This window comes from Acipenser ruthenus, chromosome 9 (genome assembly GCF_902713425.1).
Source record: "Acipenser ruthenus chromosome 9, fAciRut3.2 maternal haplotype, whole genome shotgun sequence".
In the NCBI taxonomy this organism is placed as follows: Eukaryota; Metazoa; Chordata; class Actinopteri; order Acipenseriformes; family Acipenseridae; genus Acipenser; species Acipenser ruthenus.
In genome coordinates this window covers 37,994,306-38,066,394 of record NC_081197.1, presented here as the reverse complement: position 1 = coordinate 38,066,394, position 72,089 = coordinate 37,994,306, and the positions used below count along the sequence as shown (strand labels likewise).

General features: G+C 37.1%; 3 protein-coding genes across 4 annotated transcripts; all 3 read right to left on the bottom strand.

Moving 5' to 3' along the window:
• Positions 1-13,133: 13,133 nt before the first annotated feature.
• Positions 13,134-35,105, bottom strand: LOC117405952 (OX-2 membrane glycoprotein-like). Of its 2 annotated transcripts, XM_034009518.3 has the most exons (7): positions 34,962-35,105; positions 28,672-28,744; positions 27,275-27,601; positions 24,710-25,039; positions 23,249-23,524; positions 19,946-20,047; positions 13,134-13,872 (listed from the first exon to the last, which is right to left on the bottom strand). In XM_034009518.3, exons 1-7 carry the CDS (start codon positions 34,971-34,973, stop codon positions 13,868-13,870), a joined length of 1,125 nt encoding a protein of 374 aa, XP_033865409.3. In that variant the 5' UTR covers positions 34,974-35,105; the 3' UTR covers positions 13,134-13,867. The 2 variants fall into 2 exon arrangements, with proteins under 2 accessions (XP_033865409.3, XP_058885925.1); XM_059029942.1 differs by lacking the exon at positions 27,275-27,601.
• Positions 35,106-38,482: 3,377 nt separating this feature from the next.
• LOC117406346 (uncharacterized) lies at positions 38,483-46,531 on the bottom strand. Its single transcript, XM_034010300.3, has 12 exons — positions 46,397-46,531; positions 45,789-46,127; positions 44,464-44,766; positions 44,085-44,135; positions 43,057-43,165; positions 42,720-42,806; positions 42,361-42,426; positions 41,073-41,156; positions 40,660-40,725; positions 39,867-39,950; positions 39,682-39,762; positions 38,483-38,836 (listed from the first exon to the last, which is right to left on the bottom strand). Exons 1-12 carry the CDS (start codon positions 46,464-46,466, stop codon positions 38,815-38,817), a joined length of 1,362 nt encoding a protein of 453 aa, XP_033866191.3. The 5' UTR covers positions 46,467-46,531; the 3' UTR covers positions 38,483-38,814.
• Positions 46,532-63,272: 16,741 nt separating this feature from the next.
• On the bottom strand, positions 63,273-68,153 carry LOC117405148 (OX-2 membrane glycoprotein-like). The gene is made up of 5 exons (XM_034007975.3): positions 68,010-68,153; positions 67,468-67,800; positions 66,187-66,480; positions 65,323-65,433; positions 63,273-63,858 (listed from the first exon to the last, which is right to left on the bottom strand). Exons 1-5 carry the CDS (start codon positions 68,071-68,073, stop codon positions 63,809-63,811), a joined length of 852 nt encoding a protein of 283 aa, XP_033863866.1. The 5' UTR covers positions 68,074-68,153; the 3' UTR covers positions 63,273-63,808.
• Between the last annotated feature and the right edge of the window lie 3,936 nt (positions 68,154-72,089).

Sequence of the window (72,089 nt, the reverse complement as noted above, 5' to 3'; positions counted from 1 at the left end):
AAGTTCAGTTTATTCGTGGTGTGCCTGCAGGGCCAGCACAGGTACATCTCAATAGTGTGAGCACTATACAAAGGGAAGCCTAAATAGTCCACATTCAATAAGGTATAATAGCAATACAACAAACAGTCATTTCAAATAGTTACTTACTATGCCTCATATATAAGACATTTTATTACAGCTCTTGTTCCCCTCTTTAAAACATTACAAATGGTAGTTTAGGGTTTTTTTATCAAAATAATAATCTTAATTTTTCCTCGAGGAATAAAATGTAACTTTTCCTATTGTAACACTACAGATGTATTGCTTAAAAGCTGTTTTTTTTTTAAATACCCAATTATTTAGTAATAACTTTACATCATTAATTGAGCCTAAAATAGGAGATACTTTCATTAACTTAAAATACTCAACAGAAACTGTCTCCACGTCTTTATTTTAGATTTGCACACACAGAATCTGCTGATATGCGCCTTCAAATCCATTTGCTTGCAAAGGGGAGGGATACCTTATGCTGCAGCAACATTTTCTGAAGGAAGAGGATTCAAAAGATAATAAAACATGATGGTTTCATCAAGGTAAAATACAAAAGATTGTCTGTTATCAAGGTGATAAAAAAAGAAGGCCACGTCAGCCTAACGGGGTACATACTTAAAAGATAAACTAGATCTGAATTCCGTATCACGTGAAACATTAAAGGTGTGCAAGGTGTTTCAATGGTACACAGGAAATCCTGTTCTGCAGGCACCTCTTTATTTAGAAAAGTTCTTTAAGGTTGCAGTCCAACAGGCAGAGGATAATTACTGTAACTCGTTCTGATTACAGTCAGAAACTCCAATGTTGAGAAATATCTGGGTCCTGACTGAAGCCCACTTTAAATATGATTTATACGCTTTCTACAAACATTGGTTTAAAGCAGTTTTTCTGGCTACATTGAAAAAGTCTTCTGGTCCAAATGTGTGTTTTTTTAAATGTAGCTTCTTTTGGTATTTTTTTTTTTATCCAAGGTTTAATAGGTATTGTTTCAGTTGCATGTTCTGGAGAGGCCATGAACTTTATGCATTTCCGTAGGAAATGAATGACAGTAGAAGACACATGGCAAATGATTAGAGCTAACCTTGTTTACATACACTATTATACAGGTATTGAACTGTAATATTTCATTTGGACTCAAGACATTTTTTAAGTGTATAGAATTAATGGCAATGGCATAAGTATTCATTAACTGGAGTTGAGACTACTACTTCTTTGTCAAGCACTGTATCATAAAATACATTATGTTTGAGTGACTCCGGAACTCTATCTATTTTTAAAACCACACCATTGTGGTTGGCATTTATCTGACTTCTCTACCAGTTCTGAAATCAAGGGGAACATTTTAGTAAGTCTTTAAAAACATGTCATTGCAAGGAGGTTTGGATAAATCCTGATATTGTAATTAACCAGGCATGGTAAATAGTATGTGTGCTTGCACATACAGTCCTTTTTAGCAATAAGTGCAAGGGAAAGGGGACATTTTCTGAAAGGGAATGGAATTTTAGTGGTAATAAAATAACAGGAAACAACTAAGTTGTAGCTAGGGGCAGGTACATTGTTCTGAGATTGTATTACTACAGTAGTTTTATTCATTTCTTGTATCACGTTATTCCTTTCAGAGATTTTGCTATTGCCCTTGCAATTGTTGCTAAGGCCCATAACTTGTTTGAAATGTTATTGAAGGGAGTATGGTTAATTGCTTATTTAAATATGATGTGTGCTAGTTAAAGTAGACTAATGAAATGTACCACTAGAGTACTCTGACTATCTATTAGTTAAACGTTTGTTATTACAGAGTTGCTTGATCCATCTGCAGAGTCACTTATAATTACGTCTCACCCGAAGGAGGTTAAGTGACTTGCTCAGGGTCACACAATGAGTCAGTGGCTGAGGTAGGATTTGAAAATGGGGCCTCCTGGTTACAAGCCCTTTTCTTTAACCACTGGACCACACAGCCTCCATATGTTATGTTAATAAGTTAAATAAAACCAAACTTAATAGGCTGGCTGGATATTCAAGAACAAGAAACAAAAAACATTTACTGTCAGAACAGAAGCATTGTAAGCCAACAAAAGAAACAGCAACTTGCGGTAAAACAAAAATAATTAAGTTCCAGCTCTTCAGGTAGATGTTCCATTGTGGTCTACCCTTTAGTGCTGTCTTCAGTGAGCAGTGGCAACGCAGTATCTATCAGACTACGCAGCAGTGGTTCAAAAAATATTTAACATTTCAATGATCCCTGTATTACTTTATGAAAAAGATTAGTGTTAGCTGTTATATATAAATATACAAATCATAATAATACACACACACACACACACAAAAACATTAAGAGAGCAAAATGTTAAAATGAAAACCTTCAAAACTCTGTAAACATTGAACTTCCTTTACGATTAGTTACAGTCTATGTGGTTAATTTAATACCTATGAAGTGGAAACTTTTTGAGGTTGTGAGTTTTGCAAATCCTAACAGTGTGCATTGTGGTAGTGCATCGGGGGCTTCATTTTTTCACAGAAACAGAGAAGGGGGGCTGTTGTTTCTGATACCATTTCTAGCTTTTCTATTTTTCTTCTATTTTGAAGGTACATTTGTTACAAACTTAAACCTTAGTTGTGATTGGCGTGGATTATTATTAATATGTATGGGCCCTATTCACAAAGCTTCAAAGAATGTTTTGTTACGGACTGTTTTATCTTAACGCAAGTTTGTACTTGACAAAGCATTTTCATGAGAGGATTGGAAATGTATTCAAATTCTTCAAAGCACTTTCACGGAAAGTAATGTATACATGTGCTTAGTCCTTAAAACAAAACATCAAGTGACATAGTCTTTAAAGTTTTGTGAATATGGTCCCTTATTGCAATATACGCTTTCTAAAATGCAGGAACTCCCATCAAACAAAGTTATAAATCATTTTAAAAGTTCAATTTCATGCTGATGGCACACATGTAAACTAAGAGTGATAACATTACTGCACATTATGTTCTCGCTATTCACATACATTTATTTTGTTTGAAATACAGTAAGATCAGGTGCTAAAGTGCAGCAAGTTGGAACAACCTTCTGGATTGCTTGAACTTGTTGTGCATGCTTTACATTTACATGTAGTTCTGAGTATGATATTTTATAAAATACATGCTGTGGTTCGTCAGTACATGCAGAGACTTGGCCACATTGAGGTGTGGAGTGTCTGGTATAGAAGATTTGTGGTGATCTCTAGTGTTAAAAGATTGATGATGCAGATGCACAGCAGTTCTTTCTCTTTTATGTTTAAAAAAGTCCAGAAAAAAATAGGGTGCCTTCAACAGTATTTTTTTTATTTATTTCTTAGCAGACGCCCTTATCCAGGGCGACTTACAATTGTCACAAGATATCACATTATTTTTACATACAATTACCCATTTATACAGTCAGGTTTTTACTGGAGCAATCTAGGTAAAGTACCTTGCTTAAGCAGCAGTGTCCCCTACCAGGGATTAAACCCACGACCCTCCGGGCAAGAGTCCAAAGCCCTAACCACTACTCCACACTGCTGCCCAGTAGAAATCATATTTTAAATGATAATAATTGAGTGTGTGGATGTGTTAAAGTATGTGTTTTTTTATGGTATCAGAAGGAAACATGTTTGATACAGTATAAATAGTTTCTCAGATTAGTGACGTGGAGGAGAATATAATTCAGAATCTTCCAGTCTTCAAACAGTAAAACAACAAGACAATGGGAGACAGATATATTCGGGATAGATACATAAATGCAACAGAGTCTTACAATCTCATGAACAGTTTTTTTTTTTTCCTTTGTTGTTCTGGGTGTGGCTGAGGCAGTTACATTTCAGTAGCTGCTATAAATCTAAAACCCAGAATGTCCTGGCTCTCAGTGCTTTAATTATCAGTTGCTATAGCCTCCCTAAGGAAGGGAATCAATCTGAAATCAGAGTAGCACTTTATTATTTGCATGACAAATCCAAGCAGATTCATATATCATTTGATGTTATGCAACATGTAAGGCTGACCTTTGATTTTTTTTCCCAAACAAAAATCTCTAGAAGGGGGGTAGATATGTTGTTAAGATTAATGTTTGAAAGGCATTGTTTAGTTTAGAATGCAGGCCAATAAGTATTTTACTCAACATTGGCTGCCTAACATTTCCTGTTTTTCTCCCACATTAAACAGTTCAAATTTGTGCAATTCACAAGTCAACATGCACTTGCAAATACAAAAATAAATAATACCCCCCTCCCCTTTGATACATACACAGTCAGTGTTACCACTAAAATAAGGCCACAAAATAAATAAATGATATGAATAAAATGCAAATAAGCACAACATTGTAACAGTACATACCAATATGTCTGTTGCCAGAAATTGTAACACAAATGACTACACTGAGAAGACATCACAATTTGTGGGTTAAATCACTGATGGGACAGTTGCATTACAGAAGAGCTTATGGTGTTAAATACGGTGTGAAATAACTAGGATTCCCACTAAAGTGATCAAATTAAATAGAAAACACATATAAGTTGTTTAATTGTGTGATGCTACAGCACTTGTGTGAGAGAGTCTAAGAAAGAATATTCTCATATTGTGTTATGGAATATTTCAGTACACTGTAAAAAAGACTTGAGACATTCTTCTCCATTTTCTGATGTTTTCTGTATGTTTTTAGACAACGAGAAGGAGATGTGATACATTTTATTGAACTAACTAAACAATAATTAAATCACAAGCTTTCAAGACCTCAAAGGCCTCTTCTTCCGGTGAAAGAAGGAACGAGACTGACGGTCTCATAGTTTATGACGTCACAGATACCTTAGATGGGATTATTTTCCTGTAACTCACTGAAGCCCATCTATTATATATAGGAGAGACCTTTGAGGTCTTGATAGCTTGTGATTTAATTATTGTTTAGTTAGTTCAATAAAAGGTATCACATCTCCTTCTCTTTGTCTAAAAACATACAGGAAACACCAGAAAATGGAGAAGAATGTCTCAAGTCTTTTTATTTTTTTTTACAGTGTACTGAAAATATTCCATAACACAATATGAGAATATTCTTTCTTAGACTCTCTCACACAAGTACTGTAGCATCACACAATTAAACAACCTTATATGTGTTTTATATTTAATTTGACCACTTCAGTGAAAATGCTAGTTATTTCATATCTCTTTAACAAGGTAAGCTCTTCTGTAATGAATATTATTTGTTTTCTCCACTATTTACCATTACATATTCACTTGTCTGCACTATTATCTTGCAATTTCAATCTTTTAAGCGCAGTCACTTGTTCCAGGAACTCCCAATGCAGTTCTCTGAAAACTAGAAAATAATGTATTATTTTAGGCTCCTCTTTCAAATATAGAAATCAGCACATTTGTGTGTGATAATGTGCATGAACACAGACGTATTGGTGACAAAAAAAAAGTTCAAATGAAGTGTCAACAATTCTAATCGAGTTTTGGAGTGTTAGCCAATAAGTTATCCTATTTCCATCTTTTCATCTTTGATTTGCGAGACCTGTTTTTTATTATGTTAATAGGAGACAGGCCAGTGCATTATTTGAATTGTAGCAGAACACAGAGGGAAAATCTGCTTTTACTTCTCTCACGCAATATTACAGTCCAAAGAACATAGTTCCCACAGAGTGGTGGGGAAGTTGACATATTCTTATTGTCAATTATTGACTATTATTAACTGTATAGTGTCCTTTTAGAGGACATGTGAGGCAATATATTCATTTTCACCAGAATACACATAATATTTCATTCGTAAATGTTTATTATTACATGTATTACTGTTTCAGCTCACAACCACATATTTAATGAAGTCCCCAGCACACGTTGTCTCTGAGCAAGCCTGAGCAGGGTGAAATTTTGTGGGTTACTGTTTTAGGGCAGACTAATCTATCAGTGCACAACCGTTGATGTAATTTTTGTTTATTTGTTTGTTTGTTTGTTGCTAGTCTCATTTATTAGAAGTGTTTTGAAACGGAACTAATATATACAGTATATGAATCTATTAAATCAGTTGTCAGTGATTGAAGGGCCAAGGTCACTGATACAGTCGTTAAATAGTTAGTTATTTTGTGGTCTCAATCCAGACAGCTGTGAAGAATGTTATAATTAGGGCTTCTGTTTTTCGGGTTTTATTAATTGTATTTTTCGGTGCTTATCTTTAGCTATTTTCGAGTTTTATGTAAATTGTTTTTTTCGGGGCTTTCGTTTTTGATATACTGTATGAAATTAGTGTTTTCGGTTACTTTCCAAAATGCTTGAGCGTTTTGTGTGTGTGTGTGTCAAAATATGTATAGTAACTCGACAATACTTGCACACTTAAGTTGTACCTTCTTTCCTTTGCTGTCTTCCACAACGAAATCCCTACGGTCACGGGCACATTCTTCTGGGGTTTTTGTGTGTACACATTTTTGTAGATTTCGCCACAATTCTGTTTTAAATCCTCTGTCAACTGTGTAATACAGCTCTAAATCCTGCTAACAAGACTCCATCCCGATTGCAAGCGGAGTCTCCAATAGAAGTGTAGGAATGTGCTGTCACTCAGTAGATGGGGCGGGTTTAAAGTATTCAGAACTAATCAATGATAGATACAAGTCAGGAAGGCGGGACATTGCCCAGCAGCACAGGGAAATGTATTTATTATTATTTTTGTAGTAGGTTTTATTTTTTTAAATGTGAAAAGGGTAAAGTCAATGTTAATAGATTAACCATTTCCACAGTTTTTACTGTGTTTTCCGGTGTTTATTGGTTACCCACCGATTTATTTATTTATTTTTTTGTATCGGGGGTGTTTTATCGGGTTTTATCGGTTAAAACCGAAAATCTGAAGCCCTAAGATTGGACGAGTTTCATTTCTTGATTTTTTACAGCTTCTGTTTGGATTGGGAAACAGTATATGGAAAAGAATGTGGGATTTTTTAAACACTGTTTTTCATGGATATGGTCACTCAAACCATTTCCACATGTTTATCATAGACTGGGTTAACTGCTTTGTGGTTTTTTATGATGGTGGGAGTTGTTCAAACTGTCATGACAGCAATACATTTTTGTTAATATTTACTGTACAAAGGACTGAAGAGACAATAACAAACGTATTCATTTTTTTTTTTTACTATTTTTACTGCTTGACTACAGCACGCTGTATTTTATGATTACCTGCATTGTAAGAATGTCCGGTAAGTGTACAGAATAATTCTCTAGAGGGCAAAGAGAATATTTATATTCCAAAGAACACTTTAGTATACTTTTTAAAAAATTTTTTTTACTAATTTTGATTTTTAACATTACGAACATATGAAAAATACAAATATGTAATTATTCCATTTGAATCTGTTTAAATTAAAAATAGCTTATTTAATAAGTTCAGTGTTATTGTACAAAACAACAACACAGCTGTTGGTAGCCAACACTGTTCCTTTAAAACTCCAAACATTTTTTTTATTATTATTTCAGGATCACTTCATGTCATAACAATCTGCAGCAAACAGTGGATCATTTATAAATTGCTCCCTATGCCTAAAAATACCTTTCTTGGAAATTTACCTTTTTTCTGAGCAGCCTGGAAGGGAATGAATTGGCTGGTATCAAAAACACCGCCAGTCAAAATTCAATATCACTTTGCAAACATTTAATTATAATTATATATTCCAATAACCAGAATTCCCAGTTGCTTTCTTTTGGTCTGATTCTTAAAATAAATCCAGCAGTTTTATATTTGTTTGAGAGATGTGCAGGTTATGTTATAATGGGATTCTTTCATAGGCATCTCAGTGTAATAAGCGTAGTTCTCTAAAGCAGGTCATATCTAGAAAGGATTTGAATCGAATATGTCTAGCTTGCGAAGTGCAGGTTTAGATTCCAGTCTATTATATTAAAGGATTTTGGCCTGATAATTTCATTGTCCTCATCTTCTGTTTCCCACCTTTGGTCTTACGTTTTTTATTCCTGGAGCACACTTCCTACAATTACAAAGCCACTGGTTGTATTATTCAAATAAGGCCAAGGATATAACAATCAAACATCTAAACATATATGTGACAGTGTTTCTTTCTATGGAAATGTGTATACCACTTAGAGTGGTTCAGCTGAAAAGACCCTGACGTCTGTAGTAAGCCTGCGGCAAAGAACGCTCCAAAATGGTGTAGTTTGCCCTCCCAATGTTAGATTATTTGCTCTGAGTCATCTTGGTGAGGGGCAACCGGAAGCCAATTCCCTATATCAGCCTCAATCGACCATCTTGGTAAGGGCAAGCTAGTAAATTGACAAAGCTGACTTGTCCCCCACCGATTCGTAGGTTGCCAGCTGAGTGGGTGGAGCTTTGGGGATAAAGGGGGGGTGGCTTCAGGTTTGTGGGCAGTCGACCTTTATGCGATGAAGGATACCACAACTGCTGTTTGAAATTTGGTCTTGCTTTGTTTTCTTTTGTATTGGGAAATGCGGAGGAAACCAAAAAAGACCCTCCAGATGCTCAGTATACAAAAACATTTTTCTGTGTTTAATTTTTAATTTTTCTTAAAAAGTTAAACTCCTGTGGAACACTACCCTTTACTGCTTCCAAACCCTTGTTTGTTTGTTTTGACCAGCACTGTAAATAAAAGCAAGCACATTCCATCGAAAAAGCTTTTGTCTTGGACATTCTTTGACAACGGTGCCTAGACCGTCACTCTGGACACATCCACAAAGTTATATGAGAGTGAAGTGTTGATTTGAAAATCTAAATCATTTTCATCCGATCTGGAGACAGCAACAGAACAAATCCAATGGCCCCAATCAGTCATTTTCAGCCTTTCTGAGAGTCGGATCCAATGGTTTCAATCATCTTTTGTATTTAATAGTGGAGCTGTTCTGCTGGTTTAGCCTTCAAATGGATTGTTTCAAGCAGTTTTTGGATGTACAACCCACCCTTCTCACACTTACAAATTAACATGCTTGGTGCTGTGTTAGCAGTTTTAAAATAAGAGGCATTACCCACAGCCTTATTTATTACCTCGCAGGACAGCAGTGTGGAGTAGTGGTTAGGGCTCTGGACTCTTGACCGGAGGGTTGTGGGTTTAATCCCCGGTGGGGGACACTGCTGCTGTACCCTTGTGCAAGGTACTTTACCTAGATTACTCCAGTAAAAACCCAACTGTATAAATGGGTAATTGTATGTAAAAATAATGTGATATCTTGTAGCAATTGTAAGTCGCACTGGGCAGCAGTGTGGAGTAGTGGTTAGGGCTCTGGACTCTTGACCGGAGGGTTGTGGGTTCAATCCCCAGTGGGGGACACTGCTGTTGTACCCTTGAGCAAGGTACTTTACCTAGATTGCTCCAGTAAAAACCAACTGTATAAATGGGTAATTGTATGTAATAATAATGTGATATCTGTATAATGTGAAATAATGTATAATGTGATATCTTGTAACAATTGTAAGTCGCCCTGGATAAGGGCGTCTGCTAAGAAATAAATAATAATAAGGGCGTCTGCTAAGAAATAAATAATATAAATTACTACATCCATAACATGCTGTGTTTGTGTTCCTCCAACTGTGTTATAACTAGGCTTGCTACTCTTCGATTTTTATTTTTTTGCTAAATCGATGATTAATATCGTTTATTTTAGAAAGAATCTTTATTTTTCAATTCAAGCAGAGAATGGGTGAAATCGACCTTTATGCTTTAAAAAAAGGCTTTTTATGCCATTGAAAAACATCTACCAACTCCCAACAAGTACCAACTCCCCAGTAATGTTGTTGAAGCTGACACCCTGGGATCCTTCAAGAAGCTGCTTGATGAGATTCTGGGATCAATAAGCTACTAACAACCAAACGAGCAAGATGGACTGAATGGCCTCCTCTCGTTTGTAAACTTTCTTATGTTCTTATGTTCTTATCTAATTTAGAGAAACCCCTTTATCATATTCAACACACAACAAAACTAACTTGCACTTACTATTCGGAGTCCGAACTCCCCTCTCCCCTGCTTCGGCACAGCTGGACTCAGAGTCACTGGAAGGCAAGGCAGACGGGCCCGCTTCGTCCTGCTGCGGAGACTTCAGCTGTCAGTCAGGGTATTGTGCACAATATTCATTGAGTGTTTTTCTCTTGCGCTTCATTTTCAAATCAAACTTGTAACTGTCACTGTATACCTAAAGCAAAATCTTATGTACCTTAACTCACTAATTTCAAAGTGGGCACTTTGAATGACAGGTGCAGTAGCTGACAAATGATTGACAGTCATTTTAACAAATGAGAGCATTCTAGCACTGCTTCAGTCAACGAGATCTGTCAGAACAGGGTGAAACTAATGGACCATTGAGGTGACTGACAGCAAATCCCAGCCATTCAGAGTGGAACGGAGACAGGACAGACAGCAAGTATAAAAAACTACACAAACTAGATAGGATTTCTAAATGATTATTTTTGGTAAGAAAATAAAAAATAGTGAGTGGTTTTACCGAAGTTTATCGTACATACATTTATTTCAGTCGCACTCATATTTTTTGGGAATTCGACGTTTAACGAGCTTAACCGATTAATATCGAAAAGTAGCAAGCCTAGTTATATAACCAAAGTAAACCCCTTGAAATTATACAACAAAACAGTATTTTGAGTTCAAAACTTCCAGTCCAAACTTCCAGTCTCTTGCACTTCTTCGTTCTTGTCAGTGATTTTCCATGACAACCACTTATGGGTTTGTAAATATTCACCATTATGAAATTCTTAGCTGAGAATAGTATTTTGTTTTTCTATTTGTTTAATTTGATACTCTGGGCTAACACACGTTTCTGTGAAAACTATATCGTCCATGAACATGATGTGTGTACAACACTACATTTAAATTGATGTGCCAAGCTTCTGTTAGTTACCTGTGAGCTTCCAATTTCCAGTAAAACTTTACTGCTACTGGTACGTAAAATTGGCTCAGGATAAAAAACCTATTTAATGGCCTGCATGTGTGTTTTATGTAGTTAAAACCAAACCTAATTAAGAAACCTTTTAGATGCAAGTCCAATGTCCCAAGTTCCTGTGGTGTAAGGTGGAAATAAAATCAGAGAAATAAGCCACTTAAAGGGAAGCTGTCTGAAACCTGTATTATGTGAACACCCCATTAAAAACAATATGAGAACCGAAACATCTTGAACAGATCTGATGGAGGCTGCAAAGAAACAACAAAAAGGTTATTGAAAATCCCAATTGGTGGCCTTCAATGACATATATATATATATATATATATATATATATATATATATATATATATATATATATATATATATATATATATGAGAGATACTTTATGTCTTCTGTCAACTGGCTCTTGCACCCTTTGAAATGTCAAACAGCATACAGTATTGGGGGTGGATCAAGCTTGTCCAAATTGTGTTTTTTTTGTTTTTTTATTGAAATTGCCGCTTTGTACAGCTGTTTGTAAGTTGGCCTTTTTATAGAATCACGTTTTGGTAGGGTTCTTATCCCCTTTTCAGACTTGGCTGTTTTTGTACATGTAAAATGTTTTGTTCAGAATGCATATAGTATAGTGTAGTAAGCTTTAGTGTTTTGTTAAAAAAAAACAAAAAAACATTGTATTGTTTTTTAAGGGAAGCCTATTGAAAGCATATAGAGCGATTTTTTGTTTTGTTTTGTTTTTTTTAATGCATGGGAACAGAGTTGAGAATGGGTTTTGTAAAAATGAAGGGAAAAGAAAAAATATTCTTGGGCCAAAATCCTGATTGATGACCTGTAAACTGGATTCACACAGTGATATCTTTGATTTATTATTATTCCAAATTCTGTTATATCGTCTCACTAAGATTCACCAGTTTGTTCTTTGGGGAAAAAAAGCCCTACTGTTATGTTGCACATAAGAAGTTTGGAAAGCAATGCCCTTGTATTTTAGTTTAAATATTATCTTACCAGTTGTTGCTATTGTCTCACCAAGTTTGCTGTTCAGGCTGGTGTTTGCCAACACTGTAAAGCTATCAAGTCAGCAGTGTCTGCCAGTAGCTTGTTGATCTACCAAAGACAACCAACGTGATACTGTCCAATTTTCCATGGATACTACTTGCACACTCATAATTCTTCATAAAAACTACCAACAACATGTGATTCTTCTCTCTGAACTACATTTGAAGTTTCTGTCTTTTCCATCTCTTACTTTGGTTTTCCGCTATCTTTGAATTTTCTTTTTGTCCACACAATATTTTTTGTATAGCATAGTTTTAATTTACAGTACTCATACCACAGAGGTTATTTTATAAATAATAAAGAAGACACAAAATGTAAAATATAGTAGACATATATTGTGCAAAACCAGAATTCAATTAGATTTTTTCCTTGGGGGGGAAAAAAAAAAATCAGTGTTAATCAATCTTAAAATTAATTTTCTATTCCCGTTGGAAAATGTACTGAGTTGTGCTCTTAGAAAAAAAAAAAGGTTTTAATGCTTAGTTTTAGGGGCAGCAATTACACATGAGGCACTGTGTAAATATATAGTTATTACTGTCCTACTAACAAGTAAGTCATTTGTACTTTTATGTACTGTTTCTAAGAACATCTGTAAAACATGTAGGTTTTAAAGTATTACAAAAAACAGAAATAGCACATTTATGAATACAGAGCAGTATAGGTGTTACAGGGCAGTACGGGGCTAAAATGCAAGATTAATATTTAGTATAGTTTACAGTAACTGCAAATAATACTAAAATACAATATGAACTAGGATGCAACAAGTTATGATTACAACAAGTTATATCTCCAATTACATATTAGTAGTGCAATAGTGCAAGGATAGTGCATTAGCTGAGGATCCAGTAATGTGGTGCATAGGCCAGGCAAGTCCAGTGCAAAGTAGGAGGGGTAGATTAAGAGATGGACAAGTGGTCTAAACAAGTGAGTCTTGAGTTTATAATACCCAAAATACTCTGGTAATATAATTATTTCAGTTAAAACACAAACTTCACACTTCTGTCATGCAAATGTCTGTGTTTAGTAACTGAACAAGACAACAAACCCCAAAAAGTAATAATAAAAAAAAATGACCCACCAATCTCAGATATAATAATAATAATAATAATAATAATAATAATAATAATAATAATAATAATAATAATAATAATGCTGCATTTTATTTGGCGGACGCCTTTCAGGACACTCAAGGACATCTTCCATTAAAAGTAGGCCTACATAAAATCAAGTGCAATACATAGTCATAAAATCAAGTGCATCAATTACAATTACTAATATACTATTTACTGTATTGCTGTAAAAGATAATTATACATTATCTGTTTGTTTTCTTGCATAATGTTGATAACATGTTACCATGGGTTTATTACAATGGATTCCAAAAAGCTGTGAATAAAAGACAAACACCAAGCCAGAACAACTAAGATTGTGTAAGATTGTGTAAGGTCCCATGTTGGGACTCCCAGTACTGTATTGAAGTACATAGTGAGAAACTAAAGAAACCTTCCTTAATGTTACTGTTACGAAGGATCTGGAATAAATACTCGTGGTCTTAGAACTGGAAATGTATGCGACCAACATTACTAGTAGTTTAGAAAGGTTGAACTGGTTGGGTTAATCCTAAAATCACACACTGGACACCACATGGCTTATTTCTAGTAATGTATTTAAATTATATTTAGGCAGAATTTTACAAACAAAGTGATATATGAGGAGATATTTCCGTTTTAGGAGGTCATATCTGGGACTGAATGAACTGAACATGACCAACTGTAAATATCCAGAAATATGTGACATATGGGTGACATATTTTTTTCCTTCTATACAGTGTGCCAGCGGTACTGTATTTCCTTTTGTAGCTGCCTTCAGTAATCATCCATCAGTCTGCAAAAGAAACATTTGAATTGAATTAGTCACTGTAACAACACCTTCTCTTTCCTTCTCTAGAATGGTATTGTTATGCTGATTAAAAATAATCCCAGAATCTGACAACTTCGAACTAATGTAACAAAATACCCCATTGTATGGTATGTGTATTTTTTATTATATTATCTGAGCCACTGAAAAACCACAGCATAGAGTATGACTACATTTCTTACATTGCTGCCACTATGCTATTAATCCATGCCTGCCTTGTCTCAGTTATCTGAACTCTGGTTTTTCAATGATGCTAACTTTGACGGCTATGCTGATCACCATAAATAGCCCCCATAAGGGGCCTCTAATGGGAACACTGACACAGTACATTGGATTACAAATCTCAACAAACATTAACCATTTCATGGTCTTAACTTTAGGCCTTTAACCTTAATCACAAGTCTGTAATTTTTGGTTTCTTCCAAAACACACATTTCTCAGGGCCAATGAATCACTTTTGCTGCTATTTGGCATTTTCATTACATCTGCACCAATCATGAACTTTAAAGACCCAACCAATAAAAATATCAAGAACATTGTAAAACAACGAAACAGGCACACCCTGCTGAATTTATCTACATACCAGCTTGATTTCATTTTTTTTTTTTTTTTTAAATTACTGGTATCTTAGCGGAAATGGTTGTTACTTTTTAATGGTTCTTATCTGAAGGCAGTAAAAACAATTTTGTCTTGGCAGTAGCACTCACAATATTCTTCAGTCTATCCCTTTTGAACCTCCAAGAACAATAGTAAAATATAAATGGTCTATTGTCTACTTTGTATATTAGGGGCATATTTGTTTACATATTATCCATTCATTCCTTCTCAATCGTATTACAAAATATGTTGCATGTATAATAAATCAAATGTATTAATCTCTCAAGTGGCTCTGGAGTGAATGTGGTTATCAGGGTTCTCGCCAGCGCTGTTGAGCGTAACGGGACGTTACGTTGCTACCTGGAAAAATGACGCTGTATTCAGGCTGTGTTTTCAGTTTGTGTAACGGCCAAAAAATAATAATAATCCTGTGAAACATTGTTGATTATTCTTTTATGTGAGAAATTGGTTTGCTTAAAATACTTGTTTCAGCTCTCAATACTCTTCAATGGGTTGGTTGTGACAGCATGTTCTTTAGTTTGCTGTTTGTAATGTATGCGGCACGGAGGCGAGATTGAACTTCACTGAACATTATTAGCACATTCCCCCTTGTTGACGGATGAGACTAGATCCTGGGTGCGCCCCTGATACACAGCTCTGTAACAACCAACACCACTGCAGATCTTTATTATTATACCATAACTACGTTCCCTCTAAGACTTTCATTTAGTTAGTCACTGTGGCTAAAGTAACTTAACATTTTTTAGCACACTGGAAAAACTTTAGCCACTTAACAATACTATAAACAAGTTATAAACATACTGTTTCAGCAATGCTTTATTAGTTTTATTATTGATTTGTGTAAGAATGTGAAAATAGTGAATGTAAAATGTTGATATCCAAGATCTGCAAGTGCAGTGAGTAATCTAATTGATGTATACAGTGTTAAAATAACAAGATTAATAGCACACTCATTGGCTTTTAAAGGTCACCATTATGCATCATTATCTGACATGATCAAAAGTAGGGAAGTCTGACAGATATGCTGGCAACAATACTCTCTAAAATAAAGCTTTATCTCTTTGAACAAATTACCGGTAATTCTATGAGAAATACTGTCACTGCTTTTCTTGGCATGTTGTCTGTCTGACTGGTTCTTGCCTTAAAATTCCTGTCAGTCTTTTTTCTTAATTTAATTCTCTGGTTGAAATAGAAAACACACTGGTTAACTAGCAGACTAACAAGCAGACTAACCATAAAAACATTAAACCTTAAGCATTAAGTGTTTGCCACTATAGGGTTAAGAAATACAGGCTGTATACACAGTATATTAATGTTTAGAGATTCACAATATGATCCCTTTAATCATATTAAATCAAACAATTTCTGACGACCCTTGTCACACTGTATTTTAGTAGGTGGAATTGTTTCCAGTTGAGATGCCCAGATTGATTGCAGATGTAGCCTGATTGTTTTGTGGTATTTTCTGTGTGTATAGCAGAAATGCTTTACTTTTACTGTAAGTTTGTCTCAGACCCGATACAGAGACTTAAGGTAATGAAGAGTATGCAGCAGTGCAGTTCAAGAATGCAGTTGGTTTATAGGTCTTCTCACACACATGTGCCTCTCCTAAACTAAAAGTGTTTTCAACTAAATATAACGATAACCATATATTTTCTTAAATAAAATAATATTGCAATGAGCAGAAATATATGATACATTTTCACACAGCAATATACTTTACTGACTGCTATAAAAATATGAAAACAAACTTACTGATTAACTATGATATCCTATACCGCACTCTACTGGTGAGACACCACTGGTCTTTCCTTGCAAGGTTTTATTTTAAATGTTATTTATCTTTGGGCTAATTTCCCTTTAAATGTTCATAATCATGTACGGGACAGGCCCGTTTGTTTGGGCAAAGGCACTTTCTTGGCAAAGTCACAATCCCATGGCTACTAATCAACTGTGATATAGTCATGGGAAACTGAATTTAGTTTCAGCAGGGATTGTGCAGAGCAGCCGTTTGAGTTGCTACTGTAATAAATACAAACATTTCCTCAATATTCTTGGTCTAATGCGATTTGATTCGAATTCCATATGTGGTCTGGTAGCCTTCAGGGTTCATTATCCGAGTTGGAAATTATTCATTAATATTAAAATTAAGTTCCTCTGCATTTTTTCTATTTTTTTTTTTCAACATCTCGGGGTCCTTGTACTGTATTAAGAGTAATATTCTGTTCTTAAGAATTTGTGTGGGACAAGAAATTAATGTTCCTTTCACATGTATTGAGAAGCTGTAAAGGAAATGGTTACTCCCAACATTTCCTGTTAGCCTTTTTAAAACTTGAGTACACATCTCCATATCTTCACGGTGCCTTACCAGTTAAGAAACTACAAACAATAAAAAAGAAGGAACACTGGCTAACTGTTGTAAGAATATTTTGATACAAATTTACAATACATTTAATCCTAGAAAACAAAAAGTCCAGGTTTTTTTTGTTCTTAAATCGAGACAAGCAGACAAACGCAAGTCTCAAGATAAATTAATTAAATGTCATTGTTACTGTCACCTTATGTTTTTATTCTGTTTGCAATCATGTTGACTGCTTCTTAGTACAATTACGCAAATATGGTATTTCCTAGAAGTGAAAGCGAGCAGTTACTCAAGAAAAATAAACACAAGAAATAATCACATCAACAGATCTTTTTTCATGGCTGCTCTTTAGAACAGCCCTGCCTACCAAATATATCCCATTATTATCCATAGATGCAAAGACAAAACTAATTAAAACTAATTGTGCTTTAATAATCTTTTAACTAAAAAAAATATTCCAAGGTGATGTTTCAAAAATTCAAAAATTGCACATCAATAAAATAATAACCTGATCTTAACTCTGACAGTAGGAAGTATGTATGAACTTAAGTGGTTTCTAAAAAGGTGTGTTCAGATGTATTCAACTGTATTCTGATAATCACTCCAGTACAATACTGGTGTACAAAGCACATGTTTTTTTTTTTTTTAATTACTACCCAAATGTAAACATGCATTATAAATAGGACGTCCTAGTTATCAAATATCAAGTATCAATAGTTTGTCCCACTGTGTATTGGAATTAGGTATTTTGTTAGATTCTAGTATTACAAACATTATATTGGACCAATGCCACCTACATTTTCCCAGGCATTCTTTTTCTGTCATTCCAGGTCAGAAAATAAATGTGCAGCAGATGTCCCCCAACATTACCCTGCTTTGCAGCTGCTAACTATATGACCAATAGCAACAAAAGCTCACATTAAACTAAACACACTTTTGACAGCCTTGCTCAATGATGTTACAAAAATGTGTTTTCGTTGAAAGTGTCGTGTAGAGAGAAAATGTTTTGTCCAGGAACACACTGTATCTTGTCAGTTTACATCTGTGATGGTTTTAACAAAAATGGTTTCAGCCTAATATACAGTATTAAGCAGGTTTTGGAGTGCCCTAACAAACCTTAAACATATGGCTCCTGTAAGTGTATCATTATTATTATTTCAGCCGTGCATGCATGTTTCATTCAATTATTATTATTACTATTGTTGTTTTTTCTTAGTTTAACAATAACTACATTGCTTGTACAGTTTTCCTGTGATGCTTGTTATCTCTACTCAGATACTGTGCTTAGAGCACAGAAGCTGCTCTTCGGTTCTACTTTAGTTACAATACCAGCCAGGTAACACGGTGTATTTATGTTAGTAACAGCATTTTATTTGGCCTAGTCCTCATTTACCCTCTTCAGAGACAGACAACTCCAAAGTAACAAGTCGTCTATTTAGAATGGGAGGAGGTTACTACTCTTTTTCCTGCTTCTGTGTCCTGTTATCCAGGGACTCAAATTCCCTTTTCCCGGTGAGGTGGAAGTCAGTACTTTAGTGCTGAGCTGTTTCCCATAAGGTGTTCGTCACAGTGTAGTTATTTTTTACTATATTTCTATTCCAGTTCTATGTAATTACTTGTGTTGTGCTGTATTTGAGAAGTTAAGAAAAAAGGTGGCCACTGCTTATCATTTGTTTGTATTTTGTATCAGGGCTTGAATCTGGAGTTCTTCCTCACCTCCTTCCTCTCTGCCACCTCAGCTGCAGCTGTATCTCCATTAGGCCTAGGGCTGACTTTTCTTTAAAACAGAGATGTTGGTTTGTTTTTGGTTTAACAGGGCAGAGGTTGGGTGCAATATGGCCACCACACACTCCTCAAGCAAAAACCTTAACCATTGCACAAAGCAGTTTAACTTCCTCTCACCAGCAAGAGTCAGAATATGTAATGACAGTGCTTCACACAACACTGGCAAAGACATTGCTTAGTGCATAAGGAAGAAGATGGACCAGGTTGGAAGGTGGTTACCAGTAATGGAAAAAAAAACTGGTAAAATCAGTAATAATTTAGCTTGTAAATCAGGGTTTCCTACTAATATCTTGAATTTAAATGATACTAAGTTAGAATCAAGAAACTAGCAGTCTAAATGCAACACCTTTTGATCCTCTGTCTGTTCATGATTTTAGGCTATTATGTACAGCTATGGCCAAAAGTTTTGCATCACCCTATAAAATTAACTCATTTTGCTTCATAAAGTCGAATGAAACCTGCTGGATAATGTTATGGTAACATATTGAATGACATACCACTTTGTAATTTTCCATAGAATTAACGTAAAACTGACAAAAATGGTCAAATGTGACATTTTGAAATCTAACATGAAATACTGTACTACTATTATGGCTTCTGGTAGACTTTTGCAATATCATTTTGTAGTTTCTTAGATTACACAATATTAAATAAAATATATATATAATTTATTTTGTATTATGTCTCAATCCTAAAATTATAGGTGATGCAAAACATTTGGCCAAAGCTGTATACATGAACCATATAATTACTTCACAGAAATCTAAATGTAATAACATTGAGAAAAAAATACAACATATAAAAAAACACCTAAGTAAACATTATAGTATGGATATTTTTTCTATTACATTTATTAATAAGCCATGGAAAACATCAGCCCTGTTGTATGTAAAATGTGTTGTTCGACCATCAGACAATATTTAATCTCTCAATTTGTGATGAGATCACTGAACAGGGGAAATAGGTTTAGTTGTATGTGGCACATTTTATAATCCAATACTGTATTATTCTGTTTCGTAGTAGTAGTATTAGGTGGCACTAAAAAAATATTTAGCTGTGCAGTATGTTATAATTCAAACTGAAGGCTATTGCCTTTTCTCAGACATTGTGCTTTAGTCTGAGTCCAGAAGGTGCTGTTCAGTTCTGCTGTAGTTACAGTACCAGTCCCATACTGTAACACTGATCACACAAAGTGTCTTTCTGTTAGTAAACCCCATTTTATTATAAATCAGTTTACGATTATTTACTCTTATTAGAAGTTAAAACGGGACTTACCATCAGTTGTAACCAGACATCTCCACAAACATACACACAAACAGAAGACTATTAATGCTGTGCAAACCATCACGGCTATGAGAATATTCCTGCCACCTGCTCCTGTAACCAAAACAAAAGCATGTTATGTATAATATATATATAATGTACGCAAAAGGTTTAAATGATTAAAAAGGCCCTTCTTCAGCTGTGTAGAAAGCAGTTATACCTCCTTTCAACCCTATATATATACAGTATGTGTTTTGTTTACATGTGTACTGAACACTATATGTGGTTTACTATAGAGGAACATATTAAGCCAGGCACTAGTATTCTTAGATAGAATGAAGCATTTAAAAAACATACTGGGCTCATGTGACAGAAAGACAATGATCTTGGTGATAAATCTCCCTCCCTACCTGTGAAGGCGCTAAGTAACAGGAACAGAGTACCTTGGACTGTTTGGCCTGACAATTTATTCCCCAGGTTAAAAGGAAGTCGGTCATCTAGAAAGGGGGCGGAGCTTCGGTGCAGAAATGCATCAATGTTCAAATGCACCAACCCGGACAACATCACTGCACTTTGTTTTATTAAGGACTGTATATTCACTACGAGCACTAGAGCATGCATTGTGGACTTGTGTTTGTGTTTGTGTTAGGTGTGAGTGAATAAGAAAGAGACCAATCATGGATTTAAACAATTATAAAGAAACTGGCTTTATTGATTGAGCTACACAGGGAGTTCGGCTTAGTGCTGAGATTTCAGTGGTCAATATCAGCAGTCTGGAGGTGTGTACTGTATATCTAGACTATATAATGTAGTTGTCATTTGTATTTATAAATACATGTATAAACAGATTCAATTGTTCTAAATTGGAAGTCTGTTGTGAAATTCCTGAGAATGTACTTTTGACAATCCTGGGGATGCAATGATGTAACTCTGTGCCCTTTCCCTGGTTGGCTTTTTTTTCCGATTGTTGGTAAAGTAAGAAATGGAACCACACGGTTTCCACGTGTGCATTACAATACCTCTAACGTCTACTCATTCAACACCCTCCTGGAATGTTGCCTCTTACTTTTATATAATGTATTTTAAGCAGATACAGGTGGAACATAAAGTACAAGTAACATAATGCTATGAATTGGTGAGTAGCAGGTTATTCCACTTAACTCTTTGTAGGAGAAATCACTGTGTTTATTTGCAGTCTGTGTTTCTCATAAATTATACTGTTTTTCTCCTACATGGCACAAGGCAGCCCCAGCTCAATGGAGGAAGCTGGTAGTCAACAAGGTGTAAAAAGCAGGAGAGGATGAGGTGTGCAAAGGCCATTTCCCAGGCCAAGCAGGGCGAATGGATGAGATGGGAGAGTGTGGAAAAATTCAAGATTGACTGGCAAGACATATGGACAATGGAACACAGCAGGATCAGTTTTCTCATCAGGTCAACATATGATGTTCTCCCATCACCACAGAACCTAAACCTCTGGGTAGGAGAGGATCCCTCATGTCCTTTGTGTTCATCACCTGCAACATTAAGGCACATTTTGACAGGATGTAAGGTGGCTCTTAGCCAAGGACGGTTCACTTGGTGCCATGACCAGGTGCTGCGATGTTTGGCCTTAGCATTGGAAGACAAGCGTAATATGACCAATAAGTTGCCACCAGTTCCATCAAAACATTACACACAAAAGACAACATTCCTCCACCCAGAAGAGCAACCACCAAGAAAAGGTGTTAAAACCAATCCTCGCCCAGGACAACTGGAAGCTGCTAGAGACTGGAAAATGCTGGCAGATGTTGGTCAACGGCTTATTTTTCCACCTGAGATTGCCACCACTAACCTTCGACCAGATATTGTCTTGTGGTCTGGATCAGCACGCCTTGTTCACCTGGTAGAGTTAACAGTGCCATGGGAGGATGCTGTAGATGAGGCGTATGAGAGGAAGAAACTGCGGTATGCTCAACTAGCCACTGAAGCGGAACAGCGAGGATGGAGAGTCCGGGTTTACCCAGTGGAGGTGGGTTGTCGAGGATTTGTGGCACACTCTACAACCCGGTTTCTCAGAGATGTTGGATTCAGTGGCCAAGAGTTGCGTCGCACAGTGAAGAACTTATCTGAAGCAGCAACTGGCTGTGGTTGAGACGGAAAGATTCTGGTTGGGGATCTCACGCACAATAGAAAGGAAGAAACTCTGATGTACGGGTAAGTAAGCTGGGTTGAGTTGAGTGGGGGACGGAGGGGGGTGATGCTGGGACACAAGAATCACCATTGAGCCCTCTTGAGGTGTCGTGGGCTAGTCGATGAAACACAGAGGATGGAAGGTGCCCACGTGAACACCCCAGAGAAGTACCCTACTTAGTTCAATCCAGATGGTTGCGCTGGGAAGACCGCACTGTGGTTGATCCCTGGAGCCAGCATTGCAGCCGTTGTGTGTGCTGATCCACTAGGGAGGCAAAATAAGCTGATCCCTGGAGCCAGCATTACACTTCAGCCATCAACATCAGGCAGAAGGATATCTACATCATCATATGGAAGGAAACGCAAATGGATGGAGACACAGTTGGTGCTTATCTTGGCGACAGCTGAGTTCAAATCAGCATGAAGGTTTAACATCTACTCTCATGTAATGGAAATCTTAATAATCAGATTAACTTGTTCTAAAGACATGTGATACAGGTGGAAATCTAGTTTGTGTAAAGAGGGCAGTTTTCAAAGAGGGAGAGTATAAAGGAGCTATTGTAACATACAGAAAGCAAACATCCCAGTTAACATACTGTTCAAATGGATGGTCGCTGCATGCTTAGAGTGTTTCTCAACAGCAATTATATCTGAGGTGTATCTCTTACAAGATTTTACAGGGATTACAGAAATTTGACTTTTGTGAAACTAAAACCTGGGAATTTTATTTCCAACATAAAGTAAAAAATGTAAACATTACAGAACTTGCATGGAACACAAAGATTTAAGTATGATATTTAAGTGCAGAAAGCAACCAACTGGCAGAGAGTAGAATAAACAGTGAACTGGTGAGGAGGGAGTTTACTGCATTTTACTGCATCTGGAATTGAGAAACATTTTATTATAAAACAAGGCAACTGTTCTTTGATTGGTGACTTGAACCAATGATCATAAATGCATGCCTGAATCTGGTTTTATGTATGAAAAACAGTACCTCAGCACACTGTCCCTCATACACAGCTGGATATTGAGTATCGGCTCTAGTTTTAAACCTAAAATTATAAATCGAACCCAGGCTACTGCAGTACTAATTTGTAGTACTGGAATCTGTGAACATGACACATTTAAATATATAACAGCGCTCACCTTGATCACTCATGGACACTGTGATTGGACTCTCCAGACCTGGATGTCGGACCATGCAAATGATATCATCTTCAGAAACATTGTTCTGTACAAACAAGCTGCTAACCACCAATGTGATCCCAGTTGGAAGCATTTCACTGGTAGTGGTGACGTTTTCAGTGTTATTTCCTCCAGCAATATTCCATGTAATATCAGGTGCTGGTTTAGCAGAGGCTGTGCAGTTGGCTTGGATTCCATCTTGTAAACGTTTAACATGTAGTTTTGGTTTAGGCAAAACTACAATATGAAATAAGAAAATATATTTAAAAACATGAATGAAAGTTGAATCATAAAATAAAAGCTTGGTAAAGATTGGTACTAAAACAAGGTAGTCATCATGTCACCGTGTAGTGTGTGACAGACAATTAAATAGTTACATTAAATATATAATGTAAATTATAGTAATACTTAACATACTAGATACTGTACTTTATATATGGAACCCCCGACAGGAGCATTTTTAAAACTAGGTTTGTTCTTATTTGGTCTTTTAGGCTATAGCGTATACACTTCCTAGTACAGTTGTTTTTAATTATCATTCTAAGCACAGCAGATGTGGTTCATATGTTTACAATAACTGTTCTTCAGGGCATGGGGCCTGTGATGAGTGTTGTGTAAATCCTGTAACATCATGTTTACAACGACTTTTGACACCCAGAATGGAACTTTCTTTTCTATAATTATAATGGCATGGAATGCCTGGAGGGAGTAGTTCAGTGTCAGTTTTGTACCATTAATACCATTCCATGGGTCAGAATTCATCAAAATCCAGGAACATATTGAAAAAATACCATCTTACTAAGACATAAATACACTTCCTTATCTCCTCTAATCCCTTTGCAAATCTTGTGTTAAGAAATACTGACTGCATAACTTCAGAGCAAATAACGTAAGGGCTAATGAAACTCCATATAAAAAAAATGTGCCGGCCAGGGAAAGGGCACTGATTATTTGTCTGAGAAAGTACAGTCTCAGAAATTTGACATAATCTCAAAACAGGTTGCTCTGTTTATACTGTACATATATCAATTACAGATACAACACAGTATATAGTGGGATATACACACCTTCAGACTGTCGCTGATAAACCATTAAAACCTCAGCAGCAAGCAAAACTCTCTGTGCAGCTCAATCCATAAAGCCATAGATTATGATCCTTATGATTGTAACATTGAATCCTGCTGTTGAAAGCTATTTTAATACAAAGGTACGTTTCTGACTATCATTCAAAGGTACTTATCTTATTATAATTATAGCAGTTAAAACCTCTTTGAAAATTGAAATGATTTGGAGTTAAATTTTCTCCCTCGATTTTTGTTGTAAACATAGCCAGTTATTTTTTCCCCTTTAAAATCATTATATAGCACTCTTTCATAGCAATTTAAAATATATATATATATATATATTAAACACTCGACTTACCATATACAGTCAAGCATGTACTCCCGTTCTTCGCTCCATCAGGAAAGATATCAAATTCGCAGAGGTAACATGCTTCATCATCCAGTGTTACTGTTTTTATAGAAATAGCAGTGATGCTTAGTCCAGGATTAATATTGAATCGATCTTTAAATTTATCTTTGATATTATCTCCAAATCTTATATTGTATGAAGCCAGGTCCTCAAGTTTGTTGTTTTGCAACATTTTCCACCTGACCTGTTGAACACTCTTGGGTATCCCATAATAATAACACTTCAAGGTAACAGGCTGGCCCACGTCTGCTGTCACATTTCCTTCAGTCTTAACCTGAACTGCAAAATAAACAATGAAGGTAATTTGTGGTGGAAAAAGATACCAAGTCAGTGGGGTCTATTCAAGTGATCTCAATACTACTGCCTCTCAAATCAATAAAAAAGAAAACCATCATACAACCAGAAGTTTCATGTGTTGTCACTGAAAGAAATGAATTGAAGAAACTGGCTTGCACTGTAAGAGATGTTAGTGCTTTTTTAAAATAATTTTACTATTGTCAGGAATTACCCTTAATAAAGTTGGTCATAGTAAAAGCATAGCAAAATGTAATAAAGCACAGTGAAAGCATGGTATAGCATAGGTAAGCACTGTAAAGCGGTATAGCAAAATTTAAAAGCATGGCAAACCAGGGTAAACTGTGGTAAAGGCATTGTAAAAGTGCAAAAATACTGTGCAAAAATACAGTGGTAAACTTTTTAAGGGTAGGATCCAAAACTGTCTAATTCACGTTGTCTCAGTGCTGCAACTTATTTACCGATCAAGAGGATTTCTTCACCAGCTAAACCTAAGCAGCAGATTTTACCAAGTTACTGAAGCCCGGAGCCAAGCAGTATTTCAAACCATGCTCACACTGCACTCTAAGCAGCAGTGATTTCACTAGATCTTTATAAATGATCTTCAAAGGATGTAGAACAGTCAGTGCGCACTTGATAATTCTGAGCTTGAATCTGATAGAAAAGAGATGAAAACAAACACAATGCACGAATAGCTGACGAGTTGCTTGGATGGGAAGAACACTATGGAAGTTTGTTGAGTGAATGTTCTCATTTTGAGAACATGCCTTCACTGACTTGGCAAATGCTGTTCAGTACCATATCTGCTTCTTTGACGAGAACAAGTGAAACAGAGTTTTGCAAAGCCAAAATTGTTTCAAAAGTACACAGAAGTCACTTAGTTTGGCTAAGATCCCTATGATCTAACTTATCCGCCCTGCCAATCTGTATCCTTTGTGTCAATTCCCACATTGCTAACATTGTGCCACATTGGAGGTGATCCGGATAGGTGTGGGTAAGGTCAGGGTGGATTAACATTTTTACCGTGGATCAGGAAACGCTGTCCTGTGTAAATAATGTTTGAAGTCGTCTGCTTACGTTAGCAGCAAGTTGAAAAAAAAAGGAAATATAAAAAAGCATAAGATGGAACAACCATGCTCCTTGCAGTGCCCTCTAACTCGGTCTGGAAATAGTTCAATTATGAGCAGGCAGCTTCCATAAAAGCAAATCATCTTGAAATTATGAAAAACACAAAAAAGTGTAATTCTCTCTTTTATTATGATGCCCCGCTGAGGCTGCATATCCCCACTGAGACATATTGTGGAGTCGTATTGTATGCATGTTTTTTATACAAAGTATTTGCATCAATTGTATATCTATAAACCGCTTGTCTAAGTGTCATGACATTTGCAGTGGCCCTTGTTTTAGCACAATTTATATACTGCATCATAATCTCGTACATCTTTTTAGAGTTTAGCATATATCTAGCGAACCTCTTGTCCAGATTTGATGAAATGCTAAAGACATTTTTAGCTAATGAATATTAATGAATTGTAATGAATATATCATAATCTGGCAGTATATGACACACAAAAAAAATAATAATAAATGAGGCCAACCCGTAGAGCAATGAAAAGCACAAGACTTGACCTTGATTTAGTACTTCAGCTGTAGCAGAGACAATGTACAGTATCTAGTCTCCTGTCATAACCTTGGATTAGAGGCACCAATGTAAATATGAGCGCTCCAACACTAGTTATACAGTACCTGCAGGGCTAATGAACTAAAAATGTAGTTCCAGCATAGGAAATGTAGTGGAGGACAGATTGTGAATGACAGTGGTCTTTACCCCACTCACAAGTCTTCTCTGATGGGGATTTCAAAGCACCCATTACCTTTACAGTAGGAAGCAGGGCTCTGGAATCATGTGACTCATAGGAGACACAGGAATTGCTTGTTGCTTGTAAAAGCTGAATTTAGAACTCCCTTCCTTCCTTCCACTTGTCACCATTAGTAATCAACTGTGCATAATCTGTCACTGTTCTTGACATACACTTTAATTGTCTCACTACAACCTTAAATAATTTATTTATTACAGAAGCTATTTATCTGGCAATGCTGTAATGTGTTTTGTGGTATAGAAACCTAATGCACTGGCCTATAGAATTCTGGGAATTGCATTATTGAATGATCGAAATGAAACTGAAACTGTACAAAATTAATCATCAAAACAAAACTTACCAGTTATACTGATGCATGTCTGCTCATGATACTCCCCTTCAGGGTAGGTATCAAATAAGCATGTGTAGCACCCCTCATCGGTAACTGTTATATGGTTGAAAGTAATTGAAGTCGTCTGTGGTCTGTAGAGGGATATATTTACTCGGCCACGATATTCTTCACTGACCACTGCATTGTTATTATGGTTGTTTGAAGCAATGCTCTCGTCTGGGTTTTTCTGCCATCTGACCTGTTTTACTACCGTTCCAGTTTCTATGGTCACATTACATCTCATGATAAGAGGTTGGTCCAGGATTGCGGTCATGTTCCCCTGTGTTATCACTTTAGCTGAAATACCATTGGTAAAAACATTTCTAAAATGACCACCAATCATAACGATTGTTAAGCAATTTCAATCACAACAAAATTTGATAAAAATATGTGTAAACATTATATATATATTCCTTAGGTTCGTTCTTTTTCTGCAACCTTCCAAGAATGATACTGCACTGTACTCCAGGGACTGTAAAAATGAACATACTAGATAGACATCGTGGGTTAGTTTTGGTAAGCAAATTGGGGAATTGTGGGGAGGGGAAGTTGTAGGTAAAAGCAGGTTTATATAGGTAAAGATGTCTGTTTAAAAAACTTAGCAACTTAAAAGAACATATTGTTTGGTTATTCTTTTGCAATGGAATGTTGTTACAGCCTTTGTGTTGCAAAACAATGAATAAATTATAATTGACCTTAAAAGTGATCATATTCAAAGCTATGTTACTTATAAAGTAATAGTAATTTGCCATATTTTAAATACCTAAAAACTCAGCACTAGGCAAAAAACATAGTTGCAGGATGGAGCACTTTAAATGTTGTTCTTTAAGTTTTGTAAACTGTACTTTTTTGTAACTCAGTTAGCTTCCCTCTGGACTAAGATGCACATAATGCACTATTCTGTATATGAATAAATGTCATGCCAATTATGGGAGAGTCTATACACATAAAGGGTAACAAATATTAAATTCCAATGCCATAATTATGTTTATAGTAGATCATATGGTTAGTTATCCAGTATAAGAATGGTTCTAGATTGAAGAATGGTTCTAGATTGAACCTTAACAAATACAAGCTTCATAGAAAGATAAGAGGGTTTAGCTATTCATGTTTTGCTCTGCAATGCAGTCTGCTAGAAAATATGCACTGGTATTGAATGTTATTATAGTTCTCCAATACCTGTACAGTATGAAATATACTCATCACAGCTTGTTATAACAACCAGCAATTGTGTGTGTTATGTTCTCCCAGACATACTGTATGAAGATGTCTAGATATTTTCAAAATCTAAAAGAGCCAAAGCATCCATGTATGCAAGAAAACAGTTTCATATGGACTGTGCTCTGTAAGCCTGTACTTTAACTTACCTTGTAACTGGGATACCAGAATCAATGACACAATCAAGTACTGACATAGTGAAACTCCAAGCGTTCCTTTATGCTAGAAAAAAAAGAGTGACAATCAAGTAACATTAACTCATAACAGAAAAGGCACATTAATTAAAAACATATTTAATGGTGATTCTTAGCTGACTGTGGTTAAATTACTTTTTTGTCAAGTTTCTTTCAAGTATTTATAGCTTTCTTTATTTAACTCATGGAATAATATGTTGCTCATAATAACCAGCTGCTCAATATTTTGAGTACCAAAGTAACAATTTCAAAACTTACAGAATTTACAAAATAGGTACCGGTAAACAAGTTTATACAGAAGCTGTGGTTTTATGAAAGTAAGGACCTGCTGAGATGTTAGAAACATGGTAGAACTAAAATAGGAACCATGTGTCAACCTGCATAACCAACGTAAAATACAGGAATTCTGTGTATTTTCTTTGGATCACACCTGTAAGTCATTAACAGAGATATACAATGTTTTCAAGGTTGTAATGAATTGGCATCTCAGCCTATTGAACTGAATGGGAAGGCAGGGGCTGGATGTGACCTGCAAACCATACGGTTCAAAGACAAACATCTTAGCTTTCAACTAAAGAGCAAGCTGCGTAGTCAAGAGGTAAATAAATGTCTTATTTTGATGTCGCATTATTAACAGCCGCCAGGAGGAGATTCATTGCAAGCTGCTGCTGTGCTGGTGGAACACCAGGCAGTTGTTTGTTTCCCACAATTTTACATTGATTAACAAGGATTTACATATTGATTGGTTTATTATGCCACTGGTATCCCTGACATGTATTCTGTATAATATAAAAACAGGATCTTCCATGTTGTGAGTCATCTTCAGTAACAATGTGCAAGACAGTGAATCTTTGTCAAAAGGCTGACCGTAGGTGCTCAGTTGGCAGATGTTTCACAAGGAACAGTCTGAAAACTCTAAGAATTTTCAACGTCTCCAACTATCCTGAAGCATTTTTTTCTGTTGTAATGTTATGGTGTTCAGTGTTTTTAAACTGAGCCAAAAGCATTTAAAACTAAGGGCAGCAGTGTGGAGTAGTGGTTAGGGCTCTGGACTCTTGACCGAAGGGTTGTTGGTTCAATCCCAGGTGGGGGACACTGCTGCTGTACCCTTGAGCAAGGTACTTTACCCAACTGTATACATGGGTAATTGTATGTAAAATAATGTGATATCTTGTTACAATTTTAAGTCGCCCTGGATAAGGGCATCTGCTAAGAAATAAATAATAATAAAACTGACGATCTACACCAATTATTTACACCAATTAGCAGGAATGACCTATCTTCCACTGGAATACCAACAAGTTAAGGCAACAGTTATAGTGTGTTTACCCGCACTCGTGTCTAGACAGTGTGTTTTATAGGTTTCACTTGTGGTATGACTATTATTTTAGAATTTAATCCAAATAACAACTTTGTCATAATAAATTGAACCCTTCCAGAAAAGAATGTGTAAACTCATATTTTACTCTTTTTGATACAAGAAATAACATGTTTAATATGTATGATAACGGCAATTAGAAGATAAGGGAGTAATACACTGCCTAATAATTGACTCGGTTAACATACTAATATCTGAAGGGCTTTTATTATCCCCATGATATACTTTTTTTATTGCCCCTTCACAGGAAAAAGCAGCTGGGCCTTGAAAGTGATCTTACCCAGTAGAATTGAATTTCCAAGAGAACAATGGCAATTCTTTTTTTTTTTTTTTGTGCATTTCTGTAATAAAAAATGTTTGTTTTTTTTTAATGTACTGGGGCGGTTCTGAAGCTATCATATATTAATACCAGTGTTTGGCAGTCCCATTCTTGGTCTTTACTGTTCTAAAGTAAAATGCATGCTGTCTACACGCCCAAATTAATCTATATTCTGTACATCTTGTATGTGATTTTACATACATGCGTTGAGCCCAATAAGAAGTCAGTAAATATTTGTTATAATTAAGTCCATTCCAACACTTCACTTATCACCAGCTCACCAGCAGTTGCTGGAATTTTCAGCAGGGGTGTCAGCAGCAAAAATGAATCTTACTCGCAGCTGGTGAAATGATCAGGGGGTGCTGCTGTAGGAGGTGGATATAACGACTGTAGTTACCAGGACAGCGTTCGATATCCAACACTTCCTTTACTCTCTACTTGCAAGTATAACGTTAATATAATATTTAGAGATATTTATTACAAAGAAATGTCCATCTTTCATAGGCCAACTATCATCAGTATAGTCAGGTAAAAATACTGGGTAAATCTGGACCCTGTTTGACTGCCATTTTAAATGAGGCTTTCGCGCTCTACAGTTTGGCTCATGTTAGAAAATGAAACTTTGTACATCCAACATTGTACATACAAACGTATCAATAATATAGACCAGTAGTTCTGAATGAGTAACACATACTGTATAGTATGAACTTGGACAAGTATTTGTCCCTGTATTCAATAAAAAAATAAAATAATAAAAAAAAACTATTAGCATGGGAAAGGACACATCACTGTAGGATTGTTTACAATCGATCCCCAGCAGGTAGGCTGATCTGATCCCTCACAATGTAGCAACAACAACCCAATGAGAAATCAGTGGACTGATAAGAAAGTTAACCACAATCCTCCACAGTTTTACAATAATATACAACATTACATATGTTCTCTCTTTTGAGAATATTATTTGAGTTTGCATTGTGGAATAACACAAACCAATAATTTAAATATGTTTGTATCTTTGGGCACCATGAACCAGCCTTCTTAAAGGCAGCTAACAACACAACAAGTAACCATGGGATTTACGCCCTGCAATAGATACCATGACCCTTCTTGACCCCTGCACATAGACCAAAGGGTTACCAACACAATGTTATTCCTGAGTTTCCTGATTAAGGTTAGATAATTGTATTAAAAGTATGTAACACTGGCTTAACTATATAGATGCTGTATATTTTGTTAGTTTTTCACTGTCATTATGTTTCTAATACAAAATAAAGCTGCCTTCCTGTCTTTTTTCAGAATGTGAAACACCAGTTTTGTTTCAGATGGCACTGGACTGAAAAACAACAGGACAACAATGCTGACTTGTCAAAGCAAAGGGCCAGTACTGCAGCGCTGACATCAAGTTGAATGACAATCTGAGAGGAGTGATTACTTTATGCCAGTCACATTGGATCACTGTAGCTGTCTCTTTCAATAAGCCTTTGTTCTCTCAATACCATTGCTGTAGTATATATACTATATCCTATATACTATATACTACTCGGTTCACAATTCTGTGCCTGGGGTACAAAAGAGAAAAGACATGAAAATGAAACTAACTGAAACTCTATTTTCTAACTTTTCTTAGAGGAACCACACTCTACAGAGACGAAAGAGAGGATTAGTAGGTTCAGCTAAGGTAACAGTAAAATACATTGTGTGGACCAAAAAACAACGATGCATATTTAAAAAGGGAAACGTATTGTTGCCATTTTTTTTTTTATTTTTATTTTTTTAATTTAGTCGTTGCCAATTATTTTTATTATTTTCTCCCAATTTAGAATGGCCAATTATTTTATTATGCTCAGCTCACCGCTACCACCCCTGCGCTGACTCGGGAGGATGAAGACGAACACACGCTGTCCTCCGAAGTGTGTGCCGTCAGCTGACCGCTTTTTTTCACACTGCGGACTCACCATGCAGCCACCCAAGCGTCGGAGGACAACGCAGCTCTCGGGCAGCTTACAGACAAGCCCGCAGGCACCCGGCCAGACTACAGGGGTTGCTGGTGCGCGGTGAGCCGTGGACACCCTGGCCGACCTAACCCTCCCTCCCTCCGGGCGACGCTCGACCAATTGTGTGCCGTCCCCTGGGAGCGCCCGTCCACGGGTCAGCTGTGGAATAGCCTGGACTCGAACTCACGACATCCAGACTATAGAGCGCATCCTGCACTCCACGTGGAGCGCCTTTACTGGATGCCACTCGGGAGCCCCCCTATTGTTGCCATTTATATAACAGGCTGTTTGTATCCACTTTCCTTGACCCTTAGTCCCCCCTGGAGGAGTAAGGCCATGTGTCTCTTTGTTATGAAAGTCAACATGTCAAAAACATCAAGTTCAGCTTCCTCTTAATGTTCTGGTTTCCAGTTGGAGAAAAATGGGAGTTAACTGATTTATTTTTTCCGTAGCAGTATTAAATGACAAATTTGTAGCTCTAAGTTATGAATATAAGTAAATGTACAGCATAGTGTTTCTAGACATGATTCTCATAAATAGAAAAACAGCATTTGACTATGTATACCACACAGTATATGGTTAAAACTGAAAAAAAATATCCTCCAAACAAGTTAGCATTTATAAATAAAACAGGAATTTGGAACATTCTGGCGAGAGTGGATTAGAATTCCACTTCTGATAAGCATTGCTTTTTACGACTGATTGTATACCTGACCACTATATAAAAACATCGGTCAATGGGATATATGTTTTGTTACTGCCGCCAAGGTATAAAGAGGCAGACATGTAACAAAGTACCACCTAATTGCATCCAACTCAACCAAGGCAATCATCCAGTGTCAGCACTGGTTGATACCTGAAATCTCAAATTGTCATAAATTAAAACGTTGTGTGGAGAGAGCTGTCCTGCATTACACATCAACTAATAACAGCATTGGGTGGCTAAATATCCAATGTTGTCTTTGAATTAAAAGAAAAATCTGTCCAAAGAAAGCACTGACCATTATCTAATTTCAGCACAGGGTGTGCCATAGTCCAAAGCTGGTGTATATTCAGTCACTGCATGCATAACGGTAACATGTTAAGTTCCCTATCTATGTTATTCTTAATTATAATGCCTTAGGTACACGTTATTTGCGGGCAACCTCTCTTACCCCAATGGAGTTTTAAAAATGTCCACTGAGAATGTGAGAGAAAGGTGTATACTTTCTCTCCTGGTCCAGGCCCTGGTACTCTCCCGCCTAGACTACTGCAACTCCCTCCTGGCTGGCCTCCCTGCGTCCGCCACCCGTCCGCTCCAGCTCATCCAGAACTCTGCTGCCCGCCTGGTGTTCTCTTTGCCTCACTTCGTCCACGCTATTCCACTACTCCGCTCGCTCCACTGGCTCCCGATCACCGCTCGCATCTAGTTCAAGACTCTTGTACTAGCCTACAGATGCCTTGACCAGACTGCACCCAGCTACCTCCAGACCCTCATCTCTCCCTACACCCCCACTCGACCTCTCCGCTCCGCCTGCACTAGAAGACTGGCTCTACCTCCGCTACGCTCCCCTTCCTCCAGAGCCCGCTCCTTCTCCACCCTTGCTCCGCAGTGGTGGAATGACCTTCCTACAGATGTCAGGACAGCTCCGTCCCTGACCACACTCCGGCACCTCCTTAAGACTCACCTCTTCAAACAGCACCTGTAGAACTCCTCTGTTTGTATCCTGGGACACTATCACCCTTCATTTAAATGTGCTTTATTTTGCTCTTATCTGCCCCCTATTTTACTGCATTTAATCCTGTACTTCAGAATACTGTAATCTGCCAAGTGTTTAACCTGTAGTATTTTGTATTTAGTCATATCCTGATGTAACTATCACTATTATCTGCCGTATTATTGAAATGTGGTTTGTCACACTTGAACAAAAGTTATTGTATTTCTTGCTCTTATTGTATTACTTGTATTGTAACACTTGAAATGTATTTGCTTACGATTGTAAGTCGCCCTGGATAAGGGCGTCTGCTAAGAAATAAATAATAAATAATAATAATATCAGCCTTGTTCAGGGAAATTGCCGTTGCCCCTTCCGATCACACTCAGTAGCAGTACTGCGGCAGGAATACATGTTTTTTTCTTTGAATAGCATAAAGTGACTCTGATACGGGCTAAAGATGAAAGCAAAGCTACCAAGTGACATTGTGCATTACTAAACCATGAATATATATACACATCAAACAGTATAGTGCAGATATAAGGGACATAGAAATCAACGCGCTCAGCTGGAGACTAATGCTGGACACAGTGCATAAGAAGACATCAGCCTCTGAAAGGTCTTGCGCTGTAAACTCGATTTTCAATCAATGTTATTGTTTTTTAAAGCAACATTTTATTTTTGAAAACATTAATCTCCTGAGGAACATATATATTTTTAAGGTATGTAAAGCCCAACTGTTAATTGACGTTTGCGCACTGTCTTAAACATTAAATAGTCGCAATAACTGCATACATTCTCCAGTCTCTCTAACCGTGCGTGTCCCAGCTAAACATTATATAATAATAAAATGAGCTTACCTTTGTGAACATGATCAGCTTTCTGTAAACGTGAAGACTGCTAAGAAAGCAAAACCCTTACAGCCTGACAGAGCCATGTTTTGGAGTTGATGTAGAAATGTAACGCCCCTAATGCAGTGAGTAGGCTAACAAAGTGCGCAACGGCATCGTAATGAGTGCGTCATTTCACAATGTTTGACTATTATTATTATTATTATTATTATTATTATTATTATTATTATTATTACACTAATCAATAGTTCAAGAATACCTACAGATAACTGACACTTTTTTTCTTATTAAATTCAAAAGAAGTAGCCTTAATAGCCTTTTTTATTTAATGTTTTAATTCTATGAAGTGGTATTATTATTATTATTATTATTATTATTATTATTATTATTATTATTATTATTATTAATGTTCTTGAGAGAAAGTTATGCACACGAGTATTAGTGATTTAATTCAGTCAGCGCAGCATTAGTTAGAATTAGCATACATAAAAAATGGAGCAGTTAAGCCACAATATTTTTACAGTAAAATTGTAAACATTGTAAGGAAAAAAAACCCCCAACATTTTGTTACCATTAAGCTTCTGCATTATACATTTAGATCATTTTAACATTTGAACAGAGTATTTAGGCTTAGAAAAACAACAACATTCTTATTTTATGATCACATAAAAAAAAGCCTAGGCATAAGCATGTACATAGATGCCTAAAACACAACTATTTGACTATTTGAAATCATGAAACACATGTATCACAACTGACAGTAGCCTACATTTTAGCATTGCTGAACTTAAAACAAACTAAATATATATATATATATATATATATATATATATATATATATATATATATATATATATATATATATATATTAGAAGGCCACCACGGGCAGGAAGAAAGGTGTTTAAATGTCTGCAGGATCTTTAAATGTTCTGGAGGAGACCTGACCCTTCTCAAATGATTAACACTATATATATATATAATTCATCAGTTTTGTGGCTAATTATAGTGAAATATAATTGTATTCCTTATAATGTCGCTATCACATCTGACTTGGCCGTTGTGATTGCAACTAGCTTGTAACGGAGAAGCTGTCAAAATAGGTACTGTAGAAAAAAAGTTAACATCAAACGTTAACCATCTTAAATATAATGATTTCAAATATTTTAAACAGAGTTTATGTAATATATCTTTCCCAGTTTAAAAGCCAAACCTGACATCTAGTGGTGTATTAGTTTGATTTACATTTCACAAAAAGCACCTCTGGCCCTGCCTTTGTTAAAAATAAAATATGGGATACAATCAAACCCATCTTTCTGTCAACCAATAAACTGTTCTTAACTGATTGTGTTTGAACATTAGAAATTTACACTTCAACAGATATGCTACTGCACTAATAGACAGAGACACTGGTTCTGTTTAATCTTGTTCTGAAAAAGCTTTGGAGATGTTTGAAGTTGCATTTCTTTGATTTGGTTCAACAACAAAACTCACTTTCAATACTCTTTCTGTAATACATGACTAAACATAGTATTGTAGCTCTGTATATATATATATATAGAGAGAGAGAGAGAGAGAGAGAGAGAGAGAGAGAGAGAGAGAGAGAGAGAGAGAGAGAGAGAGAGAGAGCTTTGTGATGATGGTCCGTTATGATAGGCACTATATAAAATAAAGATATATATATATATTTGTATATATCTTTATATGTTTATTTATTCCTTCAAAGTTTTTGGGTTTTTTTTCTAGAATAAAGTAGTAAAATGTAGTAACACATGTCTGGGCTGAAGATGTGAGAGGGCATATGAATAACTTTGTATATTTGTGGAATAAAACACACCCAAACATGCTTATTTCATTTTCCATGTTTGAAAGGACTGCAGTGAACGGCTGTGATGTGTTCTCTTGGATGTTTATTTTGATTGATTCTGGCTTGGTGTGGCTTTTCGTTTTTGGAATTTTAAAAACCGTTTTGTATCCTGTGGGCTTGTTTAAAACCTATATCGAATTACTGTATTCACTAATTTTTCTTGTTTGTTGCTTGCTTGTCATCTTCAGTATATTGGTCAAGATTAAAGTGAAACTACAATATTGGCAGGCAACATATGTTTTTAAAAATGTACTCAGTATTCCTAAAATGGTTCTCCCTCATTAATTTTAACTTGGTCCATAGTGTACAATTATGTGAGTAAGAAAGAAGGAAATGGGACTGACCATTGGAATTTCCTCTATCCTGATACTGCTTATCATTTTATTTTTATGGGGGGATGCTATCTCTGATCAAATGGTTTGCAAACATGAAGTAAAATGGATGTTAAAAGGATATGTATTATTGACATGGCCAGTAGTTAAAATAACCGGCAAAGGAACTCTCCTGAGTGAATCATAGAAAACAGCTGTCTACTAATAACGGATACCACTGTAGGACCCTGGGGCATTTTTTTTTTCTTTATAGATATTTTGAGTTTCTATCTGCTTTGCTCACTGTAATTGTGTAAAATTACTGCACCTTTATACTCTGCCATAGTAACCCACCAACCTAATAGGTGTTCTGGAATGTTGCAATTTAATGATTTGTTTAATACCTTGCTACCTAATTTTGCCTCATAAAGTCAAATGAAAAATGCTGAATTATGTTACATTAACATATTGAATTACATACTGCTTTGTAGTTTGTCTCAATCTAAAATTCTAGGTGATGCTAAACTTTTGGCCATAGCTGTATATCTATGTCTTTCGTGTAATTGAAGGGAATCTGTTTTGGGGGTTAAAGTCTAATAATAAGTTTAGACATTTAGTGAGGGTGACTTAGTCAACTACATTATAATAAACTTACAGAACTGTACAGGGGTGTCACATATTGCAAAGACAGTGGACTCTGTTTGAAAGATATAAACAGTGAGTATCTAATACCATCCTAAATTGTATAAACGTGATATTTTGTGGACCTCTTGACATTGTGTATAATTTGATGGTTAATAAAGAACTGTATAGAATTAAAAGGCAGTGTTAGGATCCGCCTGATGATTATAGTACCACTGTCCCACAGTAAGAAAAACATGGTTAACTGTTAAATTACACTGCGCATTTGGGTTCCAGACATTACTTTTCCCAAACATAGTTTTTAACTGCAGGGACATAAGTTTCCTTTACTTGCTGTCTACGTCATTCTTTGAAGCAAACAGCCATGCTCTGGCTACTGATCTCAGAAGTATACAGTTTAGAATGACATCATCAAGATCTGTTAAAGTTCAGGATTAAAAAGAGCGTCACTTAAATAAGCCCAATAATTTAGAGCAATGGTTCTCAAACCAAACGATAAGAAGTTCTGTGGGGATCAGTGTTGTCATTTTGTTCTATTCATTCGGTTGTTGTTCTGCTTTTCATGTTGTGGTTCACAGACAAGGTATACCTGTTGCATCTATGTACTGTAGTTCAGCCCGTGCTGGGCTCACCACCATTGATTCTTAAAAAGTGGAAAAATGCAGATTTTCCAAATGCATAAAGGAGAAAAAAATCAAACAGGGAGACAGACAAACACAAACGTTTTGTACTGAAATTCAAATATACAAAATGGCAAACAATACAAAAGAAATATTTACAAAACGGAATATTTGAAAGTGAAAATATAGCACGTTTCAATGCTCACATGTGGACAGTACAGTAGGAAACAGGAGACCAGATGCAGCAATAAAGATATTCAATGGAGTATTATATGAAGTATGAAAAGTTTAAATCTATAGCAACTCATGATATATAGTAGATATTGTTTTCTTAATGAAAAAATCTTCATCTTCTACAGTCCCCCGTTGTGTATCATGGAAAATGTATATTTTAATCAATAATCCGATCCATCTTGATTTTATTATTACCGGTAATAGTGTATTGCCCTGCAAAATTGAAAAAAATATTTTATCAGTCCAATTAAAGAGAAAACAACATTTGGCATAGTATTTGTATGGTACAGTAAGCTACATTACGCAAAGAATTCCACTATATATAGGTTTCCGTATTTCAGAGGTTTCAATGCCACATGCTACTTAATGTAATTTCCAGTGGCTTCCATTATAGCATCCTTTTTCTAGCAGGATGGTCTGTAGCTGATCGAAGCATCATTACTGCAAGGGTCTAATGGAATTCTTGATTCCCAGCGAATGTAACTCTTACATGAGGGGAGCACTGTTGGAAAGTTGGAACAAATAATTATACATCTGTCCAACAACACATAACATGTTGTATAATAAAATGCTCACTTATAAGGTTGGCTACAGTGAATTGTACATTTCTGTAATACACATTATGAAAACAATTATGTAATACACATTATTAATAAAGCAAAATGAGTATATTGTTTAATTAGTTCAATTAAACGCAATAGCTAATTCGGACCCCAGCAGTCTATACTGACCTTCTAAATGAACCATGCTAGCGTGGCAAAATGCACGGTGATAGCAGCTGTACAAACCAAACCTCAATATCCAAATTCTATGAGAATTTTATAAAATATTTATTTAGACAAGAAATGTGTAGTACAGTACAGACTGTGACCAGTACTCCAAACCAAACAATATTTTGAACAGAATGCTGTCCTACCTTGTTTAGATTAGCTTACTTTACAGTACAATATGTAGGGCATGACTGGAACAAATACCAGCACTGGAATCGCCTTTGCTGCTGTTTTTATGTATAATTAATTCATGGCATCTCTATCCACTACAAATACATCTAAACTTACCTTTTGCTTTTTGCTTCCTTTTTTTCTGGAGTAGTGTTCTTCAAAGCAGGGGATTGGTCACTTAACAAACTTTTAGAAGGGCTAAGATGGAAATCACTGAATTAGTATTGAAAGTTGATTCATTGCACATTTGTTTTTTAAAGCCAGAAATAAGGTTTATCTTTAGCATGAATAAAAAGACTTACCTTTTATTTTTGGATGGAGTCATGTGCCTGAAAGGAACATGGTTTGTATTTTCTGATCCTTCCAATGGTGAAAATCCATTAAAACTAAAATGGGAATGATTGTATCAGGGACTTTGTAATATTTACATGAAAACAGACACATTATTAAAAGAGATCTATGTATAAAAAAACGCAACACACCAGTGACACAAAACGATTGCACATATTAAAGTTTTTTTTTCAAACTGTTTAGTAACAAGGCTTTAAATACATGTAATGAGCGTTCAGTGGCTACCTCTAAAAATGATTAGAGGTAGCAGCGAACACATAATCATAAGTCAATAAACCCAAATAAAGTCTTAATTGTAGCACAAATCTACTACTTTAGATCAATTTCACAGGTTGAGGAAAGAGAATTGTTTTGGTGAGTTCATAGAGGGAAGGTCTATTATTGGTAGCATCATTTTTTCTAAACATCACAATAAAGTAACCAATGACTTTAACCTTGAACCTAATATGGCTGCCATTTGGAGGTAGCTCTGATATATTGGCTTTAGATCTGGTACACAACTCAAGGATTATCTCTGTCAACTTTTAAAAAAGAATTGTTTGAATTGACAATCTAGATAGAAAGACTACAATGTGAATCATACGATTGGTATAAAATATGAATTTAGGCATGATGCAAAGTTTCAATATTCTTACAGTTACACAGGTTATGTTTTTTGATATGTTATTGTGATTGAATTTCTAAACTGCATGTAAATCAAGCCTCACCCCCCTGCTCCCTCCTCTCATGTATTTGAGAACTTACCTTTTATTTTTTAATGGTGTCTTCCTGTACCTCAACGGGCTTTCAAAAGGTTGACCTGTTTTGAAACTAAAAATAGAAGTTCTTTATAGTCTGTTCAATATTTGTACAACCAAAAAAAGTTGAATCTTAAAATATACCATCAACAGATTAAATAAGATGAAAAAGTGTAATATCTGAAAAGGGGCGTGTTTACAAAAGAGATGTCAAACACAAACAGGGTCCTTTTTATGTTTTATGTAAAACATGGGGGGGGGGGGGGGGGTATCAGTAAAAAACAAAAAAAAGCAAAGTGCTTATAATTTCTTAAACAACTGGATAGCTGGAGCTGGTCTATATTTTATCAATACATTCTAAATACAGTTGTTGCTGTAAGACATGTAAATGTAGATTTTACCTTGAATATAAAACTTTACCTTTTATTTAATGGAGTCCTCAAAGGATCATGGTTTTCACTGACTGATTCTGATTCATTGTCCTTTGGAAACATTTTCTGAGCACTAAAATAAGAATCACACTGTTATTCAGAAGGACACAATTAAAAGCATTATTTTATTAAAGAAAAATCTGAATGTATTTAAAATATGCTAATGTATCTTAGAGAGAAATGAACCATGTAGGATGTATGTGAATGTGTGCAGATGGACCAGAAAATTGAAGGCACATGAAAGTAAAAGATCAAAAGAAAATGCTTACTAATACTCAATCGTATACTGGAATTATAACAAATTCCTCAATAGATGCTTAATCCACCCTGGGCATTTTTGTAACTTTCTGGAACTTCATTTTGTAAGAGTTGCAGCAAACTGATATTAAGCACCACATTTGTCTCTGAAGAAATTCATGGAACCAACTTTTTTTTTAATTTTAAGATTAAGCAGCTCTTGCCCTATGAATTAGATTTAAAAGATTTAACTTCAATTTTATACAGTGTCGATTATCTAGGCTGGTACTGAGGTTGGCAGCCTGCAAAAATAGACCAGAAATAGACTCCTCTCTAAGCTAATTGAATACATTCATGTTGGGACACAAAGGTGACTTTGTTTTTGTTCTTGGTACACATGATAGGTGCTACAGTATGTAAGGCTAGTGTAACATGCTTTACATCTTATCTTAATGTTAAGGGACTGAAAAATCTAGAGCTTAAAGTAATCAGCTATCCGATCACCAAACCTGAAAATAACTTTGACTTTGCAGTAGCGGCAGTATTTTTTGAAAAACATCTTTACAAAACAACTAAATTATAAGGCATCGTTATTTTAGGAGTCACCTGCAGATGGCAATAATTTGAAACGTTATGTATATGGTATCACATGAATATATATATAAAAAAAAAACATGCTAAATGAAGAGTTCTCTAAACCTCAAGTCCTATTTATTCTTGATTGGTCAAATAAGCTTGCCAGAGCTACTTTCTACAGAACTCAGTTGTTAATAAAGAATTGCTTGGTACGGCATTTTAGTGCAAGGTTGTGTGAGGTCATGCTACAAATGAGATATTCACTGTTGAAGTCTTCTGCATATATGACAATTTACTCACCTCTTTTAAGCTTTACGATGTTTTGGGCGTGCATTTCCTTTAGTATGAGGAATGTAGGTGGAGAAAATATGAATTTTCTAACCTGCATGTAAACCAAGCCACTGTGGCTTTTATTCTCAACCCCTCACGCCCTGCTCCCTCCTCTCGTATATTTGAGAACTCACCTTCTGTTTTTTAATGGTGTGCTCCTGCACCTGAAGGGGCTTTCAAAAGGTTGACCTGTATTGAAACTAAAAATGGAAGACGTCCTTATATTTGTACATCCAAAACATTTTCAATGTAAAAAAAATACCATCAATAGGATAAAGGGATGAAAAGATATAAGATATGAAAAAGGGGCACATTTACAAAAGAGATGCTGTGATGTAAAACATGGGGGGGGGGAAATCAGTAAAAAACAAAAAAAAAGCAAAGTGCATTTATTATATTCAATACGGTTTATAATTGCTTAAACAACTGGATAGCTGGAGTTGTTGCTGCAAGACATGTAAATGTAGACTTTATCTTGAATATAAAACCTTACCTTTTATTTTTCAACGGAGTCCTCAAAGGATCATGGTTTTCACTGACTGATCCTGACTCATTGTCCTTTGGAAACCTTTTCTGAGAACTAAAATAAGAATCACACTTTTATTTTGAATTTAAGCTGTGGGAATTATTCTTCACAGAGATACATATAAGATTCAAACCAATAACATATTTTACAAGGACACAATTAAAAATCTGAATGTAATTAAAATATGCTATTGTTTCTTAGTTAGAAATAAACAGTGTAGGATGTAAGTGAATGTGTGCAGAAGGATCCGAAAATTAAATGCCTGTGAAAGTAAAAGAAAATGCTTACGAATACTCAATCGTACCTTTCAGGTTTTTTTCCATTTTTTTTCCAACAGAACTTTAATATTCCCACAACTCCAAAAACACTTAATAAAAATCCACAAATACTGGTAAGTCCAATTGTTACTGCATCTGTAAATAAAATCAGATTGATATGTATTCTTCAATTTTCAGTTTCATCAGTAGTGCCTCCTGTTCTTTAAAGAAAGCCAATGCAATCCTGCTTTAGAATCAATTTACAGAATCACAACAGTAGTGAGAGGCAATAATTGTAAATATCATGCCGTTGATATAGTAGGGGCGGTCATATTTTCCATATACCACTATCTGGAAAACAGTTTTTCCAGTTGTCATGAAACTTGCTATTAACATTATTTAACTTCAGTTCTTGAGATGATCAGATTATCGGGTATATGGTACTAACAGCATTATTTTGTTATTGACATCTTACTGACATAATTGTGTATAAATCTAATGATTTACATTAGCTGCAATGACTATCAGTTTCTGACAGCTCAGTTGAAATAGATTTAATTCACCTCTTTTCATGCTTTTAGACAGTTTGTATTGTCTTTTACAATGTTATAATAATAGTCAGAATTAGATCACATTTAATAGAGGTGCCATAGCTATGCTCTGTAATAGTAACTTTATGTAGAGCAGTTTCATGTCACAGTGTTTGTCAACCCATTTTTTTAAACAGATACAATTAAGTTGATTGACAGAATCCTATGATACCCTGGGGTCAAGTGATCATTTAAGTAACATTTTTCACATTTCAATTTACATAAACAATGATTTTCATAACCATAGTGAGATGGTACAAGGACAATGACTGAAAATCAAACCTCTCGTTTCTGAGAGTGTCAGATTCAATTTTTCCTGGTCTAATGGAGTAGACCTGGACTGCAACCTGTATACATCCTATAAGAGTTAATGCACTGGGAGTCCATGACAATACAATAGACAATTTCAGAAACCAACATAAATCAATAACATTAAATCAAAGGCTCTTTGATACTTAACTATTTCAATTTCATAAGATACCTACTTGTTGGTGGTTTAGATATATTTTTTTCCAAGTAAGACTCAATGGCTGGTGCTTCAGAAAAAAAAACCAAAAAAAACTTTTTATTCCTTTAGTTTGCACTCAACAGAACATACATATACATTATACAATGCAAATAAGATAAGTACAAAAAAGCAACATGAAAATATACAAATAACACATTGTGTGTAAATTACTGAACATCTAAGGCCTGTACTCCCCATAATGTTAGAACACACTTTATTAACCTTGTTAATTTAATAAAATAAACATTGCTTGATATACAGTAAAATGCTAAATCAGAATTCAGTGAATCAAAATAAATGAGTGCTAATGCTATGATTTGCAGCTGTTAGCACGAGTACATAGAATTAGTACTTACCACTAATAACTTTGGATATTTGTTTTTCCTTTGTTAAACCCAGGTGGGTCACTTTACAGGTTACCACTACTTCTTTGTTAAAAATCCTCGATGGCAGTACAGTTGCATTGTACATCAGAGTAATTGTTCCATTAGGATTCACAACAGAGTATTGTTGTGGATTCAGAAGCACATCTTCAGTGGCATTCCATGAAATGCTTGCCGCTGGTTTCCCAGTAACTGAACAGGTTATTGATTTGACTTCTTCATGTCCACTCTCTGGCTTCGAAATACTCTCTACTTCTAAATGGGGCTCATATATCTCTAAAATAGAAAAGTATGGTTTAGCTGCAAAAAATTATTCAGCAAAATAATGTCTGAACTATCAAGGCATCTCCAAACTATGTGTTAAAAACCTGACGCCACTTCAGCTGCAGTTTGTAAATGCAACATTTTAACTAAAGCATTCTAGATAGCAGTCTTCACTTTATTAAATAAACAAAACTGCACAAAGATTCTTGCTCGTGCTAATGAAATACATTAGTTCCATAATTCTTGCAATTATATGTGTTATGTAGGGCTTATATGCAATGTTTGAAAGAGGCACATGTTTTTCAATTTGGGAAATATTAGTATAGTACCATATATTAATTTATAGTACCATATCATGGTTTAAAAAGCTGTCTGCACGCCTAATTTACAGGTTCTGCAAAGCATGACTTTCTCTCACACCTACCTGAATTCAAGGCATGCAAACTTTTTCTACCTAGTTATGGTACCCACATATTAAAATAATGTTTCTTAAAACACATTTTTATTTGATAACTTTTTATATTTAGAGAATGGAAGTGCGTGATAGGTAGGTTAATGGAATTATTTAATGAGCTATAACTCTAAAAGCACACATAACATTGTTTTACTTCAATTAACCACAAAAACATGCAGTATGTGGGCTTTGCATCTAAACAGCAGTGCTTAAAATACTTCTTCCTTGTTTTCCTTTTCACTGCTCTTTTGCAATTTTTGGGGATAATTGGGGAATGTATATATACAGTAGTCTCTTGCTAAGAGAACACCCCCGGGAAGCAAGTGAAGTGTTCTCTGAGGTGTTCCTATACACGGAGACTACTGTGTGTGTGTGTATATATATATATATATATATATATATATATATATATATATATATATATATATATAAATACTGTAATGTAATCGAAATGTGTTGCCCAAGTGCAGTGAAAAACAGTGGTTATCTACTGTCACTAGAAATTAAGAGAAATATGAATGGGAATAAAAAGAGGAACTTTTTTTTAAGTATGTAATTTAAAGATGTTGTTATGTTTTACCATAGACAGATAGACAGGTCCTTCCAGTGATTGCTCCCTCAGGATATGCATTGAATAAACAGCTGTAACAGGTTTCATCTTCCTTCGTAACTCCATGAATGGTTATACAGGAGGCATCTGTTCCCACCTGGGTGACAGTCACGCGGTCTCTGAAAGCATCTGTAATTTTTGCTCCAAAGCGCTTGTTGTATGTGGCAACATTTTCAAATGATTGTCCTTTTGTCTTCTGCCAAGTAACTTGTAACACGTCTTTGGGTTTTGATAGCTCACACCTGAGGCTGACATTTTCTCCCAGTGTGGCTGTGACAACACGTTGTGTTCTTACAAGTTCTGCTGAAACTGCAAGAAGCTGTTTGTTATCAATTATCAATAATGCACATACACTGCAGCATTTAACAATGCCCCCAGCCTCTACCTTCAAGTGACATCATTCATGTTTAAAATCAACATTATGTGTAGAAACCTTAGTCTAGTTAATCTAATTATGCCATGTGTTATATGAACATCCAAGCATTTCATTTATATTTCATAAAATGAAAAACATTATTTAAAAGGTACATTCTATAGTACAAAATGCAGCAAAGAATTACAAATATATATACACTTACCAACACTATAAACGGTGCTCATAACTAACATTCCAAGTATATAGAGGCACATCTTCTGGAACTGCATCATGTCTGGGCGAATTAAAATTACACAACGGTTTAAATCTCCCGCTGTTCTTTTTATATACTGTAGTACCTCTGTCGCATTTTTTAAATTTGACCCCGCCTCCCTCTTAAACTCCAATAAGAACTCTCTGTAAAACCGAAAGTGAAACTACTTTTTTGATTAAAACTACTTTTTTTCTCCACTATAGATTCCCTTCTGTGCAATTATTATGTGTTTTGATATTTTCAAGCCTTGAAAACCGTTAACATGTTTATGTAATGTTGTTCTTGTCATGGAAGAAATTCTGTTCTCTTGCTGAGGAACAGAAACCTCTCCAAATATATAACTTGTACTGCTGAACAAATCAATAATTTGCAACTGGCTATTGTAGTGAAAAAAGCTATTCCCAATACAATGCACTAAAGTCTCTTACTTACAATAGATTTTATTTTGCTGTTTGTGCTTCTAACTGCCAGCATGCACTTAAATGTGCTTTCAATTTCTGTGCACTGCGTTTGTATTTAAATGTGCTTTCAATTTCTGTGCACTGCGTTTGTATTTAAATGTGCTTTCAATTTCTGTGCACTGCGTTTGTATATAAATGTGCTTTCAATTTCTGTGCACTGCGTTTGTATTTAAATGTGCTTTCAATTTCTGTGCACAGCGTTTGTATTTAAATGTGCTTTCAATTTCTGTGCACTGTGTTTGTATTTAAATGTGCATTCAATTTCTGTGCACTGCGTTTGTATCTAAATGTGTTTCAATTTCTGTGCACTGCTTTTGTATTTAAATGTGCATTCAATTTATGTGCACTGCGTTTGTATTTAAATGTGCTTTCAATTTCTGTGCACTGCGTTTGTATATAAATGTGCTTTCAATTTCTGTGCACTGCGTTTGTATTTAATGGCACAACAGCTTTTCAAGTGGTTTTTAGCAGAAAAGTCTCAGGGAGCCGGTACAGCGCATGTAATTTTGGAGTAAACGTTATGATTTTTCATTGACAAGAATATTTTGTTGCTGTAATGTAAATGTTTTGTAACATAGGGGTATCTATGTACACTGTATAGTACTCATATCCAGTCTATTTGCTTTACTATGCAGTGTGTTCAAGGAGCAAACTGTCTAACAAATACAAAGTATCCCAAACAACTGCGTATGATTGGATAATTCTCTCTCTTGTTTTGTAGCGTTGTTCAAAATTGTATTAGCCCAATGTTATCAGCAGGCAGCACACTTCTGTCCTCCAATCCAGAAAGGGGGTGGGGTGGGCCATCGTTGGAAAGGCAGGATTTAAAAGTAAACAGGAAGAAGGATTGTACTGTATTTAAACAGTTTGCTGATAATGAAACTAAACATTAACCTCATGTGCTTCGCTTTGCACTCTATCAGTTCAAGTGAACATTGTAGTAGTATTTCAGTCTAAGTTTTGGAGTTAAGCAGAAACATTGTTTTTCAACATGTTATTACTGTTTTGCAAAATTACATTTGCCATATCAGAAGATTATGTTGTGTTCGTACCTCGTTCACATTATTGTATTAAAAATGACACTACAGAGGTTCCTTGGTAGATTCATTCAGATGACATGTGCTGCATATTGTTTCGTGAAGGTTTTTTTTTTTTTTTTAAAGGAGAAATATGTGTTTGTTAGAACCTATTTAAATCTGTACCCTTACTCACCTTCAGCATGTTCAATAAACTTTAGGAAGACATCTAGTATGCTAGTCCCCCAAAATGATTTGGGGAAGGTCAACAAACTAGAAATTACACAAACTTGATTGCTAACCCCTATTTGCTTTTTTAGCACTGATGTTACAGTCCTGAGAATATTTTGGTTCTTTGCTTAGAACTTTAAGTTAATTAAGGAATTCCAAATATACAAATATGTAAATATATATATAGAACCGCATTTTTAAAAGCAGCTTCAAAATTGTTCTCATATATCATGCTTGAAGATACAAGTTTAAAATACAATAGCAACATATACATTATTTAGAACATAAGAACATAAAGTTTACAAGCGAGAGGAGACCATTCGGCCCATCTTGCTCGTTTGGTTGTTAGTAGCTTATTGATCCCAGAATCTCATCAAGCAGCTTCTTGAAGGATCCCAGGGTGTCAGCTTCAACAACATTACTGGGAAGTTAGTTCCAGACACCAAAGTAGACCAAACACATATATAGACTATACAAATGTAAGTCACACCAATTTAAGAAAATATATCAATTTTTGTAATTATTCACTGGGCGTGAGCTGGGGGGGAAAGATAAGGCAGAAGAAGCAGCAAGGAGCAGTTAGTAGGACAGAATGTGGTCACCGACTGGGGCCGACGCTGTCGACATCCCAGGGGCGGAGGACCCGGCAACCGGAAAGGATAGAAAAGAGGTCGTCGACTGGGGCCGACGCTGTCGACATCCCAGGGGCGGAGGACCCGGCAACCGGAAACGGGATAGAAAAGAGGTCGTCGACTGGGGCCGACGCTGTCGACATCCCAGGGGCGGAAGACCCGGCAACCTGAAAACACATATGAGGGTTAGACTTGAAAAGCCACCCCTCGGGAGGAGATGAGAGAGGTACCCAGCATTTGAGGCTTATGTAAGGGGCGCTCGTAAAACCCCTGATTGGCCGAGACATCACGCTGCCTGGGACCTGAAAATAAGGACAGAGCATTGAGGTTAGTATAGGACTTGGCACGAGTGACCACGTCCTGAAGAGAGGCAGAATAGAAGAGAGCCTCGAGTGAGATGAGCGCAGGAGCTGCGACAGGACAGAGTTTGGCCGGGGGTCCGCTCTGACTCACGCGGTGAGAACCCCTGAAGGTAAGGGAGGCGGCTGCCTAGCCCTGAGGTCGGGGAAGTGAGCCTCACTTGCCCCCAAAGGATGGACCCCCGGCACCTACGAAAATTCCCACACCGTGAGACAAACAAGACAGAACATGCCAACGCATAACATAAACAAACAAACAAAAGACCAGAAGGACGAACAAAGGGGGATTAGTAAATTTGTTAATGGGATGTGACTGTGTATACTTGACTATGTGTATACCTGCCGCTCAGTGGAGAGGAAAAAACCCCTCGAAGCGAATTTAGGGGAAAACCTCAGGTGGCCCCGGCGAACAGGTAGCCCCCACTCCGGGCATGCTAGCAATTTTAAAATGGGCTGCTGCTATAACGAAGGGAGATGAATGGACGTAATAGTCTACTGCGGAAGAGAACCAGCGGCCCATGGTCTTGATCAGACTGTGATTGATGCTGGCTCTTGCAGCGGAGGTAGCTGCACCTATACGAAATGAATGGGGAGAATACAGCTGAGGAGGGAGGCCTGTTCTAGAAAAGGAGGGAGGAGAGCTGGGCTGATTAGGAGATTTTCGTCGCTGCAGGGAAGCTTGAAGCTGAAGAAACTGTGTATTCTGAAGGCTGTGAGTGATGCTGGTCCTCGCAGCAGAGGGGGCTGTGCCTACGGAATGATTGGGGGGGGGGGGAGGCCCGCTCTGGAGGCAAGGTAGGTTGGAATCCAGTGACGAGTGATCCTAGGAGTGAGAGAAATCAATGAGGGGGTGAAGTAGAGGAGGGAGGCTTGCTCTGGAGGGTGGAAGGAGGGGCGATGAGTGATGATAGGAGCGAGAGGAATCAATGAACCGAGGGTCCTGGGGGGGGGGGGGGGGGTTCTTGCTGGGGAGATACCTTGATGATGAAAAGGGGCAGATAGGGGACTCTACTTGACAGCTGAATGGACTAACCACGTTGAAATTGATCCCTCTTGGGGGTATGACCGAATGGTGAAGTAAATCAGAAGCAGAAGAAACTGCGAGTTCTGAACGTAATAATCTACTGCGGAAGAGGACCAGCGGCCCATGGTCTTGATCAGACTGTGGTTGATGTTGGCTCTCGCAGCGGAGGTAGCTGCACCTATACGAAATGAATGGGGAGAATACAGCTGAGGAAGGAGGCCTGCTCTAGAAAGGAGGGTGGAGAGGTTGGCTGATTAGGAGATCTTCGTCGCTGCAGGGAAGCTTGAAGCTGAGGGAACTGTGAAGTCTGAGCTTCTGAGGAAGCCGAAGGCGGCCGAGAAGCAGATGAGATACCTTGACGTTGAAAATAAGGGGCAGATAGGGGAATCTGCTTGACAGCTGAATTAACTGACGGCGCTGAAATGGATCCGTCTGGAGGTACACAACTGAATGATGGCGTAAATTAGAACTGTGAATTCTGAGCTCCTAAGGAGACCGAAGAGGGCTCAGATGCAGATGATCTCCATAGGTAGATCCTTGTATGGGGAGAAGCGGCGTTTCAGAAGAGTAGAATGAGCAAACTGAGAATGGTCATTGATGCGGACAGCGGGAAGGTGAGGCAGAAGGGAAGGCTCTTAAGAATCAGCCGTTAGGCAGATGGTCTCCATGAGGAGATCTTCGTAAGGGGACAAGCAAACTTTCCAAAGAGTAGAGATAAATGAATGGAGAATGTCTGTTGATGTAGGCAGGCTGGAAGGTGCAGCAGGGGGGGACTTTGAAGATTCCGGAAAGAGTCAGACAAACTACTGGTATGGAGAGAATGGTGGGAAGAAAAAATCCCAGCTGGACGATGAAAGCCATGATCTGGTTTGATTTGAAGGAATAGGATGAATCAGATTCTGGCACAGAATGTTTAAAACACTGACCAGGCTGTACAATATGAAGCTGTCGAAGGAGGGAGAGAGCTGCAGATACGAAATGCTGAGCAGATTGAAGGAGGTTACTGAGAGGATGATTCAGTCAAATGACAGCTGGTGAATCAGGGGGGGGGGGGCACCCAGCAGACGGGACCAGTCGACGGAACTTGAACACTAAAAGTGGAGGCCGAAGGGGAGCTGGAACTGACAGTTGAGGTAGCAGCTGGAACCGACGAACATGTGTAAATCGACTGCTGGGGAAGCTCAGCACGCTTTGTGCTCCATTTACTGGAATGGAGGGCAGAGATGAGATGTTGACTAACTTATGTGTCAGTGAATACGGGATCGATCTGTGGTCTGCTACTATCATGTCTGCTTGAAATGGAAAAGGTGAACTCACATTGAGAGACTGGGTTTCACAACTCCAGTTATTCTCCTAGAGTGGAACTCCTTAACTCATAAACAAGACAGATTTCCAGTCTCACCACGTCTCTCACCATGTATTAATGCTGTAATATTTGAGAGGATGTGTGGACATATGAATAGATTGCTGAGAAAGACAAGCACCTCGTATTTTTGATTAGATGGGGATTAGCATTAGCCTTGACTGCGGAATGCTTCCACGATCTGCGTATTGGAGGAAAGCGGAAGCGTTGGAAGATCTGGAGTAGTGCAGGTCCAGATTTAGACTGAACTAAAGCAACTTGCATGCTAGAACAGTGTGTAGATCTGAAGAGGGAGCAGAGATCTGCTGCAGGGAGGAGCAATTAACAGTAGAGGATGGGATCTGCTGGATGGTGCAGAGATCTGAGGAAGTAAACAAAGAAGTGCTGTCAATAATGAGCGGTGGTCTGCTGTAGAGAGAGATCTGCTGAAGCAGTGATCTGTTATTGTGAATGGTGGACTGCCATTGGTAGAGCGTGGTGGTCTGCTGCAGAACGCCGATATCTGCTGAAGCAGGGATCTGTAATAGTGAATGGTGGATTGCCATCGGTAGTGTGATGATCTGCTGTAGAGCACAGACATCTGCTGAATGCGGTGGATATTGGACTGTGAGTTAAACTGATTTAGATGAAGCCAGAGATGGAGAATACATAGAGCTGAGGCTGCTGTAGAACCTAAGAGGATGAAGAATCCACTGCTCTGAGGCGGTTGAAATATCTATAGATTTGGTCAGGAGCAGTCCGCCTCAAAAGGGGCGGGGGGAGGGGGGTAAGAGTTGAAATTGAAGAATGTCATTTGATATAGATAGACTGAGGATGAGGCAGGATGGGAACTCCCGAGAATCCATCCGAGTGAGAACTGCGGGAATAGATAGAAAAGCTGTAGTGTCCGAGCTTTGCAGCGAAACCAAACTGGTTTAATGTATAGAGAGAGAGCTTGTAGCATTATACTGCCATCCAGAGGTTATGATTGGAATTACATCATTGACCTGAGTGAATCAGGGTATAATCTAAGAAGTTATTACGATTAAAATCCTTGTCTATGTAGAACAACATTTGCTTATTCCTTTAGATTTGTATAATAAATATTCTAGACATGTTTAGGACAGATAGTCATGAATGGAAATAAGTTAACGCAATATTTAGATGTTATGGTTCGGCGCGTTGAATTCGTCTCTGCCAGTTGTGAAAGTGCAGCAACAGGAAGCCGGAAGATTGCGGTGCTGAGGCGCAGAGCACGCAGAGCCTGATGAAGCTGCCTGGTCACCATGACAACTTACCACTCCCCGCAGTCACTCAATAAGGGCGTTGCCGTGGTAACCATAGTCTGTGAGGCGCCGGTGGAAAACTTACAGTACAATAGTGGAGTTGGAGAATGTTGTGACCAGTCGAGTCACGAGCCGCCACTAGTTACAAATTGAGTTTAGAATGGGCTGGATACGTCTTTAAAATGTTGAACGTAGCTGATGGAGGTCCAGGGCAGGATCTCTGATGAAACGGTAATTGTGCTGGCTCAGTGGGAGCGGGGGGAGGGGCGTCGGATTGCAAGCGAGGAGTAAAGAAGGATTAAGCCGACAAAACTTCGTGGTATAATTAAATAGAGCTAAGGTAAGGCAATCGCAGACAACGGGAATGTCGATGTCATGTCGAAGGAGCTTGGAAGTTTAACGGAGGACCAGACTTTCTGATAAAGTTGCAGACAAGTTGAGTATTGAAGCTGCGGTTTGGACGGCTATGAAGCCGAGGTGGAGACCGGATGGAACAGGAAAGAGTAACGTTGGAGCTCTTGGAGCCGAAAAGAGAAGCTGACTGAAAAGAAAGATCACCTGAGCAGGTAAGAAAATGATTGATAATATCTTGGCAGCGATGTGCAGAGAAACGACCTGCGTGAGCGAGGCAACGAAGTTTAGATATTAGAGGTGAAGCACGAAACGACGGCGTCTAAGCGTTTGCTAAAAAAACGAAACACTAGACAGAAAAGATGCAGGTGATCAGGTCTTAAATAGTAAATAGAACTAATTAACTGGAGATTAGAAAATTGAAAGATTAGAGATTAGCAGCCCCCCCAGCTTCACGCCCCCCGAACCTCGCAAGCTAACATTTGTTATATTTTAATTATTTTAACGAACCTAACCGGAATTTTTGGCTGCAGTTCTGAAAGTTCCGAATGGCTGATTCCAGCTTGAACTAAATACTGGTTAATACCAGTGTAGTGTTAGAAAGTGGTACATCATCACAATGTGGTACATGTACCAAAATGTGACATGTGTAATGTCAGAAAGTGGTACACTGTCAAATTGAAAGTGGTACGGTGTCAGAATTTGGTACAGGTGCAATCAAGTGCGATATGATTTATTTTTTGCAAACTTAAACTGGAAACAGACAATCAACTTCTCTAAATAGAAAAAAAACATTCACGACGAACAAGACAAAATGAGCAGTCCACTGCAAAGTTACACAAGTAAAAAAAATGTACAAGATCCAATGTAATGCATATGATAAATATTCACATACCATTTTCTTAATGGTGGAAAAATATGATAAATTGCATTAGCATAACGTACCAGATTTGAATGCCTGCTTCCCTGCTTTCTTAGCAGAAGTTATTTAGGTATGCGCAAGCAAGCGCAGTGCGTTGTGTACCACTTTTTAAGGCGTATCTGAAAATAACACGACACCGGTAGCTAAAGTCTCTCATTCTGAAACTGATTTTATCATATTCTGACATGGTCAGCAGCCGTGGTTCTGCCACAAATCAGGTTAGTTTAATGCATTGGCTAGGATTACCTTTTATGAGTGAAAATATAAGATAATATCATATTTTATTGTTCTTGAAATATTTATTATGTTTAAAAACTGCTCAATGGTGAAAAGTTGTTACTGTTGTTTTTAATCACTGCATATCATATTTTAAGTAACGTGTTTTTTTGTTTCTTTTCTACAATGATTTGGATATATGAATTGCATTTAAAACAAACTAAACTTGCTCATTTTGTCCCTATTTTTCAAATTTAGGTTGGCATGAATTATATTTAACAGTACTAAGTTTTTTTTTTAATGAATATTATATCAATATAATGAAGTTTAATAAAAACAAGTTTGAGAGGAGGGATGGCCCCTACGCATTATGTCATCTAACTGTACCCTGTCAAAATACATAAATACCTATGTAACCCTCTCTCTCATTTTTTGATTCATTCACATTCGTCATGGAAGGAATTCTAGATAACTCTTTGGATGATGATCTGTTTGCCCTTTCACCAGAACAGTGCCAACCTTCTGCTCTTCAGACTCCAACATCTCCTCAGACTCTGGCTTCTCCTCAGACTCTGGCTTCTCCTCAGACTGGCTTCTCCTCAGACTCTGGCGTCTCCTCAGACTTCAGCATCTCCTCAGACTCCAGCGTCTCCTCAGACTCTGGCTTCTCTTCAGACTCTGGCATCTCCTCAGACTTCATCTTCTCTTCAGACTCCAGCGTCTCCTCAGACTCTGGCTTCTCTTCAGACTCTGGCGTCTCCTCAGACTCTGGCTTCTCTTCAGACTCCGGCGTCTCCTCAGACTCTGGCTTCTCTTCAGACTCTGGCGTCTCCTCAGACTCTGGCGTCTCCTCAGACTCTGGCTCCTCTTCAGACTCCGACTTCTCCTCAGACTCTGGCTTCTCTTCAGACTCAGACTTTGGCTTCTGCTCGTCCTCAGCTATGATCAGTCATCCTTCCAACTTCATCTTTTTTGGCATTTCACCATGTAACTACAAATGGAAATAAAAACCAGAATCCCGGCTCTACACAAGTCCATTCTTCAGCCCAGCTGTCTTCTCCAGTTCGACTGAGCTCCCGTCTCCCCCTTCGCAAAATAGCAGTTATTGGCATTAAGAAATTGACTATTTCAAAACTTAAAAACTACCTCAATGAAAAGAACATTCCATTCACTTCATCTGCCCTCAAAGAAAAGTTATTTTCTCACTACCTGTCTTTAATCAACATACATCTTGATTCCAGTCGCTCTTGCAATGACGTCATCACAAATCGCCGGTCTTCTGTAACTAGACGCATTACAGCCCCCTCAGCTGATGGCGGCCACGGGCACAGCCATTTTGGAATACGTAATCCAGCAGTTCATTTTCCAGCCACAGTAAGACACGTGAGTGATTCTAATATCATCACATCCAATACTACTGCTGCTGCTCCTGTACCCAGTCCTCTTCATCAGACAATTGGTTCCAGTTCCATTAACATCCCAGCTGCCCTGTCCAGTATAGAAAAGCTACTATTATCAATACAACAAGCCAGAATAATTCAACCAGTGAATCTAGTAGGCGTCCAACAGGCCCCTGCAGATCACCTCCTGGCCCTTGGGAACCCCAGTGTCTCTGGTGTCCATTCATCCAATATGGGCATCCAGATGGCCCCCACTGTCAACAGTCCAGCCTCGTCAATGGCCCCGGGTTTGGCCGGAATCCCGCTTCACCAATCGTGGGTCTCAAGAGCCATTTCTCTCAACTCTGCAGTTGGTGTCCAGCAGGCCTCTGCTGTTAAGTTTCCTGTAAATATGCTCTCTTCCACCAATATCTTCCTGTGGGTGTCCAGCTGGCCCCCACAGTTTGCCAGTCTCTCTTCAGCCACCCTGTTCTTCCTCCCGCTGTTCTACTGCCCCCCCCCCCCCCCCCCCTGATAATGCTCTAATCTTCAATCCAAGGCCTGTCTCTCTCTCTCTTTGCCAGCAAATACTTTTAGGTGCAGATATCAATTTTGTCTCTTTGTTCATCAATGCATTATATAGCATTAGCAACAGAACAGTTGATTTTGGAGAACTCTCCGTCACTCTCAAAAACTCAGATCCACACACATTCAAAATGCTTACTATTTCTATCACCTCATTTAGTCATTACAGAGATATCATTTGTGAGGTTTACCCTGACAGGCATCATGAGTTAGACGATTACATCTCAATTATCCTTGACCTGTGTGTTCGTTTTGGTGGGACTACTATTTACGATTATCACAAAGCTTTTTCAGCAAAAGCCGCAGCCTGTCTTCAACAGTGGAATCAGCGCTTGTATTGGGGTGCTCTAGATCAGGATTTATTTTGCTGTTTCTTCACTGGTTTACTGGTTTACTGGTTTGTTTCTTGTTCCATATGTGGCTCATCTGCTCACTCTACCATAACATGCACCCAGACCGCTGCTTCTTCTTCTTCTTCTTCTTCAGTTATGTCCGTACCTAGCTGTAAAATGAATCCTCTGTCAATCTTCTTTCCTCTCTCCCATTCCAAAGATAGCTATGGCTGCCCCATTATTTTTTCAGGGGGTCGGCAAGTCTGTAATAGTTTTAATGACAGAGCTTGTTCATTTTCTTCTTGTAATTTTCTTTACATTTGCACCCATTGTGGAGAAACTCACTCTCAAGAAGTATGCCCCCGTCGACCCAAAACTTCAGCCACGACTCAAAACTACAAACCTCCCAAAGCAGATGTTCCTAAATGACTGCTAAAATTCCACTCAACCCCATAAACATTCAAGCACTTGTTCCAAATTAACCCTTCACCCTGATCCTCAGTTTGTACCTTACAAACTTGATTCATGGTTTATCTAACAGGTTTTCAATTGGGCTATACTCCTTTCCTACTTCCCCCATGATATGCAATAATCTGCAATCTGCCATTTCTTATCCTGCAGCAGTAGATTCCTTACTGCAAAAAGAGTTAGATAACAACTTCATGATCGTGATTTTCAGTACATCTAACGTTCGGATGCAGAAGTTGTTCCAAAATATTCAACACCATATCAGAAGCTATTTGCTGGATCTTGTTAAACAATTATCACATTGCCTTCATGCTCCATCTCTTAGATGATTTTTTACTTGTTGATTTTCATTATGCCACCCCCCCCCCCCCCACCCTCCGTGCAGAGTCTAATTATTCAAAGGTCAGTATTTTCAAAACTAGGGATTCCTCCAGCCGAAGAAAAAACAGCCTGTCCTTCCACATCTATAGAGTTAGTTCTAGATTCTAATTCATTTAAAGCATCTCTCCCTAAAGAAAAAATAGATAGCATTGTTATTTAAATTTTTTCTTTTCGCTACAGAGAAATATGTTCTAAACGCAATCTTCTGTCTCTTCTAGGTCACCTTAATTACGCAATGAGAATTATTCCACAGGGTCATGTGCTTCTCAGCCAGGTGTGGAGGGGTCTTAAAGCACTGAAAGATCTTTCACAGCTGCAGCTACTGACTGGGATAGTTAGCGCAACTTGTGTTATTTGTTTTACAGTTGGAAACATGAGAGGCTTGTACACGCTTTTCATGTTGTATCTCACCATTCTCTTGTTTACGAGCCAAGTAATTTTCAGCAACAAGTATTTCCTCTTTTTTTAGTTCTATTTTGTAGTGTTTTCCAAGTGCAGTTAAGCCTACTGCAGAGAGAAAGTTTTGTGAGAGTGGATTGCATGCCTGAATTAGCTCTGCTTTGATGCTAGAGAACCGCTGGTCAAGTTCAGCAAGCATCCAGTATAAACAGGGATAAAATAATTTCATCCTGAAATGATCTAATGTACTGACATCCTCACTTACACAACATGCAGATTCAACCACGAAATCCTCCATATGTTTTTGTTTCCTCCTTTGCAGAGATGTTTCCTGAATGCCAATATCGTTGTTGATACACAAAGCCCTGGCATTATCATATAGTTCTTTTGCCTTTTCATTTGTTCTCATGTTCTTCAAAGTACTGTATACTGCTTCTTTAAAATCTATTGCCTGGGCCAGGTCAAAGTTTTCTTTTTGGAGCAGCTTACGAAAGCCCTCTGTTGTGCCAGGAAGAGAATGGAACATAAAAAGACAGTACACTGTAGACAATTTCCGCAGTTTACCAACAGCAGTTGTAGACCGAATATTGGAAAGGCACTGGATGATGGCTGGAAAGTTTGTTCAGTGCATTCACAGAACGTACCTGGCAAGACCATCGAGTTTCTGAAAGCTGTACCAGTCCACTACTTTAATCCAAGTTGAGCTTGAACATCGATGAAACTTTTGTGATTTATTAGGAAAACATTAAAAGAAGGTGTACACATTTTCCAATATACTAAAAAAACTCAGTAGCTTATTTGATTGCTTTACTAGTGTGGCATAACACCAGGTTGACTTCATGTGCATAACAATGGACATAGATTGCTTCTGGGTGGTATTTCTGAAACTTAGCTTGTACACCACCACTTGCTCCACTCATAACAGATGCACCATAATATGTTTGTGCCACACACTGAAGATCATCTAATCTGTTAATTATTAGGCTGTGCTGTATCGATTCTGTGATTGCTTCTGCATTAAATTATTTTAAATCGCTGAATCCCAGAAAACGCTCTTTTACTGACCCTGTTTCTGGAACGACATATCGTACACAGAGTGCTAACTGCTCCTTATGTTTGTCCCTTGCTTCATCTGCCATTATCGCATACATTCCTGATGTCTTCAATTCATTGACTATGCTGGATGTTACTTGTTTTCAACAGCATTGAATAATTTCATTGTGAGACAAAGGGGAAAGATAGCTAGTTTTGGGTGGCGCTTTGTAATTTTGAAACGGGTCAGATCCTGTCAGCAAATTGAAGCACTCCACGAAATTTCCTCTGTTCTGTTTCGTTGTGACCGCTAAATGGTATTTCTTGTTTTCCGAGAAATAGTGTAACACCAACAGAGATACTTGTGTCTTTCTTTGATTTCATTTTCATTTGCCGCTTTTAAATGCTTCACTACATCGCCATGCACCTTACTATCTCTGAAGGCCACCCATGCCAACATGCTGGCCTTGTGCACTGCTGCCTTTTCGTGCTCTCTAAAAGAATCTAGAGCACTTTTCCAGTTGTCAAAGCCATTATTAAACAATGCATATATGTTACATCTGGTGTGTTCTGAGCCAAAATGTTTGCATGCAAAACAAAAGGTGGCATTTTTTTAACAGAGTATTCTAACCAATTATGGTTTTCAAACCAATGGTACTGAAAGGAGCATTTTTTCGACCTGAATATTTCCTGAGGATATTGAGATAACTTCAGCTGCATGGGACCATTTTCGATGTCTCCTAAATCAGGAGCCTCACAGCTTTTACTTAAAACTACAGGCCTGGCACTCCTTAAAACCACAGGCCTGGCAGAAGAAGGCTCCTTATTGGAGCCTTCTTCTGCACCTGACACTCCCTGTTTGTTCACCCTGCATTGCCTCTGATATCTGACATCCATTACCTATGGAAAAGGAAAATTACATGTAAAACAACAGACATTTTGAGTGAAGATAAATGTGTCTTTTCCCAGTCTTTTATAAAATCTATTGTCAACTTTTGATAGCGATTCATTTTTTTAAAAAACTTTTTACAGCTCTTTAATTACCAACTTTAAAACTTTCAACATATAGCTGATTTTCACCTACCTCATCTGAGTGATAAGCTCTCTTTTTTACTTTTTTGAATTTTTAAATTGAATATTTTTTTTACACGACTACACTCCTGTCTTGACCTAAATCACACTTTCTCAACTGAACTGTATGCGCCTATGTGGACGAGTCTATTATGAAAAAAAGAGGTAGAGCTGGGCCTATGTTTATTACCATGGAAGCAACATAAAAGGTATTTGAATGTTATTTTTTTTCTACTGTATTTAAATATAAACTACAAGGGTCACATACCGAGAACACTTGTGGTAGCTGTGTGTATATATCAAACTGGATGCTGTGACAGTGTGGGTCATAAAAAAGTGAACAACCTCAACAACAAAGTGTGAAATGGAATACTACATTTTCTTCTAGAATTGAAGAGAATTCAGCGAGGGTCTGATTCTGGCGCTGCCTACTCTTCTGACTTGTAATAGAGGCACGTAATTGAAAATAAAGCTTGAATTTATTGTAACTACTGATTAGTGATTCAGCGAGAACAACTCCACTCTGTGGATTCAAATGCCTTTGATATTATATTAAAATGAGGAAAGAAATTTTGAATTCTGATTTTCAAGGGCTTTTAAAATAGATTTGGGGCACTATAAAAGACATCCAGGGCACGGGCTTCATGGGCCGGTGCCCATCGACGCCCCTGGTTATGCGTTTATTTCATCTTCTTCAACTTGCCTCATCCATCAATTCTCTCTTTCATTCTATTACCATTGATTCTTTTTGTCGTGAAGAATTACGCCTATGGAAACTCCTTCTAACTTAGTGGAATGGAATAACTTTTTTCTAAGACGAATGCCTTTACTGACACTTCGCCGCCTCATAGTTTCGGAGGGTACTTTAATGAAAAATTGTTTGCTGCTTCTTGGCCCGAAGAGTTTAAATCTATTCCTATTTTTGATCAGTCATCTGCGTTGTATGAAATGTACCCACTTGCAGTAGCTGTATTTCTTTGGGGGCCTTCCTGGCCTAAAACATCTATTCTCATCCACTCACATAATTCAGCCACTGTTCAAATTATTAACAAAGGCCGTTTGTCCTATCATGAATATTTTCAGAAGAATCACTTGGTTAGCAGTTTGTCTTCAATTCATATTAAGGGCAGATCACATTCCAAGCTACATGACCCAGATTGCTGATGCACTCTCGTTTTCAATTTCAGAAATTCAGACTTGGCTCCAGAAGTGGATCTACATCCATCCCTGATTCCTCCCTTTTTAGACCTAACATTTCTGTAAATCATGCTGTCTATCCCCTTAACTTACGGAATTCCAGATCACCTCATCAAATAACTTGTTCGGTGGTCATCAGAAGCATATCAATTATATATAAGAACTATATACTAGCCTACAGATGCCTTGACCAGACTGCACCCAGCTACCTCCAGACCCTCATCTCTCCCTACACCCCCACTCGACCTCTCAGCTCCGCCTGCACTAGAAGACTAGCTCTACCTCCGCTTTCTTGCTCTTATTGTATTACTTGTATTGTAACACTTGAAATGTATTTGCTTACGATTGTAAGTCGCCCTGGATAAGGGTGTCTGCTAAGAAATAAATAATAATAATAATAATAAAAGGCTTTCACTCAACTCAAATCTATCCTGCAGTATTGCGACCTGCTCTGAGTTTTGGGGGTCTCCTGCCTCATCCAAACGGCCAGGTAGTGCTCCCTCAAACCAAGCAGGTTTGATGCCAGATTGTTTTCCAGTCAACCTCCACATACCTTGCATTGTTTGCATTTTCATTATCATAAATACAATCTTTAAACTCATATTCTGTGTCTGGGGGGTTGTCCTGAAACTACTGAATAATAACTGGTGAGCATTATTTTTTCAATGGGCTCATCCAGTTGAAACACACGCTCATTTATACCAGCAACAGAGCGTGACCCCAGCGTGAGCTGTCAATGTCAAACCACAATTCTCCAATGAGTACCTGATGAAGAAAGCCCACCACGTCCAATGAGAATCAGGTAAATCCAAGAGAAACGCTCGTTTCCGACATTGCAACTACCTCGGCAACAGGCTCTGCATTAAATTTTCGGGCCGATACCGAATTCCATGAGGGAGTCACCGTAAACATTTATAAATCGGCCACTTGAAAAATCTCCCATCCACAAAGATGCTTTGTAATACATTCTGATTCTGACTGAAGATAAACCACTTCTCACAAAAAGGTAAACTGAAATGTTAGCAAACACAAACACCCTCGGAACAAACTAGTGAACATAAAAATGGCACAATATATTTTTTTTTATAGTAGGTCATTTTAACACGATCCACAACACCTGATTCCTTGAAAACCACAAGAAAATTGCTGTTTTAAAGTTACAAGTTTTAACTGTTCACTTTGGTCACAGTCGCGTTACAACTGCTTAGTACAGACCAAACTTTAGAACTCTGGCAGGAAAAAAATTGCTCACCAGAGATTATGAAAAATACAGCATGGGGTAGTGTGAGAATTAAATGCCCACCCTCGGGGTGCAATGCTTGTAGCATCCTACGGAGCCTGGTAGGGGACATGAAAGAAAAAATGTGTATCTCATGCACGTCTTACTATCTTGTGGCCACGAGATAGTAAGTCGTATGCACAAGATATATATTTTTTTCTCTCATGACCCCTACCAGGCTCTGTAGTATCCCACCCCTCAGGTGTGCATTAAATTCTCATATCGCACACTACCCCATGCATTATTTTCTCTTTTTCTCTAACTCTATAAAAATTATCACAAAAAACGTATGCCTAACAAAATTTAAAAGCATGAAAACAATGAGCCATTTTAGTTTTTTTTTTCTACAAGACACTGCTGTTATAGGTAACGTACTGTACCAAAACACAACTTTGTGGTGTGACATTTGTATACTCTTAAACTCCACTTGGTATCCCTGAACAGATAATTGTCCACTCTTCAGATTTATGCAAAACATTTTATTAATGATGAATCCCACAAGTGCAGTGATACTCCAGAGGCCGGTTTTTCAAAACATAATCTGGATCAAGTGATCTGTATTCTGTAATCCTAGATTTTGTGATCAAGATTCCTTTAACAAAAAAATGGATTCCATAATCATAATTACTTGTAATGTGGATAGAAGTAATCCAGCAGTGACATATTCTGAAAAAAACAAATCAAAACGATCCAAATAAAAGAAATCTGGAACACAAAATATCAGAAAACAAAATCCGGATCACTGTTTTCCAGATTAAAAGTTTTGAAAAACTGGCTCCAGATGTTATCCATATATATATATATATATATATATATATATATATATATATATATATATATATATATATATATATATGGTGAAATACAGTAAAACATTACATCAAAGGTCCACAATTTAGGGTTAAAGATTTATAAATAAAGCTTAGTTAATACACACACACATACAGAAACAATATTAACAGAAATATATAAATAATTTACAATTGTATTTACAAGGATTTTTGAAATACTGTGCTTTAAAGAGTACCTAGCTTAATAGGGTGTAAAGTGCAAGCATTATCACAGAACATTGTTTTATCTTTTAAAGTACAAAACATAATTATAGTATTTGCAGAATAAACACATAAACAATAGAATATTTATATAATTGAAAAAAATCATTCAGTTTGGTGGTTGAAGAGGTAGATCACTTTTATATAGTTTTGAAATCTCATTTTAAAATAGTTTTCTTCACAGTTGCAGTCCTTAAACTGGGTATAAGCAGCAGTGTGGGTGTTAATGAATGAATGCTTTCTCTGCCAGGTTGATAAGCACTGCCAAATCTGTGACATCATTCTCCAATGCTGACCATCTGACACATTCCATAAGTACACATGTCTTTGAAAACAAAACACAGGCTTAAGCAGGAGACATCTCTTCTGCATTGAGCTTTTCTTCCAAAGGGCCTGCTGGGAGAAAAAAAAATCAAAATAATCATTTCAACATTCTACTTATTAGAACCAATAACGTAAACTACAATCCACTACAAGCCAACCTCTCTAACTATAAAGTGTGATGCTTTCTTGATTAAAAAAGGGAAATAAAAAAATGTGTTACAGAACACCCTGCAGTGTTACAAAAAACACATTACTTTACCTTTGCTGTATACAGCCAAATTTTTCAGAAAATGTTGGATTGTTTTGTTATTTTTAAATCAACTGGGAAATACAGTTTTCAACATCAACTGGAGTGTTTGCTAGGAGACAGAATGTCTCTTATAAGCATCGCAGTGTATCCAAAACATGTTCCCTTCTACAACAATGCAGCTGCTACGACTGAAATGTGTGGTGTATTGTGGGAACACAAAACAAGTAATGTTGCAGGAGGAGCATGATCTGGATACACTGCAACGTTTATAAGAGAAACTGTGTTTCTCTTGGGCACGCGAAAGAGCAAAAGCTGTAGTAGTTTTTGCAAATGTTTTTTGTGCATACTGCAGGTTGTTGTAAACAAGCATTGCAATTCAAGGGATTTATTTTCTTTCACCTTAGGAACCCACTTATTCAAAGTGACATCACTAGAAGAATTAGAGCTGGAAACAGTATGTGAAATACTGTTATTACGGTATCAAGTTGGACAAAATTGTTGTACGTCTAGAATGGCACCACTTAAGAGACTTACATTCTGTTCTGTTTTAAAAGCCATTTTCCTTTCATCAGTTTTAGTACTGCTTTCGCTTTCCAAGCATTTTTCAATTCAAAGTTTTTATTTCATTTGTTAGTGCAGTGTCAGATTTATGTTATATGAACTCTCAATGTCATTTCAGTGTGTATACTGTAGGGTATATCTCTCTACTGTTTGTTATCTATCAAGGAGAGAGTCTGGAAAAGGTGGCAGGGCCTTCTGCCAAGTAGCCATGTGGGCCTGACTTGAATAAGCGAAACGAATCATCGGAAATCTTGATATCAGTAATACAAGACTGAACTTCTGATCAGATGGTGTCAGTTGTATATTAAGTAGCACACAACGATTTTAAGTCAACATTGCTTCCACTGTGCTCTGTATAAAGGCAATGGTACTACAATGAAAGAATGGTGTAAAAATGGCTTCTAAAATGTTGTGTAAACTGCAACAATCCATTGTGCTTTTTTTGCTTCTAAATGAATTACTTCCCCATTACGTGTTTATCTATCATTGTTGTTTGGTTTACAAATAAAAACCTGTGATTAGTTTGGTTATGTTACTGTACAGTCCTCTAGCAATAGAAATAAAAAAAATACACAGATCAGCCATAACAAATGCATAGCAAAATAAGTATGTCCCTGGATAGTAATAAATACTAAGATATAAAAATATCTTCCAAACACATTCTACTTCACACCTTCACATATAAACTAAATGTGTATCAACTGGGTCATAGTAAGTTAACCTACCTTTGGTTTTCTTTATTCTTCTGATTACAAAACAAGCAACTGTCATGATAATCGGAGCTGCGATACAGAGGATCACCAAGACGACTACACCAGGACTAAGAACATTTGTTACTGAAAATCAAAAAATAAAATCATGTTAGAATTTGTGTTTAAATATTAATTTCAATTCTTTAAATGAAATGCCCCCTCTTCACGGTACTAAGAAAAAAAACCTAAAATTGATAATATTGTATTGCATTGACTTCAATTGTAGCAATCTGGGCAGAAATGGCACATGAGTTTTTGTTTTATTATGCTGGTCTGCAAAAGAAGCTATTAAAAGAGTTGAAACTCTCCTATCAGGAAATCGCCAACTTCATCCTGTGGTAAGAACTCTCCTAATCTTAACACTGGCAATGAAATATGTAAAAAAATAATAATAATAATTACTAGGAAAATACCCAAATGTTCTCATAGTTGTTTACATTTGAAAAACAAAAAACACACTGTCATGACAACAGTGTCTGGAAAGCACCAATCTTTCCAACTGGCTATGGCAAGAACAGAATTGAATCATCTCCCTGATGCAGCTTATCTGCTTGTGCATGGGGAGTACTCTTGCCAGGAGATATACTTTGCCACGAGTCATTATTTAAAGAGCTGCTGCACACAACCACTGACCATATGGTGCAAAACAACACACACCACAGAGCAAAAACAGCACGAGTGAAGAAAGCACAATAGTTTGGTAAGGATTTCTATTTTAATTGGTGATTTGATTTTTTAACCTAGGATAGAGTGCCACCTAGAGGTCACTAAATATAACCAGCAGAAAGTCAAATTCAAATGTTTGACACAAAGTATACACTACAAACAAACACTTACATGTTCTCTTGTCTTCTCTAATACTGATGTTTTTCTCAATTTCCTGATTCAGTGTAGAGTGGCTTACAAAGCAGCTGATTTCTTCAGCAAGGAAACTTGACAGATCCAGTGTAAGGTTGCTGGTGACTGTCACAATCCCATTACGATCTATGCTGCTTTGCACGGCATTCGAAGTGACACTTTCTGATGCGTTCCATCTGATCTTAGGGGCTGGTTTCCCAGTGGCCGAGCAGCTCACCACTGCTGTATTTTCAGACTCTGTAGAGATTGTTTCAATATTGATCTCAGAAATACCTGTAAAAATAAAAATAAAATCATGATTCATTCGGTATTCATTGGACTTTCCTCACTCTGTCTTGGGTGCTTTTTCAATACAACGACCCGGGACTTCCAGTTTCTGCTGTTGCTCTATACATACTGTAATTTCAGTTTCACTTCTGTGTTCATTTAAATAAATACAAACTCACGTGTTAAGAAAAAAAAAAAAAAAACCCTTGGCCCAGATTTCCACTATGAGAACATTGTTCACGTCATATACTTATGACAATACAGTACAGAATGGGAAATTCGTCCACACTGAAAATGCTGTAGGATCTTGATTTCTAGGGAAAGGTTAACAGGTGGGTTTCGAGCCACGAATAATAACACATTTTGGCACTGAAGTTAATATACTTAATACATATTTAAATACAAATTATATGTTCACTTACACTTTTCATAGAAACTAATATAAAACAGAAACACCTTTTACATTATAAGTACTGTTTATATACTGTACACATTTTGGAACTTCCACACTGACATTTTTAACCTGACTTCGGAATCTCCATTGATCGTAATAACCATTTTACAGTAGTGTGATCTTAGCATCAAATGCAATTGCTTCTGTAGTGCAGTCAACTGTTTGTGTTTTTTTTGTAACAATGCTTGCACTTCCACGCACCTCAGAAACCAATTATGGTAATATAAAGTTCGTATTTGAGACAGTTTCTGATGTATGAGTTATGCTAAAACATATGAAACATTAGTGTTAAACCAAGCACAGTAATGGTGTAAAACCAAACTTTTTAAAAAAATAACTTATTAAAAATAAAACCCAATGCTCATAACAGTTATGCTTTCTTTCTAGTGTATTTTTAAAAAGTATATATTTATTACATTGATCGTGTAATCCTCTTGTTGCTGTATTATACCACCATAAATAAACACAATGTAGCCTAGGGAGGCATATTGCATGTATAGCGACACGTGGTTTCCAGAAAATAGTAATTATATTCTTACCAAGAACAGTAAAGCAGGATCTTCCAGTAATCGATCCTTGTGGGTATGTGTTGAACAAACACATATAACACCCTTCGTCCTCCGGTTGAACGTTATGAATAGTTATCGATGATTCATTTAATCCTAGCAACGAGAAATTCACTCTTTGGTGGTACGGTTCCAGGACTTTTGCTCCAAATGTAACGCTGTAGGTAGCCATGTTCTCCAAAGCTTTATCCTTCTGCTTCTGCCAGGTAACTTGTTTCACTTTGGGATCTGACAGACTGCATCTGAAGGTGAAGTCTTTATTTAAAACAGCCGTGGATCCATCCGATTGAACTGTTACGGTAGTACCTGAACCAACACAAACGCGACAGTAAGAAACAATGTATATATATATATATATATATATATATTGCAGAACTACACACTCTCTCTTTCTCGTGCTAAATAATAATAATAATACTTTTAACTTTTAATCAGACAGCCCAACATTTTGTATTGTGATAGTACATTTATTATGACTGCTACGACTAATACGACTACTTTAATAAGTCACTTACCGGTACATTCAGTCAATACAACGAGCATAAGCAGGGTGAAATACCTCACAGAAACATACATCATTCTGCAGTAGTAAATATTCACTGATAATTAAAGCTAACCCGAGAAGTTTGACCGTTCCAGACGCTCGCTGGATAGCAGTGTACTGGAAGTTTACACCGCTCATGATTCTTATAAGCATAAAAAAGGGGACTTACTCAAGTTACTGCTGGGAAGTTTCATGATAACATGAAATGTGTGTGCGTGTGTTTATTCCCTAAGAGGTATACCATTTCTCACAGACTAATATTACTTTCAGTTCAAATGTATTCGATAGTCTGTGGAGAACAAACAAAATGTGCAAAACATACTGATTTTTTGCATTTGTAGACTTGTCAATAACTACCTTCATCTTGAGCAACTCAGCAATTTGGGGTATATATTCCTCCTCAGTTGACCTGCTGTAGGAATTGCTCCTTAATTTATTACATGTTTGTTCAGAAATGCATGTAGTTTTGGATTTATCCATTTTTTCCAGGGGAATATTAGCACAAACAAATGCCTATGTCAAATTGAAAATAACATCTCGTCGGCGTTCATAATTTTCGTTCCCCTTAAGTTTATTACTGGAGGACGCCGTCTATCTCAACCTTTTGTTTTCTGTGTTTTTCTGATGATAAATATCGGTCTGTTGTTGACTTTCGAGTATGGTCGAAAGATAAATTGAAAGGTGTGCAAAATAAATTATACCCATCGGTGTACAGAGCACCAGGTGGATATTGTTGCGTGCGTTTGTTCAATGAAATGCGTTTTGCGATGTCTTTGACTCCATGTTTAGGTCTCTCGATTTTTCTTTTAACGCATCAGTTTATTCAATTACCAATTATACTCCTCATAATTAGCTTTTATTTTTCTAATTATTCAAAGTGTAATGTGTTGATTTCACTCCATATCAACTGTCTCACTAAGTGGGTGATTAAGTGCATATGTTCAGTCATAGTCACTCAAGTGTGTCATGGTCAAGGATGAATCATCGAGTGATTAAAAAGAAACCAAAAACATTTTGTCAATGTCCATCATTTATATACCTCATTTTTTTCAAAAATAAATGTTTTATAATGGTGATAAGTTTCTTTTGATGCTCAGTATATTAATCTAGATGGTGCTGTGTAATGCCAAGTCTTTTATAGCTAATTGTGTATGTATGTGTATGTATTGCACGTTTGGTATTCACGTTAAAACAATGGAGTCGTTATTTGAATCTGGTGTCAGGCATATTTTCCTTCAACATTGTCTTTTACATTGTTATAACAGTATTAATTTGGGGGGGGGGGCTGTTCTGGTTCCTTGTCCAGGGGCCCACGTTATCGGCTCATTTGTACAGCGGTATTGGCGCTATGCATTAGATCGAGAGGTCCCGGGTTCGCACCCACCCTCCGCCTGTGTGTGGATTGTGTGTGGATTAAGGAGGTTGTGTGGTCCAGTGGTTAAAGAAAAGGGCTTGTAACCATGAGGTCTACGGTTCAAATCCCACCTCAGCCACTGACTCATTGTGTGACCCTGAGCAAGTCACTTAACCTCCTTGTGCTCCGTCTTTCGGATGAGACGTAGTTGTAAGTGACTCCGCAGCTGATGCATAGTTCACACACCCTAGTCTCTGTAAGTCGCCTTGGATAAAGGCGTCTGCTAAATAAACAAATAATAATTGCCTCGCTTGTGTGATGTGCCTACATGCGTTAACCTATGTCGGGCGCCCCCAGAAATATTTCACATGCTACGCAAAACTGAATCACATCACATAAAATGCTGAACGCGTGGGAGCCAGTGCTGTATGATGTTGGAAAAAAGATGTGATTCACCTTTTACTGTAATGAATCAAGTCAAGTGAACAAATAACACTTTTATCCTGTAAACTGCTCAGTGAACCGCCACCAGGTGGTTTTCATTACAATATCTGTGTTGTCATCTGGGATATCCTTATCTCTATAACATTTTATATTTGGTCATTTTGTTATTCTGTGTATCTGTCATGAAACTAAATATCACAAAGATTTCCAGGAAGAGACCTTCCCCTTAGCGTTTCACGTGCCATTAGTGGGATGTTTCAGTTCAAGTTCCCATTTTTCTATTGCAGTTAGTCTTGGGGGATGCCACATTTTTGTAAACTTACGATAAAGGAACCAACAGTTACCAATAAATTCTTCATTGATGACTAACCACATAAGTCCATGAAATTGGAGATGGGATTTTGGATATGTACCACCTTCAGAACACTGTATTAGTAAAGGTCTATCTGTAATGTTTAAAATCAGATATCAGTTAAATATTATATTCAGAATAAGAGGTGGTCCTTAAGCTTGACCCCTGATCCTTAGTCATGTAGAATGTAGTAGTTATGTCAGTAACATATATATCCCCACCATGGCTTTAAATTCACAATTAGAGCTTTCGGTATGATACCTTCGTATAGCCGCTGAATCTGATCTTTGTACTAAAACCAGTATTACTTACCTAGTCATGAAACACAACTTAAGCTACATAATGTTAATACCAGGTTTCATTACAATTGGATAAGTGGTTCTCCAAATATTGGCAAACAATGTAAGTCTGTGTGATGAACAGGGCAGCAGTGTAGAGTAGTGGTTAGGGCTCTGGACTCTTGACCGGAGGGTTGTGGGTTCGATCCCCAGTGGGGAACACTGCTGTTGTACCCTTGAGCAAGGTACTTTACCAAGATTTCTCCAGTAAAAACCCAACTGTATAAATGGGTAATTGTATGTAAAAATAATGTGATATCTGTATAATGTGAAATAATGTATAATGTGATATCTTGTAACAATTGTAAGTCGCCCTGGATAAGGGCGTCTGCTAAGAAATAAATAATAATAATAATAATAAGTAGACTGATGTCAGACAGATAGGCCCACCTCCCATAGATGATCAGTAATTTATATTAAATATTGCTTATACCAAGTTTCATAAGACCTGGATATGTGGTTCTCCAGAGAAATGGAAAAGTGTGTGACGTACATACAACGTACAGCCACCCCCACTATTCTCATGCGTTGTATTCCCCAGATTGGGTTTTTGGTTAACATTTTACAGGAAACACTTGATAAAAAGGGTAACAGAGTAATTCAGTTTTCGGCAGTCAGTTATTATGCAAGTCAGTTCTCCCTGTAAAGCCCATATATGGTAACGCCTGCCAAGATACATCGGCGTTTCCAACATTACAAGTACTTGAAATCCAACCAATACTGATGATAGAGGGTTTTGAGAAACAGATATTACAGCTGCAATTTACGCCTGTACTCCTCGTGGACTACATAACTTTAGACTGCCAGTTTTTTAGAAACAGACTGAGTGAAAACAAAAGTGAAAACAAGGGACAGTTTTGCTGTGAGAGTACACAGATCAGGCGAGGTTTCAGGTACTGATGCTATTAAATTGTCTGAGATTACTGACAACCAGCCATATATCAATAGCCTATACTGTGGGATCACTGCAGATAATAATACAGACCCGGCATTATGTATGCTCAGAATTCCCTCAATTATTAGAGGTCTATATAAAAGCAAGATACAGTATAAGATCAAAACATATACCCTTAAGTCACATTTTTTTAAATTTACATTTGTAGACATTCTGCTTGTTTATGTGAATTATATGGGTTACTAGAAGTTGCCCTGCAAAAGCTTACATATGGATTACAGTTTAACATACCATACAGTACATACATGACAGGATCAGCACACCTACTGATGATAGAATTATCGCTGCTATTTGGGCAGCAGCAGTGTGGAGTAGTGGTTAGGGCTCTGGACTCTTGACCGGAGGGTCGTGGGTTCAATCCCAGGTGGAGGACACTGCTGCTGTGGGAAAGGTACTTTACCTAGATTGCACCAGTAAAAACCCAACTGTATAAATGGGTAATTGGATGTAAAAATAATGTGTAAAAAATAATGTGATATAACAATTGTAAGTTGCCCTGGATAAGGGTGTCTGCTAAGAAATAAATAATAAAATAATAATAATATTTGTGCAACTTTCCTAGGCTCCCTTTAAAACAAGACAGTATTAATACAATTATGCCTTAAATG

Excerpts from the sequence above, each read along its gene's own strand:
- LOC117405952 (XM_034009518.3), bottom strand. Across the intron at positions 23,525-24,709 it reads TACATGCTTGACTGTATATG|TTTTGCCTAAACCAAAACTA; the intron begins GTAAGTCGAGTG and ends TTCATATTGTAG. Across the intron at positions 20,048-23,248 it reads AGTGTCCATGAGTGATCAAG|GAGCAGGTGGCAGGAATATT; the intron begins GTGAGCGCTGTT and ends TTTTGGTTACAG.
- LOC117405148 (XM_034007975.3), bottom strand. The coding sequence starts at position 68,073 with ATGATGTATGTTTCTGTGAGGTATTTCACCCTGCTTATGCTCGTTGTA. Across the intron at positions 67,801-68,009 it reads TGTATTGACTGAATGTACCG|GTACTACCGTAACAGTTCAA; the intron begins GTAAGTGACTTA and ends GTGTTGGTTCAG. Across the intron at positions 66,481-67,467 it reads ATCCTGCTTTACTGTTCTTG|GTATTTCTGAGATCAATATT; the intron begins GTAAGAATATAA and ends TTATTTTTACAG.
- LOC117406346 (XM_034010300.3), bottom strand. The coding sequence starts at position 46,466 with ATGATGCAGTTCCAGAAGATGTGCCTCTATATACTTGGAATGTTAGTT. Across the intron at positions 41,157-42,360 it reads ACACCATTAAAAAACAGAAG|TGCTCAGAAAATGTTTCCAA; the intron begins GTGAGTTCTCAA and ends TTCTTATTTTAG. Across the intron at positions 39,763-39,866 it reads ACTCCATCCAAAAATAAAAG|CCCTTCTAAAAGTTTGTTAA; the intron begins GTAAGTCTTTTT and ends TTTCCATCTTAG.